The sequence below is a fragment of the Cynocephalus volans genome, chromosome 4, assembly GCF_027409185.1.
Source record: "Cynocephalus volans isolate mCynVol1 chromosome 4, mCynVol1.pri, whole genome shotgun sequence".
Lineage (NCBI taxonomy): Eukaryota > Metazoa > Chordata > Mammalia > Dermoptera > Cynocephalidae > Cynocephalus > Cynocephalus volans.
This window is the reverse complement of record NC_084463.1, coordinates 149,236,794-149,308,882: the sequence shown is the minus strand read 5'-3', so window position 1 is coordinate 149,308,882 and position 72,089 is coordinate 149,236,794. Positions and strand designations below refer to the sequence as shown.

At 36.1% G+C, this 72,089-nt stretch overlaps 2 protein-coding genes and 2 pseudogenes across 2 annotated transcripts; 2 read left to right on the top strand and 2 right to left on the bottom strand.

The window, feature by feature from the left end:
• Nucleotides 1–1,274: 1,274 nt before the first annotated feature.
• On the top strand, nt 1,275–8,810 carry LOC134376518 (olfactory receptor 5T9-like; annotated as a pseudogene).
• An 18,998-nt stretch (nt 8,811–27,808) lies between these two features.
• LOC134376517 (olfactory receptor 5T3-like) lies at nt 27,809–28,763 on the bottom strand (annotated as a pseudogene).
• A 15,958-nt stretch (nt 28,764–44,721) lies between these two features.
• LOC134376516 (olfactory receptor 5T1-like) lies at nt 44,722–54,081 on the bottom strand. The gene is made up of 2 exons (XM_063095035.1): nt 54,062–54,081; nt 44,722–45,679 (listed from the first exon to the last, which is right to left on the bottom strand). Exons 1-2 carry the CDS (start codon nt 54,079–54,081, stop codon nt 44,722–44,724), a joined length of 978 nt encoding a protein of 325 aa, XP_062951105.1.
• LOC134375039 (olfactory receptor 8J2-like) lies at nt 52,049–53,175 on the top strand. Its single transcript, XM_063093161.1, has 2 exons — nt 52,049–52,091; nt 52,577–53,175. Exons 1-2 carry the CDS (start codon nt 52,049–52,051, stop codon nt 53,173–53,175), a joined length of 642 nt encoding a protein of 213 aa, XP_062949231.1.
• Nucleotides 54,082–72,089: the final 18,008 nt, after the last annotated feature.

The following is a 72,089-nucleotide window of genomic DNA, read 5'->3' as shown; positions in this document are numbered from 1 at the left end:
AGATTAGAAGACATTATGTTAAGTGAAATAAGTCAAGCACAGAAAGATAAATACCACGTGGTCTCATTCATATGTAGGAGCTGGAAAAAAAAGTTCCACTTGTAGAAGCAGAGATTAGAACTTTGGTCACTAGCAGCGGGGAAGAGGGAGAAGAGGGACATAGAGAAAGGTTGGTTAATGGGTACAAAATTAGAGCTAGATATAAACAAATAAGTTGTAGTGATCTGCAGTAGTGCTATTCATCTCTAATTAACAGTAATTTAATGTATGTTTTCAATATCTATGTCTTTCTTATATTTCTTGTTTATATTATGAATTGCTTCCTCGATTTCATTGAATTGTTTATCCGTATTCTCTTGTATCTCATTGAGTTTTCTTAAGATCATTATTTTGAATTTCTTTTCCAGCAGATTGTAAATTTTCTTTCTTTGGGGTCTGTGGAGTACTATTGTATTCCTCTGGTGGTGTCATATCTCCTTGCTTTTTTATATTTCTTGTGTCCCTTAGTTGATGTCTTTACATGTGGTTAAACAATTGGCTCTTCCAAACTTTACGGAGTTGCTTATATAGAAAGAGTTTTTCCCCTGCAGATGGGTTTTAGTAGAAATGGTTTGGAAATTATAGTTCTGCATAGAAGTAGTAGTATAGTCCCTGAGCAGCTTTCAAATCTGTGATCCATGTCACCAATAACTGTGGGTGCCTCAGTGACAAAGGATGTAAAAATTTATAGCATTGAGAGTAGCAGTGTAGGTTGCTAAAGTTTTCAGTGGCAAAAACCCTTGGGGTCCCCCTATTTTCATTTTCCCCACAATGGGGAGATTTCACTGAGGAATTCCCTCTTGGTGTTTTGCCTGACATGACCTAACGGCAGCTACAGCACTGCTGGGTTCCAGGTGCAGGTGCTGTGAGTGGCTCTAAAGCCAGGTTCCTTGGATCAGGGTCTTGTCAGTCTATTGTGGCACCTATGTCTTAGGGTATAAGTTTACTCTCTGTGGTAGATTGTCCACAGTGGTAGCATCTGTAACTTTGATGCACCCATTGGCAGCTGAGGCCCAGTGGGCAGAGCTGTAGCTGTTGCTCTGACTCGAGGGACAGAACATAGCCATACTCCAGTCATACTGTTCATACTCTGTGGGAGAAGAGGTCCTCTGGAGGTTTGGGTCCAGGGATCGTAGTACAAATGTAGTCCAGGAACCACAAAAAATAAGGATCGGTAGTTACTCTCGTGCCAGAGGTTGAGGCACTGTGTAGTGGTGACTCCATACCTTGGGGTGATGGGATTCAGCCATATCTCAGACACTGTGAGGCCAGGTACTGCAACAGTAAGTTCTGTAGATTGGCCGGGCACAGTTGTTGTTTGGGCCCTGGGAGAAGGGAGCAGCACAGTGTTCATTCCACTCCCTAGAAAAAAGAATGTGTCAGAAATGCAGTCTCTAGGGGGCTAGCCAGCTCCAGGAAAGCAGGGCACTAAAGTTGCTCAGCCTGCAGGTTGTGGTATCTCAGCTTTGCCACTGCTCTTTATCCTTGGGATGTGGGATACTATATCAGCTAAGCCCTAGGATGTGCCCAAGTCACCAGTGTCCCAGGGGATGATGTGCTGTTTCAGCTTAGGCTTGACTGAGTGGGGCACATCTATGCTACACTGGGAGGGGAGCAGCACCACAACTTAGCCTGTCAGGGTAGAGTGTAACAGCTGCTCACAACTTGGCTTGGGAATGCTGGGCCACTGGGCAGGAGTGTTTCAATGATGTTTTATCCTCTGTGATGAAAAAGAGTCACTCACCCCCAGGCAAGACACCTTCCAGAAGTAGTTCAAATTTCAAGATGGCATAGCACACTACCCACAGTAGCCACAGAAGGCAGAGCACAGTGTCAGCTCCTCTGGGGGAGCAAACTATTGGACTCTAGGCATTTCCCTGAGCTGGGCTTAGTGCCTGTGAGGACTACAGTGGTCCTCAGTGGTTAGGACAGTAGGTGTCCAAGGTATTGCTGAGGGCTGCTGGGGTTCTTCTGTTTATTTTTCTCACATGGAGTTCTTCCTGGTTCCCAGCTTATCCAGGTGTTTTCTTTCATTGTGATGCTATTCTTAGTTTCTGTGCTCACCAGGGTTTCCATTACTCCTTTGAAGACTCGAGAACTCTTCTATATTTATTTTCAGTGAAATGTATTTGTTCATTTGTTCTTTTTTCTGTCTTTGTGGGAGAGAGGGGTGGTAGGGCCTTCTATTCTGCCATCTGGCTTCTGTCCTCTGTTTACATCATTTTTTTCCCACATGTCCTAAAAGACTTTATTAAGAAGGCTTTGAAGTCAAAAAATAAAACTCCTGATATAATTTTTTAACCCTTAATTCACCTCAGCAAATATTTAATTAGAACCTTAGCTGTGTAAGATTAAAGGTCCATTACTTTTTAAAAAATGAAATACATTTTAGTTCTAAGAATTTATTCTATAAGTTATATATTTTCCTATAAATTTCCTACATATACACTAGAGGTAAAAAGTACAAGTAAAAAAACAAAAATTAAATAAAAATAAAAATTGAAAATGACATCAGAAACTAAAGTAGGAAGGAGATTAATAATTTTTTTAAAAGTTATAAATTTCCATTTCAGACACACATTGAACTTCACCCCTCATATTTGATTGGCTAATTTTCTTCCCACAGATCCATAAGAATTTGAGATTTAATTATGTTGATTGCCATGTATTTAATTTATGCATTTTAACTGGATGGGAATTTTGGTTTCTTCTGAATCTTCTCTATTACAAATAATAGAGTCACATATTTTTATTTATCATTTTGCTCACATTTAATGATGTGTCTATTTTTCATACTTGTATGATATGTAGAAATTATCAGGCCATATGGTATAGATATTTTCAGGTCAACTAGATCTAGATTTTAATACTAGATCTAGCAATTTATCTTCCTTGAAAAAAAATTGAGGGTATTATTTAATCACCTCTGTATCTGTTTGTACTATTGCTGGCAACACAAATTTTACTACATCAAAAATAGCAATGTCATAGCACCGTGGTTAGATTAAAAACTAATTAAAAATTAATTTATGGTATTAGAACAACTAGGAATACACATGAAAAACATTAAAGTTGGATCCGTATCCCACAACATATCCAAAAATTAGCTCAAAATGGATCAAAAAATGAAGTATAGGAAATAAAACTATAAAACACTAAGAAGAAAACATAGGAGTAAATCTTCTCATCTATGAACTTGGCAATGGTTTTTTGAAACAAACACACACAAAGAAAAGCATAAGCAACAAAGGGAAAAAATATACATAAATTGTATGTTATCAAAATAAACAAAAACACTTTTCAAAGGTCGTTATCAAGAAAGTAAAAAGATAAGCTACAGAATGAAATACATCTGTATATAGATGATTTTGCAAGTAATGTATTTCATAATGGCTCAATATCCAGAATATATAAAAAAAATTCTACAACTTAACAATGTAAAGTCAGATAACCCAATTAAAAAATGAGCAAAAGATTTGAAAAGACAATTCTCTAAATAAAATGCAAACGGTTAATAAATCTATGAAAAGTTGTTCAACATTGCTAGTTATTGGGGAAATGCAAATCAAAACCCTAATGAGATAACACTTTTCACTTACTTAAATGGGGAAAAAAGACCTAAAAAATAGCACGTGTTGGCAAGGATCTGGAGAATTGATACCCTCGTGCATCACTGGTGGGAATGTAAAATGTACAATGGTTCAGCTACTGTGGGAAACTCTTTGGTGGTACCTCTATAAGTTAAACATAGAGTTATTACATGACCTCACAATTCTCTTTCTAGATATATAATCCAAAGACTTCAAGACAGGCAATCAAACCAGTATATGTACCTGCAGTACTATTCACGACAGACGAAAGGTAAAATGAGTTTAAATGTTTATCAACAGATGAATGAACAAATGGTGGTACATGCAAACAATGGGAATATTTTACCCGTAGGAAAAAATAAAATAGTGATACCTGGTAAAATGTTTATGGATCTTGAAAACACTATGTTAAGTAAAAGAAGCCAGGCAGAAATGTTCATATTTGGTATGATTCCATTTATATGAACTATCCAGAATAAATAAATCAACAGAGACAGAACAGAGATTGGTGCTAGCCAGGGACTTGGGATGAGGAATGGTGAAAAATTATTAAATGGGTAGGTTGGAGTGATGGTAATATTTTGAAACTAGATTGAGGTGGTGGTTGCACAATTTTATAAATGTAATTACTGCCACAGAATGATTCTGTTTAAAATGGCTAATTTTATGGCATGTGGATTTTATCTCAATAAATTACTTAAATAAAAATGAACACAAATATCATTTTAGTTGCTTAATTGTTATTTAGGGTTCTATTTTGGTGAAGTACCTAATTTTATATTTTGCCCAAATAATTTATATGTATTCTCAATAATAGGTTACATCTATTATATGTGAAAACATAGTTGTATTTTTAATTTGAATATGATAGTTTTTATTTTATAACATTTCAATTTTTTTTCGTAGTTAATTTGCTTTTAAAAATTAACCAACATTCAAAAAATATAATTAAGATTCTACTAACCTTAATAGTTCTGATAAACATTAAAAGTGTAACTTTTTGTTTATAAATTAAAACACACTTATTTTTGTAATGTATATTATGTGAGTATTATTAACTTTACATATTTCCAATATTCTGTCTTTGACTATTTTTTGCCATAGAAATTTGTATTTTATAAAATTAAAACTCTTTGGACACCCCTTCCTCTTCCTGTTAAATTTGCTCTTGACCCTATCAAATTATCTCCTTTACCAGAGCTAAGAATTTCCTACAATTTGTCATTCATATGCAAGTTGTCATTGATTAACTATATATTTATATATTGTCATTAGCAAAATGTACTATAATTTTGCAGACATTCTAAACCTGTTAAAATACTGAATGTCTTACTTTGCAAATGTCTTTTTTTTTTCTTACTCAAATGTACGTTTTTGGATTGACCATGTTAATTCATTTACTTATACATGTTCTCTAACTTTGTTAGAAATATAAACTTATTAAGCATTTACAAATTGTTTTCAAAAGTGGGTATAACTTTAATTTACCCACCAGCAGAATCGGAATGTTTGCTTTACTTCATCTCCTCAACATCATTTAGTAGTCAGACATTGTAAAATTTTTGTTATTTTTTTAATGTGTGTAAGAGATTTTTATATCATTTTACATTTACAATTTTTTCTGATTATTATGAAACTAACATCTATGCATTGACTATAAGTGGTTTCTTTTTGTGAATTGTCTTATGAAACCTTTGTCCATTATCAATGGATTAGTAGCCTCTTATTTTTTAACTCAAGCAGTGTATAAGTGTATCTTCTATTTTCTCCAAACTATGGCTTATAATCTACTTCATTTGTGACTATTTTTATCAAGTAGACTTTTAAAATTTTAAATTCTAAAATTTTTCAATTTCTGTAATTTTGAGTTGTATTAAGGATCTTTTTCATGATGAATTAAACACACAGTCCTAATGCGCGTGGTTTGGATAAATACAATTAATTGATGTCAGTGACCATGAATAAGTTTTGACATTTGAAGGGAGTACTAATGTCCATAGCAGAGGGGAGAGCTCTCCTGACAGGAGAAAACTAATGCAGAGATATTGTGTTACAAATACACGTATATTGTGGTAAGGGATGCTCTGTATTTGTACCATTTAGGTGCTATTTAAACATAGTAATCCCACTTTAAGAAAACATCTTTGGTTGTACTCAGTGTTCCAGAAATATTTCTCTGTTGAAATAAAAATATAAAGGCATACCTTGAGGAAAATAATGCCTTTTCCATAAAATCATGATTAAAAATAACAAATAAAAATAAATGAAGGAAGGAAGGAAAAAAGGATAAAAGGAACAAATGAAAGAAGAAAGGAAGGAGTGGAGGAAAGGAGTGAGGAAGAAAGGAAGGAAGAGAGACACTTCATTTGAGCAGTTTTTCTTCTCTGCCTTTATTCTTTCTAGCAATTCTATGAAAATATTTTTTTCCTGATACTGACAATTCTTCTACATAATCCTTACTTTACCTATCTCAGCATATTGTTTGTATATGTTTATCAATATTACTAATCCAAACATCACTCTCTCTTACTGATGGGATTGATGGCAACTCTTGAAACTGAAGTTTGACATAAATGGATGAATCTAAGTAGTTTATAGATTGTCATTTGCAGAAGAATGCATTCCCTCAAGAATGACTCAAATTTGAGTATATAAAAATAAATGAATAATTAACACATGACTGTAATAAAATCTATCCTCTAACTAGTGCTATACAGTTGGCCCTTCATATCTGCTGGTTATGGGTCTTCAAATTCAACCTACTACTAATTGAAAATATTTAAAATGAAAAACAATTAAAATAAATACATCAATAAAGTAATATAAATGAAAAGCGATACAGTATAGCAACTATTTATATAATATTTACACTGTATTCGTTATTATAAGTATCTAGAGATGAGTTAAAGTATATGGAGTATGTGCATAGTTTATATGCAAATACTATGCCATTTTATATAAGGAACTTGAACAGTTATGAATTTTGGTATGGGGTGGGGGGGTTCCTGAAATCAATTGCCCAAGAAGACCAAGGGACTATTGACTTACAACTAATAATAGAAACTTTGAATTCACATACAGGTAACTGTTTGACAGCCAGTTTTTATAACAATGGGACTACCCAGGAAAGATTCCTTCTACTCCTTTTTTCATTTTCTGCTCTTAAAACTTGATGTTTGTGTTATTATAAAGACTGTGTATTTTTGTTGTGATTTTAATTATTCGTCTTTCTGAACTATTTTAATGTTACTCTTGGATAGTTACTTAGCTGTTATTTTACTGAATCCCCAATCAACAATACCTAAGCAAATGCAAACCATTATGGAAAAATCATGCATCTTAAAATTTTTCAGAGTAATTCCGCTGATTTTCACCAGACATTTGTGGAAGTATAAAATCATATAGATTCCAAAGAATTTAGATTTCCAAAAGTTATAAATATGGAAAACTATGCAAAAATGGACAATGTAGTACCAAGTATTTAAGCAAGAAATTTGAATGAAACATAAGCTATCATATGATTACCATAGTCCGTATCACCCTTCCCCCAAATTTTGATTAGTCCTATTCAGACAATCCCAATAAGACCTAATGGCACTAGAAAATTTAAAAATATGTATATTATAAAATGTTACAATACAGAAACTACGACATAGAATCAACCTAATTCAGCATATTATATTTAAAATTATATTAAAGTTTCAGTTTCATTAAGATGTTTTCCTTCAATATGTATTTGAATGTTGTAAAATAAATATTAATATTCTCAGTCTACAGGTTAGTTGGGTACAGAAAGTCATTTTGCACAATTGCTGAAAGTGATAGAGTTTTGGCATCCCATTCCTGTGCTCTGTTCACTGATACTCATACTCACGTGTTTGGATGTGAAAAAAAATTTAGTTATATAACTTATTTTAATGTGATTTAACATGAAAACTGTTGACAGAGTTCAGTGGTAAATTAGCCAGTTGACCTGATGGTTTCAGAAATGGAATGAGCTCAGCCACTGAGTGAATCCCCATACACTCCATTTGACTCTTCAGTGACTGGAAATAACCCTCCTTCCATAGACTTGTTGTTTCCTGATCTGGTGCTTGGAAACTATGCATTGTCAAGAAATAGATATACAGGCATAGTTCACATTACCTTGAGTCACAATATGGTTGATTATTTTCATAGTGATATGAATTGTATTTTTATAAATATCTTCGTTTGTTCTATAAGATATCACCATGAAGAATGTCACTGAAGTCACCATATTTGTACTGAAGGGTTTCACAGACAATATTTAACTGCAGATCATCTTCTACATCTTGTTTCTACCTATTTAGCTCTTTACTCTCATGGTAAAGTGAGGACTGGTTGCATTGGTTATTGGGGATTCCAGGCTTCATAACCCCATGTACTATTTTTTGAGTGTGCTGTCTTCTGTGGATGCCTGTTTTCCTTCAATTATTATTCCAAATATGTTAACAGATTTTATGTCAAAGAATAAGAACATTTCATTCCCTGGATGTGCAGTACAGGTGTTTCTCGCTGTTACTTTTGTAACGACAGAATGCTTTCTCTTGGCTGCAATGGCTTATGATCACTATGTAGCCATCTACAACCCACTTCTGTATTCAGTGAGCATGTCACCCAGAGTCTATGTGCCACTCATTGTTGCTTCCTATGTTGGTGGCATTTTAAATGCTACTGTACACACAGTGGCCACATTCAGCCTATCCTTCCGTGGATACAAGAAAATTAGACATTTCTTTTCTGATATCCCTCCTCTCCTCACTATTTCTTGTTCTGACACACACAAACCAGCTTGTACTATTTCTCTTTCTTGGCTCCATTGAGATATCCACTATACTATTAGTCCTCGTCTCCTATGGTTTCATTCTGTTGGCCATTCTGAAGATGCACTCTGCTGAAGGGAGGCAAAAAGTGTTCTCCACATGTGGCTCTCACCTAACTGGAGTGACAATTTATCATGGGACAATCCTCTTCATGTATATGAGGCTAAGTTCCAGCTACATTTTGGAGCATGACATGATAGTGTCGATATTTTACAGCATTGTGATTCCCATGCTCAATCCCATCATCTACAGCTTGAGAAATAAAGATGTAAAAGAAGCAATCAAAAAAGTGTTTGGGAAAATTTGGTGTATGGGTAAAGTTCATTTTGCACACTAAACATTAAATTGAAAAAATAATTAAGAGGGATATTTATTTTCTCCGTATCAAAAGTTATTATAAAACTTTTGTGTTAGTTTATTGGTTTTTTAATTCTTATTAAACATTTCAAAATAAAGATTATAGTCAACCCTCTACCTATGCAGTTTTTACATGTGAAGACAAACTGTGTCATCCATTTGCTTTTTACCAAGTTTATACATACATGCATGCACACATATTCACATATGTACATATATGTTGATATTGATGTATTAGTTTTCTAGGGATGCCATAACAAAATTCCACATACTAGGTGGCTTAATATTTTTTTTCTCACTGTTCTAGATGATTGAAGTTCAAGATCAAGGTGTTTTCAGGATTGATTTATTCTGAGGCCTCCCTCCTTGCTTTGTAGATGTCTATATTCTCTTTTGCCTTCACATGGTCTTTCCTCTGTACATGTCTGTTTCCTAATCTTCTCTTATAAGACATCAGGCATGTTAGATTAAGATGACCCAAAAGTCATTATTTTAACTCATTACCTTTTTAAAAACCCTAATTTGAAATACATTCACATTCTGAGGTATTGGGGGTTCCAATTTTAACAAATGAATCTATATGTGTGTGTTTATATGTATGTGGTATATACACAAGTGCATGTACTCTTTAAAAGTTATAGCATTATTTTTCATGTCTATAAAACAAATTATATGTTTCCATTGTTGCAATTATAGATAAATTTATATACAAATAGCTTGATCAAATATCATCTAATCAATAACAAAACTACAGATCACATATGATCACATAAGGCTAGACCACTTTCCATGGAATCTCTGGTATCTGACTTCAGTTCAAAATAGTCTGCTCTATCCTTAAGTCTATGCTTTTGCAGTAATCTAATTATAGTCAATGATTCAGATACCACAGGAAATGTTATCAAATTTTTGAGGTCATTACTGTGCTAATTTGTGAGATTGTATTTCTTCCTCTACTACTGTATTATTTACAGCATGTGCTTAAAACTCATTCCTTAATTCCTTACAGAATATAGAAACTAGACATTAGTATTTATCAAGATTATACTTAAACTCAAGAATAACAAAAGAAAAACACAATTCAAAGAAAAAGGTACAACCGGCTGGCAGATTTGGTCATTCCTAGAATGAAGCTTCTACCCATCTTTATGGGATTCCCTACAGGTCTGGCCCATACTCAGTCTTGGTTCTTTTATTTCTTTTTTTTTTTTCTTTTTTTTTTTTTTTTTGACCCAGCCACTCTGCAATACACTTATAGATTCCACCATTTTCATTACCCAGGCCCAATAATGAAGGTGCGGAAAAATGTTTCCACTATGGTCACATTTAGCTCTCCTTCCAACAGATCTTATTTTTATTGTGAAAATATGTCTTCAAGGATAAACCTGGGTGACATGTAACATAATATGATCCAGGCACACAAAGACAAATGCTACATGATCTTACTTATGTTTAGAGTAAAAACAAAAAGGTGTTTTCATAGAAGTAGAGAATAAAGTGGTGGTTACCAGAGGCTGGGGTAGCTGGGAGGAAAGGTGTTTGGAGGCATGTTGATCAAAGAATGTATACTTACAGTTAGATAGAAGGAATAATTTCAAAAGATCTATTGTACTGTGTGGTGACTATAGGTTATGATGATATCCTGTGTTCTTCAAGTGGGTGTTAACTATTCTCACTGCAAAATTGATAACCTATGTGAAGTAATGCATGTGTCAGTAAGCTAGATTTAAGCATTCTGCAATGTACATATGTTTCAAACATTGTGTTTTATACAATAAAAATCATACATTTTTGTCAATTCAAAAAAATTAAAAATGGTAATTTTACACGGCAGGGTCCTTCGTTTTTTCTTTTCTCCCTCACTCCTTATCCCATTTTTCCATTTTCTTCTTTTTGCCTTATTTAACTTTTACCTGCCTTCCTTTCTTCTTTCTTTCCTTCTCTCTCTCATGATTATTATTTTCATCATTATTATTATTGATTATTATTATTGTTATTATTATTTACTATTTGAAAATCATTTCCTTACTTCATGGCTACCATTATTCTCTAATTTCAATTGAGTCTCTCTAAACATGGAGCACAATCTGAGGATATTTCCCTAAAGTGGGATTAATAAACTTAAATAGCATCTCAACAATATAAATATATAGCGTCTCTTATCACGATATATTTCTCCCACAGTTTTTCTGCTTTTGTTTTCTCCTGTTTGGAAGGCTCTCTCATGCTGTTCAAATGGTTCCTTTCATATTTATCTCTTCTTAGTGGGAACCTAATCTATTACATTATGATAATTGCAATTTACCTTCTTTGCATCTCTTCATGTTCCTTCTTTCCTAAATATATCCATTCCGTTATTGGCTATTTTGCATAATATGTATTTTAATTTATATTTCATTTATTAACTAATGCATTATTCCCAGTCCAGAACAATGTCTGACACATACTGTTGTTCAGTAAATATTCCCTTAATGAATGTATTTAAGTAGAAACTGCCAAAAATAGTTTATTTCAATTAAGTGACACACAAGAAACAGATAGCACTTTTATTTAAATATTAATTACTTTAAGATTTCCTTGCTTATTGTTTTTTTCTTTTAGTTTCTTTTCTTCCTTCTATTAGTTTATTTTGGTTTTTTGATAGCTATCTGAGCTGTATGTATTTTCCTATGCACAGTGTGTTAGTGTCATCCTACATATATTAGTAGGTCAAATTTTCATTATTAATATTATTTTTTATTTTTTTTGACTTAGGAATGGTTTAATAATTTAACTTGAAATGTCTAAATAGACTACTATAAGTTTTTATTTTAGTTTTATTATTTATTTCTAAACAAAATGCAATTTATATTGTTTTTTACATTCAGATCTGCTTTTTAGTTAATTGTTATATTGTTATACCACCATACTTGTTGAAAAGAAAGAGAAATCTTTCTTAGCTGTGGTCAAACTTTAATACAATCTCATCTATATAAATAAACTTTTAGATTGTTGTTTCTCTTCTTTTCTTAATGTTCTGTAGACCGTAAACCTTTATTAGTGGTGTATTAGGTTTTCTAAGTATTAGAATGCTTCTATTTCTCTCTTCCCATCTCCTATACAAGAAAATACATGACTTACAATATTTGTTGCTACATTGTCTGCACAGATAACACTCACTTCTAATTCTTCACTGTGAATTAGATTCTATCATCACAAAATATTCATTTTTGCTATATTTAAATGCTATCTTTTGCATTCTATATTTTTGCTATTAAAATTACAACCAATCCTGTTGTTTATGTATATTGCCTACAAGCATTTTTGCTCATGCTTTTATTTTTACCTTTCTGAAACACTTTGTAATATATTTGTTTTATAAAAAACTATACTGAGGAAAGAGGTGGAGCAAGATGGCAAAGTAAAATGCTTTAGCAATTCTCTCCTCCTGTGAAAACATCAATTCAACCAACTATCCATGCACAAAATTGCCTTTTAATCAAACAAACCAGGTGAGAGATCATAGGACCTGGTTATAGCACAATAACAAGAAAAAATGAATCAAAAAGGGCAGAATGGAGAGATTTACCTTAGCCTCTTCACCCCTCTCCCAACCTCAGCCAGCATAGCAGAGAGAAATACTGTCTGCTTGGGAAAAAAAAAAAGAGTAAAGTGAGCATAAGACATTGCCTTAGACCCCAACTCTGGGCGCATCACAGTAAAACCCAGTATTGAACAGACTCTCACAGTCTTGTTTGCAAGCCAGTATCTACTGGCTGAGCTTCTAGACCTGCCCTCATGCCAGGGAGGACTGCACAGTTCCAGGCTTCAGGCTTGTGTGATTATTTCAGTCTTCAGTCTTTACCACCACCAGATCTGTATCAGTGGCTCTGGGATCTGATCAGCCTTCAGCAGCAGTCAGGCTTCATAGGATCATGACTTCAGATGTGTCTTAGTATTGCACTGGAACTGGGCCTCAGGCATGCCCTAATGTTGTACCTGCTTCTGCAGGCCCTGGGCTTTTGGCAACACCATTCCAGCCAACCTGCTGTGGGCTTCTGGCATTCCCCAGTGCTACATGTGCCACAGGGCTTTCTTAGACAAAGCCATTCTGTGAGACTGAAATTAGTACCTACTTCTTTAAATGCACACATGTTAATTTATAAACAGAAGGACCAAGAACAATCAAGGAAACATAATGTATTAGTCTATTTCTGTTGCTTATGACAAAATACATGAAACCTAGTAATTTATAAGAAAATGAAATTTATTGCTTCCAGTTTTTGAGGCTAGGAAGTCCAAAGTGCAGGGAATACAGCTGGTGAAGGTCTTGGTGGTAGTGACAGTGATGGCAGTGTATCACATTGTGAAAAAGGTGGAGCAGAGACTAACCTCTTAATTCACTCTTCTTTTAAAGCCCGCCAAACCACACCCATGATCACCATTATCAATCCATTCACTACAGTGTGGTCCTACAAAAGTTTCCACCTTTCAATTCCCAGCCTCAATGGTTACAATGGATATTAAGCTTCTAATATGTAAAATTTGAGGGACAAAATTCAATCAATCCACAGCACATGACATCATCACATGGACAAAATAAAGATACCAGTGATTGACACTAAAGAAGAGGAGATGTATGAACTGCCTGAAAAATTTAAGATAATTTTTTTAAGGAAACTCAGTGAACTTCAAAAAAAAAAAAAAAAAATACAAGCAAAAAGTTCAATAAAATAAGAAAAAACCTAAGTGACCAGCACTAGAAATTTAATATAGAGACTAAAATTAAAATAAAGAAATCCCAAATGGAAAAATTACAATAAACACAATGAAAAATACAACAAAGAGCGTCAACAGTGGAACTGAGCAAACAGAAGAAAGAATCTGTGAACTCCAAGTCAGGTTATTTGAAAATGCAGTCAGAGGTGAAAAAAGAAAAAAAAAAAAGTACAAAAAGAAATAAAGAAAGCTCACAAGATTTATGAAACAGCATCAAAAGAACAAATATTCAAGTCACAGAATTCAAAAAGGAGAAGACAAAGGTAAAGGGTACTAAGCTTATTTGAAATAGTAGCACACAAAAAAGGATTACATTGCATAATGTTGAATATTCTAATTATCCTGATTTCAGCATCACATATTGCTCACAGGTATTGATATTCAACACTGTACCCACAGATATGTACAATCAATTATGTTCCAATTTTTTAAAAAAGATATTTTACTCTCAAAAAGTAAAAAAAAAAAAAGTCACCTGATCAAAAAAAAAAAAAAATAGTAGCACAAAACTGTTCAGACCTAGTGAAATATGTAAAAATCCAGGTACAGGAAGGTCAAAGGTCTCCAATCATATTCAATCCAAATAAGACCACTCTAAGACATATTACACTCAAAAGTTCAAAAATCACAGATCAAGAGAAGATTCTAAAAGCAGCAAGAGAAAAGAAGCAGATAACATATAAAAGAATCTTAGAAAGGCTGCAGCGGATTTCTCAGCAGAAACTTCATAGGCCAAGAGAAAATGGGATAATATATTCACATTACTGTGGAAACAAAACAAAACAAAGCAAAACTGCCAATCAAGAATACTGTACCCAGTAAAGGAGAGATATGAAGAAGAGAAAAATACTTATAGACAAAGAAAAGCTTAGGGAGTTCATCATCACCAGACCACTCTTAATAAGAAATGTTAAAGGACGTTCTTCAAACAGATAGAAATGTATGCTAATGAGTAATACAAAAACATCCAAAAGTGTAAAACTCACTAGTAAAAGTATGTACCCACATCAAATTTAGAATACTATAATAATGTAATGGTGTCGTGTAATCACTTACGCACACATTTGCTTTAAAGCTAGAGGGCTTCATCACCATTGTTAACATTACTGTTGCTGCTGGTGTTTGCTTTTTAAGGGCACTCTTCTATTCTCTTCACATTCCCAAAACAATCTCCACAAAACCTTCACTTCAAGTATTAAGCATTCTCTCTTCCATATTCAAAATGTCTCTGCCCTGTACTAATTGTTTTATTCCCTGCCAAATTCTTTTCTATCGTGTTAGGTCTCAGTCATAGAAGAAAGTTTTAGGGTCTTTGGTTCTATTATACTTCTTATTCACCACTCTATGACATGACTCTTTTCCTAGAAACTTTTATTGTTTTTATTATCATTAAAAACTACAATATATTACATTATTATGAGATAGGAGGTGCTCCGTCCTTCTGGTCCAGGTTTCAGGCCTCACCACTGGGTCTCAAACCACTCCACTAGGACTCAAAGCTCTGACCCTGAGTCCTGAGCTATAGTAGCCTGCAGCACCCATTTTTGGCAGCAGCATGTGGAGATTAAGACCACAGGGTGGCAGATTTATGTAATCTCAATTGGCAGTCATGCTCACTGAAAAGGAGTTTATCCCTTTTTTTTATTTTTATTTTTTTTATTTATTTTTTTATTTTTTATTTTTTTTTTATTTTTATTTTTTTAATTTTATTTTGTCGATATACATTGTGGCTGATTATTGTTCCCCATCACCAAAACCTCCCTCCCTCCTCCCTCCCCCCTCCCCCCCAACAATGTCCTTTCTGTTTGCTTGTCGTATCAACTTCAAATAACTGTAGTTGTTATATCTTCTTCCCCCCCCCCGGTTTGTGTGTGTGTGTGTGTGTGTGTGTGTGTGTGTGTGTGTGTGTGTGTGTGTGTGTGTGTGTGAATTTATATATTAATTTTTAGCTCCCACCAATAAGTGAGAACATGTAGTATTTCTCTTTCTGTGCCTGACTTGTTTCACTTAATATAATTCTCTCAAGGTCCATCCATGTTGTTGCAAATGGCAGTATTTCATTCATTTTTATAGCTGAGTAGTATTCCATTGTGTAGATGTACCACATTTTCCGTATCCACTCATCCGATGATGGGCATTTGGGCTGGTTCCAACTCTTGGCTATTGTAAAGAGTGCTGCGATAAACATTGGGAAACAGGTATACCTTCGACTTGATGATTTCCATTCCTCTGGGTATATTCCCAACAGTGGGATAGCTGGGTCGTATGGTAGATCTATCTGCAATTGTTTGAGGAACCTCCATACCATTTTCCATAGAGGCTGCACCATTTTGCAGTCCCACCAACAATGTATGAGAGTTCCTTTTTCTCCGCAGCCTCGCCAGCATTTATCGTTCATAGTCTTTTGGATTTTAGCCATCCTATCTGGGGTTAGATGGTATCTCAATGTGGTTTTGATTTGCATTTCCCGGATGCTGAGTGATGTTGAGCACTTTTTCATATGTCTGTTAGCCATTTGTATATCTTCCTTAGAGAAATGCCTACTTAGGTCTTTTGCCCATTTTTTAATTGGGTTGCTTGTTTTCTTCTTGTACAGTTGTTTGAGTTCCTTATATATTCTGGATATTAATCCTTTGTCAGATATATATTTTGCAAATATTTTCTCCCACTCTGTTGGTTGTCTTTTAACTCTCTTAATTGTTTCTTTTGCTGTGCAGAAGCTTTTTAGTTTGATATAATCCCATTTGTTTATTTTTCCTTTGGTTGCCCGTGCTTTTGGGGTCGTATTCATGAAGTCTGTGCCCAGTCCTATTTACTGAAGTGTTTCTCCTATGTTTTCTTTAAGAAGTTTTATTGTTTCAGTGTGTATATTTAAATCCTTAATCCATTTTGAGTTGATTTTAGTATACGGCGAGAGGTATGGATCTAGTTTCATTCTCCTGCATATGGATATCCAGTTATCCCAGCACCATTTGCTGAAGAGGCAGTCCCTTCGCCACTGAATAGGCTTGGGGCCTTTGTCAAAGATCAGCTGATAGTAAGTGTGTGGGTTGAATTCTGGATTCTCTATTCTATTCCATTGGTCAGTGTGTCTGTTTTTATGCCAGTACCATACTGTTTTGGTTATTATAGCTTTGTAGTATAGCTTAAAGTCAGGTAGTGTTATGCCTCCAGCTTTATTTTTTTTGCTCAGCATTGCTTTGGCTATGCGTGGTCTTTTATTTTTCCATATAAATGTCTGGATAGTTTTTTCCATTTCTGAGAAAAATGTCTTTGGAATTTTGATGGGGATTGCATTGAATTTGTATATCACTTTGGGTAGTATGGACATTTTCACTATGTTGATTCTTCCAATCCAAGAGCATGGGATATCTTTCCATCTTCTTGTATCCTCTCTAATTTCTATCAGCAGTGGTTTGTAGTTCTCATTATAGAGATTTTTCACTTCCTTGGTTAACTCAATTCCTAAGTATTTTATTTTTTTGGTGGCTATTGTAAATGGGCAGGCTTTCTTGATTTCTCTTTCTGCATGTTCACTATTGGAGAAAAGAAATGCTACTGATTTTTGTGTGTTGATTTTGTATCCTGCTACTGTGCTGAAATCATTTATCAATTCCAACAGTTTTTTGTAGAGGTTTTAGGCTGTTCGATATATAGGATCATGTCATCTGCAAACAGGGACAGTTTGTCTTCATCTTTTCCAATCTGGATGCCCTTTATTTCCTTCTCTTCTCTGATTGCTCTGGCTAGTACTTCCAACACTATGTAGAATAGGAGTGGTGAGAGTGGGCATCCTTGTCTAGTTCCTGTTCTTAAAGGAAAAGCTTTCAGTTTTTCCCCATTCAGGATGATATTGGCTGTGGGTTTGGCATATATGGCTTTAATTATGTTGAGATAGTTTCCCTCTATACCTAACTGATAGAGGGTCTTTGTCATGAATGAGTGCTGAACTTTATCAAATGCTTTTTCAGCATCTATAGAGATGATCATATGGTCCTTGTGTTTGAGTTTATTAATATGGTGTATCACATTTATTGATTTGCGTATGTTGAACCAACCTTGCATCCCTGGGATGAATCCCACTTGATCGTGATGAATAATTTTACGTATGTGTTGCTGTATTCTGTTTGCTAGTAATTTAGTGAGGATTTGTGCATCTATATTCATCAATGATATTGGCCTGTAGTTTTCTTTTTTGGTTATATCTTTACCTGGTTTTGGTATCAGGATGATATTTGCTTCATAGAATGAGTTTGGGAGATTTGCGTCCGTTTCAATCTTTTGGAATAGTTTGTAAAGAATCGGTGTCAATTCCTCTTTGAATGTTTGGTAAAATTCTGCTGTGAATCCATCTGGTCCTGGGCTTTTCTTTGTTGGGAGCCTTCTGATAACAGCTTCAATCTCCTTTATTGTTATTGGTCTGTTCAAATTTTCTACGTCTTCACGGTTCAGTTTTGGGAGCTTGTGTGTGTCCAGAAAATTATCCATTTCCTCCAGATTTTCAAATTTGTTGGCGTATAGTTGTTTATAGTAGTCTCGAATGATTCCTTGTATTTCAGATGAATCAATTGTAATATCGCCTTTTTCATTTCTAATTTTTGTTATTTGAGTCTTCTCTCTTCTTTTTTTTGTTAGCCATGCTAATGGTTTGTCAATTTTATTTATCTTTTCAAAAAACCAACTTTTTGATTCGTTGATCTTTTGAATTGTTTTTTGGTTTTCAATTTCATTCAGTTCTGCTCTGATCTTAATGATTTCTTTCCGTCTGCTAACTTTAGGTTTGGATTGTTCTTGTTTTTCTAGTTCTTTAAGGTGAAGTGTTAGGTTGTTCACTTGCCATCTTTCTATTCTTCTGAAGTGAGCATTTAATGCAATAAATTTTCCCCTCAATACTGCTTTTGCAGTATCCCACAGGTTTTGGTATGATGTATCATTGTTTTCATTAGTTTCAATAAATTTTTTGATTTCCTGCTTGATTTCTTCTTGGACCCATATGTCATTAAGTAGAATGCTGTTTAATTTCCATGTGTTTGTATAGTTTCCAGAGTTTCGTTTGTTATTAATTTCTAGTTTTAATCCATTGTGGTCTGAGAAGATACATGGGATAATTCCAATTTTTTTGAATTTATTGAGACTTGATTTGTGACCTAATATGTGATCTATCCTGGAGAATGATCCATGTGCTGATGAGAAGAATGAATATTCTGAGGTTGTTGGGTGGAATGTTCTGTAGATATCTGCCAATTCCAATTGGTCTAGAGTCTTGTTTAGATCTTGTGTTTCTCTACTGATTCTTTGCCTAGATGATCTGTCTAATATTGACAGTGGGGTGTTCAGGTCCCCTGCTATTATGGTATTAGTGTCTATTTCCTTCTTTAGGTCTAATAGAGTTTCTTTTATAAATCTGGCTGCTCCAACATTGTGTGCATACATATTTATGATTGTTATGTCTTCTTGATGGATCAGTCCTTTTATCATTAAGTAGTGTCCCTCATTGTCTCTTTTTATGGTTTTTAGTTTAAAGTCTATTTTGTCAGATATAAGAATAGCTACTCCAGCTCCTTTTTCTTTTCTGTTTGCTTGGTAAATCTTTTTCCATCCTTTCACTCTTAGTCTATGTGAATCTTTATGGGTGAGGTGGGTCTCTTGTAGGCAGCATATAGTTGGGTCCTGCTTTTTGATCCATTCGGCCAGTCTGTGTCTTTTAATTGGGGAATTTAAGCCTTTTACATTAAGAGTTGTTATTGAAAGGTGTTGATTTATTCCTAGCATTTTATTGGTTGTTTGGTTGTCTTAGGTGTCTTTTGTTCCTTGCTTTCTGATTTACTGTTTGTTTTCTGTGTTTGTTGGTTCCTTAGGTTGTAGATAGTATTTTTGTTAGCTTGTTTTCTCTTCATGAATGCCATTTTTATTATACTAGCGGGTTTAGATTTTTCTTGGGTTTTTATGGCAGTGGTAGTTATTTTTCAGGAACCAAACCCAGTACTCCCTTGAGGATTTCTTGTAAGGGTGGTCTTGTGGTAGTGAACTCCCGCAGTTTTTGTTTGTCTGAGAAATATACTATTTTCCCCTCGTTTCGGAAGGATAGCCTTGCAGGGTAGAGTATTCTTGGCTGGCAATCTTTGTCTTTTAGTATTTTGAAAATATCATCCCATTCCTTTCTAGCTTTTAGGGTTTGTGATGAAAAGTCTGAAGTTCACCTGATTGGGGCTCCCTTATAGGTGATTTGGCGCTTCTCTCTTGCAGCTTTTAAGATTCTCTCTTTATCTCTGAGTTTTGCCAATTTGACTATGACATGTCTTGGAGAAGGTCTTTTTGGGTTGAATACATTTGGAGATCGTTGAGCTTCCTGGATCTGAAGATCTGTGATTTTTCCTATACCTGGGAAGTTTTCTGCCACTATTTTGTTGAATATGTTTTCAATGGAATCTCCATTTTCCTCCCCTTCTGGAATACCCATGACTCGGATATTTGATCGCTTATGGTTGTCTGATATCTCTCTCAGATTTTCTTCAATGTCCTTGATTCTTTTTTCTTTCTTTTTGTCTGCTTGTGTTATTTCAAACAGCCCATCTTCAAGTTCAGAGGTTCTCTCTTCAACTTCGACAAGCCTGCTGGTTAAACTCTCCGTTGTGTTTTTTATTTCGTTGAATAACTTCTTCAGTTCAGCAAGTTCTGCTACATCTTTTTTCAGGACATTGATTTCCTTGTACATTTCCTCTTGCAGATCCTGTATACTTTTCCTCATTTCATCATGATGTCTAGCTGAGTTTTCTTGTATCTCATTCAGTTTCCTTAGAATTATCACTCGAAATTCCTTGTCAGTCATTTCAAGGGCTTCTTGTTCTATAGGATCTAGAGTTTGAGATTTATTAACTTTTGGTGGTGTACTTTCTTGATTTTTTTGTATTTCTAGTATCTTTTTTTTGGTGTTTATTCATTGTGGCCGGGGGTTTCACAGTTCACCGGTTTGAGACTAATGACTAACTAGGATGTTGCTGTGGTTGCCAATTTCGTATGGCTCTCTCCGTGACTGCTCAGTTGGCCTCTAGTGCCTTGTGTGTGTGGTTGTCTCGGGTCTTGGGCTTCTCCGGGGAGCCACCTTTCTGGTCAGCTTGGACTCTGCTGGGCTGGTGGATCATGTACCACAGGGTGTGTGATCTCTGTTGAGCTTTCACTTCCTGTGCAGGACTTCTCCCTGTTCCGTGTGCTCTGGCCTAGGCTGTTAGATCGTGCAGTGGCGACCCCACCGGGTGTGTGGTTTCTGTCAAGTCTCCCCCTCCCTAGCCGCACGTCTCCCCACTCTGTGCGCACTGTGCTGGGCTGGGGCGTGTCTTCTGCACCCCTCGTCTATCAGCTGGGCCTTCAAGACCCTGCTCGGCACCGCCTCGCCCAGGAAGTCTACCAGGTTTCTGCTGGGCACAGACGACTGGTCTCTCTGGGTGCCTTTGTAGCACTATGTAGATCTTTCTCGGGTCTTGTTCACCTTTGTATCCCCCCAGTATAAACCAAGTCTAGCGCCCACCTGCAGCCTGGTCTCCGGCAGGTTCAAGTGGACCTGGGAACTCTCCTACCACACTATTCCCAACCAGACATTCGTTAGGCTTTTTTCCAAACTGGTGGCCGCAGAGATGGTATCTGCCTCCCAGTAACAGGGAGTTTACCTGGGGCCGGAGTCCAGGGTATGGTGGAGTGACAGTCGGCCCGCCTGTACTTCCTTGCCGTCCCGACACTGGCCCGGGACACCCCCTCCACCAGCCCCGCCAGAGAACCGCGGAGGGAGTGGGAGCGGAGGCCCGCACCAGGCCAAGCAAGTGGGAGGGCTCAGTGATGGCCGAGCAGGGCGGAGCTTCCTGCACCTGGGAAAATGGAGGCAGCACCGGGCGGTGAGTGGCCTGGTGGTGCAGACGGGAGCCGCATGGGCATCCACCCCCGAACAGAGCTGTGCCAGGGATCACTCACAGTGCTGTGCCAGGTCGGGTGCTCGCTCTCTGTCTCTGGTTTGCTGCCTTTCCCAGTTCTCGGCTGCTGCCGCCTCGGGCTGTTCAGTCGCGGCGCGGCTCGGGCCCTCCCAGGAATCTTCTTTAATGCTGGCCTGAAACCTCGAATCCTGAATAGGGCAGCTGGCCGCTTTCAGCGCGGCCCCGGCCTCCGGGATCCTGGCTGCATCCACAGCAGCCCTGGCGCCGTGTTCCCTGTTTCGAGACTCGCTTTTGCAGCTAAGAAACAGTTCTTTTCCTGCTCCACACTTCAAAGCTGTTGTCTGTAAATGAGGCAGCCTTTCCTGCCGGGGGCAAAGTGGCGGTCACCCCCCACGACCGGTCAGCGGCAGCAGTCCTCCCTTAAGAGATGGCGAGAGGAAGGTCCAAAAGATTCCCGGCTGCCTGAGGCCCAGTGGCCACCTTTTCCACCTCAGCTACTCCGCGCCAGCCGCCGCAGCCGCCGCCATCTTGAAAAGCCGAAGTTCATAGGAGTTTATCCCTTGAATGACCTTCCAATAGAGATACTTGCAAGCACCAAATATATCTGAATATATTTGGCCCATGTGGAATTTGATGAATGATCATGATCTAAATGAGACCAATTGAGCACGTACAAGACTAGGTTACATAACTGGGTATCACACCCTAAGTTGAATATTCATTAGATAGCATGAATGTGGTATTATAAAAGTGGAATCCCAGTAGAAGGGGGGTTGTTGCCCACTTCTCTTGGGGCCAACTTGCATTTTACTGGTGAAGTGTGTATGCTATATTTTTATGTTAATCTTCTTCTAATGGGCAGCTGCTCACTCTCTGGAACTAGCCTACACTTTGTACTAAACTATAAGTATGTATTTCTTACTTTTGTATTAAACTTGGTGTTGGTCCTGCTCAGTCTCTGGAGCTAAGCCACACTTCCTCTGTAAAATCTGTATCTCTTATTTGTTACATTAAACCCGTTCTCACTTTCTATCCAGACTTTGCTCTTGAATTCTTTCCTGTGGCAGAGTCAAGAACTTGGTAAGAAGACAGGGTGGGTTGAGGATGGCTACTGGGTTTCCCCAAACCTTCTCTGCCAGTACCAATTATATTCTTTAAAAAAAACAATAATTACGCACCAATTAATCATTGAAAAGTATATGTTGCTGGCATCCTCTGGAGCTACTGATAGAAGACTGAGATTTTTCTTTTTTTTAATTCAGAGAATGGGAAGTCCAAAGCCCAGGAAACACATCTGATGAGGGCCTTGTTCTTGGTGATGACTCCGCAGTGACACAGGATATCACTTGGTGAAATGGCTGACTGAGAGAGAGACTAACCTCCTCACACATTCTCCTTTTATTTTATTTTATTTTTTTAAAGACTCAAAAAATATTTGTGATAAAAATGAATAAACATACGAATCAACAAATTAGCTGGCAGTTTTGTTTTCCTTGCTTCACAGAAGCTTTTAGTTTGATTTCCCACTTGTCCATTTTGCTTTTATTGCCTATGCTTTTAGTGTCATATTCAAGAAATTATTGCTAAGTCCAATGTCATAAAGATTTTATCCTTTGTTTTGTTCTAGGAGTTTTTCAGTATCACTTATACATTTAAGTATTTAATTGATTTTGTGAATCGATTTTGAGATGATTTTTCTGTACAGTGTGAGATGAGGGTTTTATCGCATTAAATGCTTACTAGAGAAGAATGGAAAGATGGCAAGTGAACAACCTAACACTTCACCTTAAAGAACTAGAAAAACAAGAACAATCCAAACCTAAAGTTAGCAGACGGAAAGAACTCATTAAGATCAGAGCAGAACTTAATGAAATTGAAACCCAAAAAACAATACAAAAGATCAATGAATCATAAAGTTGGTTTTTTGAAAAGATAAATAAAATTGACAAACCATTAGCATGGCTAACTAAAAAAAGGAGAGAAGATCCAAATAACAAATCAGAAATGAAAAAGGTGATATTACAACTGATACATCTGAAATACAAGGAATCATTCAAGACTACTATAAACAACTACACACCAACAAATTTGAAAATCTGGAGGAAATGAATCAATTTCTGGACACACACAATCTCCCAAAACTGAGCCAAGAAGATGTAGAAAATCTGAACAGACCAATAACAATAAAGGAGATTGAAGCTGTTATCAGAAGGCTCCCAACAAAGAAAAGCCCAGGACCAGATGGATTCACAGCAGAATTTTACCAAACATTCAAAGAGGAATTGACACCAATTCTTTACAAACTATTCCAAAATATTGAAACAGACGCAATTCTCCCAAACTCATTCTATGAAACGAACATCATCTTGATACCAAAACCAGGTAAAGATACAACTAAAAAAAAAAAAAACTACAGGCCCATATCCTTGATAAATATAGATGCAAAAATCCTCACTAAAATACTAGCAAACAGAATACAGCAACACATACATAAAATTATTCATCAAGATCAAGGGGATTCATCCCAGGGATGCAAGTTGGTTCAGCATACGCAAATCAATAAATGTGATACACAATATTAATAAAATCAAACACATTCTCCTTTTAAAGCCTTCAGAGCCACATCCATGACCACAATTAAATCATCAAAGTTTCAATCCATTTACTAGGGCATGTTCCTCACTATCTAATTATCTCTTCAAGGCCCCACCTTTCAATCACTGTAAAATACAGTGTGATTTTGACAATACTAGCAAAATCTTCTCAAACATTCAGGTATAGTCATGTCTAAAAGAAAAAGTAACTCAGTAAAGAAGTAAAAATTTATCAGTTGATGGGATGGACAAGAGCAGAAAATCTATATTAGTCAGGATACAGGCTATGCTATTGGAGCAGAGACATTTGAAAACAGAGTGGCAAAACAAAGAAAAAAAGGATGCTTAAAAATAACTGTGAAAACCTTAGTTGACTAGAGTTTGCGGATGGCTCTTATCCTACAAGGTAATCCTGGGACTCAGATGTCTCTATGTTATTGCTCTGTTATCTCACTTGTGGCCCTCTTGTGCATTGCTAAAGAAGAATCATCCAGCACTGTCAGTATCCCAGTCTGAGGGAAAGCTGAAATTTTCACATTGAAAAAAACAATTCCCAAGTTTTGTTTATGTGGATGGCTTTTAAGGAATAACTCATTTTATTTAATAATTGCAAGCCTATTCAGCTTACCCATTTATTCTGATGTAATCATCTTTAAGAAATCATACATTTCATTTAATTATCAAATGTATTAGCAATCAGTGGTTAATATCTTTTATTTCCCATTTACCAACTGTGGGGACCATAGTTATATATCTTCCTTTATTCCTGATATTAGTAATGTGTGTCTTATCTCTTTTCAGTGATGACCATAGGGATTATAAAATGCATGTTTACTAGATCATACTCTAACTAAAATAATATACAACATAACTTTTAAGGTAAAATTCTTAGAGTAGTATAGATCTAATTCTTCTTTCTCATTTTTGTGTGATTATTGTCATGAACTTTACATCCATTTATTGTTTAAACCTACAATGCCTTAGCATAGTTTTGCCTGTCATTTAGTGTTTGAATTAATTAATATTCAAAATCCAATATTTGCTTTTATTGTAACAGTTGTTGTTATTTCTTTATGTAGCCCCAAATTTCCTTCTGTTATTATACTTCTTCAGCCTGAAAAAGTATTAAAGCTAAAGCCTGCTGGTTTAAATTATTTCAGTCTCTGTGCATGTGTGTGTGCATGTGCATGTGTGGAAGTGTGTTGCATGTATTTGTGCACATAGGTACCTTCCTGAAAAAGTTTTCAAGTATTTCAGTATGGATTAAATTCTGAATTGACAATTTTTATCTTTCTCTACTTGGAATATATCTTTCTTGTTATTTCTTATGGTGTCTACTATAATTCTTATGATTATTGTTTCTTTAGTACAAAATAGGTATTTTCTTCTGAATTTCTTTACTTTTCTGCTTACATTTCAAAGTTCATTAGTAATACTGGAGGTTCTAGGTGTGTTTTATTTGTTGGTTGGTTTGCTTTCTGTATTTATCTCGGAGAGATAATATTATGTATTAACAGATTTGTCTGTGAGGTGCCCAGATATTTGCCAAAAATTAATCTAAGTTTTTCTGTGAGGCTGTCCTAGATGAGATTAACATTTAAATCTGTGAAATTTGAGTAAAGCAGATTATTGTCTTCCATTTTATGGATGAGCCTCATTCAATCAGGTGGGAAACAAAATGTCACAAAAGGACCAGCATTCCACAAGGAAAAAAATATCTCTACAATACTGCCTCAGACATTGTCAGCATTATTGGCTTTTTTGGTTCAAGAGACTGTCTTTAGACTCAAACTGGAATAATAACAATTCTGGGTCTCCAGCCTGCCACCTCAACCTGCAAAGTTTGAACTTTCTAGCCTCAGTAATCACATGAGCCAATTCCTTACAGTCTCTCTCTGTCTCTCTCTCCTCTCTTCACACACACACACACACACACACACACACACATTTACACACACACACATGCACACATGCACACATATATATACATACATACAGACACACACAGAAGGGGTCTTCAAAAACCTCATGGAAAATATGTATTATGAAAAAAAAAAACCTATGCATAGGTTGCAAAAGTATTTTTGCACCAAAATAAATTCATACTAACTCATCACAACATGTCAGAACAGAACCTATTTTGAGGTTCTAAGAAGGGCAAGACATCAATCTGAAAAATGTCCCTATAAGAGCAGCATGAACTCTGCTAAAAATGAAGCAAGATGAAACATCAAATTTACGATGAAGCTTTGGTGGAAGAATGGTGAAAGCACTGACGCTTTACAAAAAGTTTAGGGAAATAATGCCCCAAAGGAATTAGTAGTTTACTCAACATATCATAAACCGAAAATTAAATTTTAAGGTTCTGCATGTTCATACAGTTTGTATTTTGAAAGATAATATCTTGTCTACAACATAGTCAGTGTTTTGTTTCTCAAAGTCAGTTTTTTGTTTTCTTTCTTTTTGTTAAGATGGATTTTGAGTATAGATTTTGCCTGCAAATGTTTGCCTGTTCCAAAAGAGATGGATGCATTATCTTTGCATAATTGATCAGAAAAGATTAGAAACTGATGTTTAAAAATTATAGGTTTGGATCTCAAATTCACACTTCAAATTTAACTCTTAATGGAAACATTGTTTTGGTTATTATGTTCTGATGGAATCCTTCCGGTGAATTCATGAAAAAATATGCTTGCACAAAAGAGAGTGTATCTCATTGAAAGAGAAGTTAATTTCTACTCCTAATCACTCTTCAAATAAACAAATTAATTAATATTTAGTGGAACAAAACCAAATAAAACAGAATGAGTAAAGCAGAAGAAGATGCGAGCAGAGATGAAGTTAGATTGCTTCCATTCTGGGGACTTGCTCCTTATGTAAAAATTGTGTGGAATGATGAAAATGCTAGGTCATTTCTTATAGATAGATAATAAGGAATGGCTAGGAACAAAGTTCTAACATCAGAGGGATTCACCAAGATGGGTTAGTTTTTCAGTTCTTCGAGCAGTCATATATGTTGACTACATACATTGTAGTCTCTTTGCAAGGCTACAGTTTCATTTCATTTTCCTGAGCCTTAGAAACACTCTCAATGAATATTGATAACCAGCATGAGTATATTTTTGGTAGCTTAAGAATGAATCTAATAATTTCTGTGTTTGCAAAGTGGCAAGGAAGAATTTAATGACTGAAGGAAAATTTATACTGTAGAGGTGAGCACAGCAAAAGCATGTTCAGAATTGGAGTGGATCTCAATATGTGAGGGCACATTAAGAAATAATAAAGTAATAATTAATATTTTTTCTTAGGGATTCTAGATTGTGTAGATAACTCCATAATGAATGCCAAAGATTTACTGTAAGCAATGTGAGAATTTATAATTCATAGGATACTGAAGGCATAACCTCTGTTTATAGTAAATGAAAAACAATTAACGAAACTACTAACAACAGCAATAAATTTACTTCAAAGAACATTTATTTAAATGGATCTCTCTGAACAACATACTAAGCACATAGATAAGACAATTTATTTAAATATGAAAAATGCTGCATTAGATGGCTGATTAATATTTCGAAATATTCTAGTATATTCTTTCACTATTAACTAAATCCAAGACAGTTTTCAGCGATATGAACTGATGCCAACATTTTTTTATGTTTACTCAATTTTAAACATATACTTTAATTATTAACCAATTTGTCTCAATTTTTTTTTATTGCTTCTTTTATGTCTTTGTTCCTCAAACTGTAGATGACAGGATTCAGCATGGGGATCACAATGGTGTAAAATATTGACACTATCATGTCATGGTCTGAAGCATAGCTGGAACTTGTTCTCATGTAACTGGAGAGGATTGTTCCATGATGAATTGTCACTCCGGTTAGGTGGGAGCCACATGTAGGGAACACTTTTTGCCTCCCTTTAGGAGAACGCGTTTTCAGAATAGCCAAAAGAATAAAACAATAGGAGATCAGGACAATCAGAATAGTGACTATTTCAATAAAGCTTACAAAGTACAAGAGTAGAAGCTGGTTTGTGTGAGTGTCACAACAAGAAATAGCAAGAAGAGGAGGAATATCACAAAAGACATACTTAATTTCATAAGATCCACAGAAGGACAGGCTGAGTGTGGCCACCGTATGTATGGTAGCATGTAAAATGCCACCGATATAGGACACAACCATGAGTGGCACATAGGCTCTGGGCGACATGCTCCCTGAATACAGAAGTGGGTTGTAGATGGGTACAAAGTGATCTTAAGCCATTGCAGCCAAGAGGAAGCATTCCGTGGTCCCTAAAGTCACAAAGAGAAGCATCTGTGCTGCATATCCAAGAAATGAAATGGATTTATTCCCTGCTAGGAAATTGACCAACGTTTCTGGGGTGACTACAGAATAGCAAGCATACAAAACTGACAAAACACTCAGAAAATAGTACATGGAGTTGTGGAGCCCAGAATCTCCAATGACAAATACAACCAGTCCTACATTTCCTAACAGAGTAAAAAGATAGATTGGAAGAAATAGTAAAAAAAAGGAAGACTTCCAGCTCGAAATCATCTGCGAATCCCGTCAATATTAACATGGTGATTTCAGTCACGTTCCTGAACTGAATCCTGTATACATTCAAATCTGATGACATCCCTTCCATTTCAGTTTTTATTTATGGATACTAGAGAAAATATATTGTGAAAATAGATTTGTAAAAATTGAGTTCATCCAATGAGATAACTTTTCTTTCTTAGGGCATGATCATTTCCATGGTAGTAGTGGGATAGTCAGTGACAATGAAGTTGAACCCAAGTGAATACTGTTTAAGTAAAAGGAAGAAACAATTTCATTTATTTTGGGGCTAAATTTATCATGTCTAAAAATATTGCCAAAGTAAGTCATTTATTTTCCAATTAATTTTCTACCACTTGTTCTCATATTATGTCATCTTAAAATTCACAAAGATGAATAAGTGTTCGGATATTTAAATCCAAAAATATTGTAGTGGAAAGCACATACCTGACTACTTGTCCAAGATTTGCTACAACATATATAAAATGCCTTTTCTTTAATTTTCAAAATTTTTAAATTAGGAGGAACCACACATACATCACAGTTGAATTTTAATGAGAAAACATTGTCAAATTATTTAACTTAAAATGGTTCCAGATGACTAGAAAATATGATAAATTAGACTTACATTTCAACTTGTTGCTTGGGGCAGCCTTTTGAAGCAAAACCATTTTATGTCCTCTCTTCTGGCATTATCCCATTGCATTAAATAAAACATAGAAAATATTCTGGAGATAGATGTACTTTGCTCACAAAAACAATGCATTGTGTTTTGTTTTGTGTGTTTCTGCCAAAAAAATACGTATCACTTAGTTCCCAATTTTTGGTCTCTGTGACTTATGTACCATTATTGTTTTTCAAATTTTAACTTAAAACAATGTGATATGCATCTCAATTCATATGCTTATTATCCCTGGGAAGTACATGAATGTATTTTGAGACATATTTCTGTTAAAGATAATTCATAGCCATTTTTTAAATATACAGCGGTTGCTTGTGGAGTTTCTAAAATAATTTTAAAATACGATGGCACTTAACTAAAGTTCCTGGAAAGATTTGTATTATCTTTTAATTCTATTTTTCCATAAACTTATTGAAGGACCCTCATAAATGCCACCAGTAATAGCTAAGACAATTCTTTATGGAAACTATTAGTAAAAGAATAAAATTTCTTTATTTCTCAAATTAATGTTTGATTTCTGGACTTTCCCCCAGTGTTGTCAGTTTTGTTTCTCATTTAGTGAGGTTGAAGAAGAAAAAGTATAAGCAAAAAATAAAATAAAATAATAATAATAATAAAATTAAATTAAAAAGTTAAATACGCAGCTGTATCTAGACTAAAAACCTCGGTTACTAAAACAGAAATAAACACTGGATCCACTAAATTTAGGGTGGAGATTTCAGCATGATGACTTTTATTTTCCTTCAGCCTTTCACAAATGAAATGCTTTTAAAGTGAGATACCATCTAACCCCAGTTAGGATGGCTAAAATCCAAAAGACTATGAACGATAAATGCTGGCGAGGCTGTGGAGAAAAAGGAACTCTCATACATTGTTGGTGGGACTGCAAAATGGTGCAGCCTCTATGGAAAATGGTATGGAGGTTCCTTAAACAATTGCAAATAGATCTACCATACGACCCAGCCATCCCACTGTTGGGAATATACCCAGAGGAATGGAAATCATCAAGTCGAAGGTATACCTGTTCCCCAATGTTCATCGCAGCACTCTTTACAATAGCCAAGAGTTGGAACCAGCCCAAATGCCCATCATCAGATGAGTGGATACGGAAAATGTGGTACATCTACACAATGGAATACTACTCAGCTATAAAAACGAATGAAATACTGCCATTTGCAACAACATGGATGGACCTCGAGAGAATTATATTAAGTGAAACAAGTCAGGCACAGAAAGAGAAATACCACATGTTCTCACTTATTGGTGGGAGCTAAAAATTAATATATAAATTCACACACACACATACACACATACACACACAAACCGGGGGGGGGGGGGGAAGAAGATATAACAACCACAATTATTTGAAGTTGATACAACAAGCAAACAGAAAGGACATTGTTGGGGGGGAGGGGGGGAGGGAGAAGGGAGGGAGGTATTGGTGATGGGGAGCATTAATCAGCTACAATGTATATCGACAAAATAAAATTTAAAAAAAAAAAAAAAAAAAGTGAAAACTCTGCTATATAGAGGTCCAGGCTGAAATGGATGATTTACAAATGATTTATATGCATGACATGAAACATGTTAAAGGTTTGCCACATATGAAGATGATCACACATCAGTAAGAGAATGAACAAGTAGGTTTAAAACTACTTTTAGAAAGAGAAGAAAGCTGTGCATCTCTATTACCCCAGACATGTATTCAAAGATCCACGTGGGAGATTTTTTCTAATACATGGAATAAATATCTACATAAATGTGGTCCTATAGAACAAAACAAAAATGCTCATTTTCTTCTTAGGAAAAATACAATCAAATTAAGTTTAAATTTATATGTAAATTCAGACACCTTCCCTATTATTCATAAGAACACACATAGATACACACACATATCTTATATTAATGTGTAATTTTGCTTGAATTGTTATAATAATAAAATAGCTTATAAAGTAATCAATAAATAGTTTAAATATGTGTTAATATATTTTGGGGTGTCAGAAGAAATACATTTCTGCTTAAGAAGTTCCTCCTCCCTCTCTTTTTCATTCTCCCTCTCTCCTCTGTTTTAGAAGAATCAATGGAATATATACAAAAATATTGTATTAAAGAGAGTCAGGGAAATATGGGAATGGGGCAGATAGGAGGAAGCACAGTGAAAAGAAAAAAATATGCAAACAAACTGAAAAATATTCTAATATAGTCTGCTGAAGGAATTTCTTACAATGCACATATTACCTCCATTACATGAGACATATCAGCTACATCACAGTTCGAAACTTTACTTTCCTAATGTTTCTGAGACTAGGCAATTGTGGGAGGTTGAGGATTATATTCAGACGCTTCAAATCTTCTATTAAAATTTCATATTTACCACATAGTGACAGCATGATCATGAAACATTACTTCTACTTTCAAACCAAAAATAACTAAGATTGACCAAAATTTTTCCACTTAACTTGTTCAACTGCATGAACATGGGGTGATGGTAGTGTGTTTTTTTCTGATATGCATTGAAGTCTATTTTAGTAAACTACAGTTTTGTTTATATGTGAAATATATATACATATAAAATATGACTTACCATTCTTACATATAGAACAAAATAAATAGGGATTTTTAAAAGTATTGTTTGAATAGATGTTTTAATTGAGCAATTAATGGGCTCCAAAACAGAAGCTATTTTGTTTCTTAAGTTTTCCATATTATATTTCTTCCATGACACTAAGCTTACACACTAAAATACCCTTCTGTTAAGATTAGATTCAGTGGCTCCCAATATTCTGTCCTGAAAGAAATTTTTAATTTATCCATTTATTTTTGATGGCTGGCTGGTGTAAAGATTGAAGCCTGGAACCTTGGTGTTATCAGCACCACACTTTAACCAACTGAGCTAACCAGCCAGCCCAAATACATTTAAAAATATATTTCTGTCACTGTATTTTCTTGTGGACATATCAGTAAAAAACAGTATGTTTTTAAATTATCCAGATGCTCTTGCCAATATCATTTCCAGTAAACATTGATATCTCTGATCTTGACTGTAGAACAAGAAGGTGGTTTATGAATTAAGGTATATTTTATTCCAAATCAAGTCCCATTACAACATTTACCTTCTTCTCTCTGAGAACTGCAGACATGATACACAATGAGGATGACATATATCTACTTCTTTCCAGCTGAACTTCAAATGGGCCTTTCTGTTAACTAATGTTTAAAGATATTAGAAATGGTTGTCTTTATGTCTGCCTAATTTGACTTAAGAGATATCAGCTAAAAATACACAAGTATATACTCTAAAACTTTAACCAAAGTGTGATCATTCTGGAAAACTAAAAATAAAAGTCATCTCATAAAAGTCATCTCAATAAAAGACTCTCATAGTCAAAGACATAAAGGATTAGACTTTCATGAGAACAGTGTTAGAAACACTAAGCTCAAGAAGAAAGTTATGATTGCAGCTACCATATGTCATTTAGCTGCTATGAGAGGTTAGAAATTTTATGTATATTATCTTATGTAACCTAGATAGCAAAATGAAAACTAAATAATTCAGTATTCTTTTATGGAAAAGAAAACTGAGGCCCAGCTAGACTTATAAATTCACCAAAAGTCTCAGAATTAGTTATTAGAAGAGCCAGGATTCAAGCCTAGTTTTCTGTGACTCCACACTCTACACAATTTCTACTGGACCATATTGCAACCTCATTATGACATATCATAACTCTGGAAATGTTATTGCCTAGAAACAATATACGATAGAATCCCTGTGTAGTTGAATTATTTAAAGATATTAAGCTTAAATAGACTATGAAATATTTTTTTAAAAAAAACAGAAAGTTGCTTATAAAGCAATTACCTAGCTAGTAAAATAAACTTACAATTTGTTAGTATTTCTGCATTAGAAAACAAAACAAAAATAAAAGTGAAATACATCCAGTGTCTGGCTGAAAGTTAACTTTGTCTCCACCTAATAATTCTTCTAAGTTTTAAACATGGTCTCTTAATCCTACTGCCCCTATTATGTTACTTTTCATCAAGAAAGTTAAATTTCTAATCTACAGCTCTACTGCCCAAATGATGTAGAAAATTCTTGCTATTTTCCCTGCTATTTTTCCTGGAAAGCATGTAATTCAATTTGCAATGCAACTTTTAGATTAATAGAATCCTCTTTCTTGGATTTAAATGTTAAGGCATATATTCTAGTTTCAAATTCAATATAGCTTCTAAAATACTTTGTAGATGACTAGAAGCCTTTTCTCTAACCATGAAATGAACTGCTCACTCAATTAATGTAAGTAATAAATATAATGCATTTGCAGTCGTATACCAGCTTCTGAAGGTATTAAAGTCCACAGGGATGCCCCAGTGAGGAAACACACTAATTCTACTTCGGGACAGAAAAGTATCAAGATATTTTTTTCATAATAAACAAGTGAATGTTTGTGAAATAATGAGATACAAGTTGAAATTAATTACATAAGTAAACTTTGACCTTTGGTTTAAAAAAAAAGTATCCTTTAGTAGAAAATAAATCTAATCATTCATAATATAGTTCTAGGTCTGATGCTAGAGAGGTATGTGCCGTTGGGAAGATATCTTATATTCTCTGAAATCCAGTTTCCTCTTCCTGGAAATATAACTGTGAATTACCTGGTAATCTTACAAACATGTACAAAATGAAATAATATGAAACCATAACCTGTGACAAAATTTACAACCTTTAATAAAGTTTACTCATTAAACTTTGAAGTGCAGCACTTATAAGTGGTATGGAAAATAGATATAAGTGCACAGAGAGTTTAATAGGAGAGATAAGATATGAATATATGAATTGGAAGTATTGACAGGAGAGGTGGGGGGGTATACACATAAAAATGTCCTATAGACATTAGAATATTAGGGCTCTGGCAGAGATGGAGATCAAACACGTTGAGCTGGATGAGGTTTGCTCTTGTCCTGGACGTCCTATATATTAATGTGCAAATTAGTCCCTGACTATATACATAAGAAGCTCTTAGAAAATTGGGGAAAATACACAAATGCTTAAGCTCTGCACTCCAAGATTGAGTTAGCAAATAGAAAATGTTGGTGGGCAATAAAATCTGAATATAAAAAAAGAAAGGAAGAAAGCTGATATTGGCAGACAACCCAATTGTGAGTCATCTAGTTATTGATTAATTGCAACCCCGAATTTATCTATAGACTCAATGCAATTCCAACTTATTTATTGGATTGTATATTGGAATTATAATATATTCCAATAAATATATTATTTTCAGGATGGTTAAGGCTGGCCGGTTAGCTCAGTTGTTTAGAGCTCAGTGTTGCAACCCCAAGGTCAAGGTCAAGTGTTCAAATACCTATACGGTCAGCTGTCATAAAAAAAGGAGGGGCATGAGAATGGAGAGAGAGAATATGATTTATATAAAAAAGCAAAGAAACTAAAAGAGTTTAGACAACCTGGAAAAAAAAAGAATAAATTCTAAATAATTTAATTACAAAACTTTGTAAAGGTAAAATACTCAAGGGTATTGATAAAAAGATAGACACCTCAATCAATGGAATGGATAAATATTTAGAAGTAGATTCACACATATATGGTCAGTTCAGTTTTGATAAAGATACCAAAGCAAATCCTTGGAGAAATAATAGTCTTTTTAAAAAAGGTGCCCCAAAATTTGAAGTTTTATGCAGAAAAAAAGAGATATTGACTCATTCTTTATGCCATATGTAAAATGAGTCTCAAAATTAATCTTAAACATTAATGTAAAACCCAATGCTGTAAATATAACATTTGTATAGAAAACATAAAAAATCATCTGTGTGAACATGTGCTACTTTGTTAGCTGTACATTTTCATTTAAAGCACAAAATGTATAACCCATAAGATAAAAATGTTATACTATACTTCATCACAATTGAAATCTTCTGCTTTGTGAAACACAGCTGTTCAGAAATGAATGAACAATTCACAGCCATATAGAAAACATGTGCTAAATAGCTACTCAATAAGGAACATGTATACAGAATAAATAAGAAATTCTCAAAATTCAATAATATGAAAACAAAAGAAAAAGAAAACAATAAAAATGGGCATAAATTTGGACAGACACTTCATGTCTTTAAGGTTGTCTGATGGCTCTCACAAATTGTCTTTACTTTTTAAAATTCTGTATTCTCTCTTTGTTCACCTGGGTTGTATCAAGAAGACTCTTTTCAAGATCTGAAATTCTTTCTTCTGCTTGCTCTATTCTGCTGCTTAAGCTCTCTGTTGTATTTTTTATTTTGTTGAATAAATCCTTTCAGTTCCAGTAGGTCTACTACATTCTTTCTTAAGAGTATCTATCTCTTTGTGATTTTCCTCCTTTATATCCTAGATAGATAGTTTTTTTCTCATTTTTGTTGTATCATCTATCAAAGCCTTTTTGTATCTCTTTTAGTTTTCTTAAGATTCTTTCTCAGGATTACTTTTATGTCGCTTCAAAGATTCCTATTGTTTGGGGTCTGGTACTTGAGAATTACTGTATTCTTTTGATGTCATATTTTCTTCTTTTTTCATATTTCTAGGATCCTTGCATCTGGGCCATGGTGGGGATTGTGGGGGGAGCAATGCTAGGCAGATCTTCAGTCAAATGGCCTGTCTAGCTTCTTATGGATGGTTGGTGGGGCTATTAGACATTCCTGCAGTGAAGTGACCCATCCAGGGTCTTCTGAGAAGTTTATGGGACCACTAGGCAGGCCTGCACTGAAGTGACCCATTCAGCCACTTCTGTGTGGTGGGTGGAACTGCTAAGAAAGCCTGAGGGGAAGTGGACTGTCCAGCACCTTCTGGGAAGTGGCCAGAGCTGTGTGGCAGTCCATCAGTGAACAGGCCAGTGAAGCTGCTTCTGGAAGTGTTAGCAAGGCTGCTAGATGGGTTTGTTCTGAACAGAATACTGGGTCACTTTTACGGGAAGGATGTATTAGTCTGTTTCTGTTGTTTATAACAAAATGCATGGAACTGGGTAATGTTTAAGAAAACAAAATTTATTTCTTGCTATTTTGGAGGCTAGGAAGCCCACACTGCATTGAATCCATCTGGTGTGGGTCTTGATGGTGGAAAAAGTGACCCAGTGGCCTCACATTGCAGAAAACAGTGGAGCAGAGAAAGTAAGAGACCAACCTCCTTGTTCATTCTCCTTTTAAAGCCCTCAGAACCACAACCCTGACCACAATCATTAATCCATTCTCTACTGCATGGTCCTACAATCTAATCACCTCTTTAGGGCTCCACCTTTATATTACCATAATAGGATTTCCCACCCTCCCAATAGTCACATTGGGGTCCAATGATTTGGGGGGGACATTCAATCCACTACAAGGGGAAAATGTACTTTATTTCCAGCACCTAAGAGCATATTTGTTAGAGACCCTAGAGCTGTTTATCTGGCTTGGGGACCCATGTGCACACAATGCAGTCAGTTGGTGTAGCTGGGGTTATGGGGAGGCATATGGTGTGGTCCACCTGAAGAGGATCTTCCTGTTTAATCTCCTGCCAGGGACATGGGGGTGCATCAATTCAGCATGACTGGGGTTGGCTTCCCAGAGTGAAGAATTGAGTTATAGCCACTGTGAGCCTAGGGTACAAGTTGCTGGGATCAGGGTATTGTAACCTCTCCTGTGAGTCTGCTGGGTAGAGGGCAGAGCCTTAAGGATGGGAAAGCACCATGCCTACTGGCCCCACAGCAGGGCATGCTCTTGTAATACCTCTGGTCTCAAGATATCTTCCTGTATCAGCTTGGTTCATGAGGTTGGGGGTGGAGAGTTCACCATTTGTGCTCGTGTTCTAGATGATGCAGTGTGTGTTTCCTAGGGCGCTCTGCACACTTGGTTCTGTGCTTGTCCTGACAAATGATCTGTGAGCCTTTGTGATGAGGATGGGGGTTTGTATGGGTCCTCTGTCCAGCTTTTGACCACCCGGGAAAATTCATCCTGTGCCACTCCTGGTATCAGAGATGTTGTGGGTAAGACCTGACATCTCTCTCTCCTCTCTGTGCTACCATCCTGTGTTTTCATGCTCCATGGCAATCTCACAAGTCTGCTGCACTCTTACACTCTCCCACCAATGCTCCTGTCAATATTTAGCTGTCTTTTAGTTGTTCCAGTCCTTTTTTGTGGGAAGAACATGCCCTGGGAACTTCTAGTCTGCCATTTTGGTCCATTACTATTATCTAATTTTGTATTACATAGTTTTATGGTGTATTTAATATAGTACTCATTTACTTGCTAGATTTCCTTAATTTGTGCTATGATGTTAGTAACTTTAAAGACATTATTTGGTTATTTTCAGCCTTCCACATTTTGAATATCATTATATGGAGTTCAGCCATGAATCTCTTGCTCCCTCCATATTTAAATGTTATGGACATCTTGATTATCATAAGGAGGTGCCTATAAAGTGGGTAACAGGTAAAGGTAGATTTTCCAGTTTCATGCTCAAAGAATTACTGTTATGATTTTATGATGCACTTAAGAATGTTATTGTATAGCTCTTGGAGCTAAACTAGAGTCATGAGCACTTTCTACCTATTGTTTCTTGAGCACCACAGGTAGACAGGTCTTGCCTTTCAAAGATGTCCTCTTCACTCTAGTCTTTTTATGTTGCTCTAGTTTAATGCTTTGAGATCTGCATCTTCCAGAGTCCCTCTCCCTTAGTGATCTTTTCTTTCTAAGGTTTCTGCTTTACTCAATCGACATTCTCTGCATTTTCTTTTTTAAGGTGAAGTCCTGCCATAATGAAAGGGATCATGTGCCACATATTTCCAGGATCCCCAATGACCTAGAGCACCATTTCAGTTTTTCACAATCACTTTGTGACACCTGCATTGGGCTTGGAAGACAGTGTGGGGTGCCATTTACCTGCAACATGAAGCATGTAAAACTTTTCCATTTTTCCAGATTGATTTTTCTGTGTTTCTCACTGAGCAAACTATCTTACCCTTTCAGCAATGTTTTATGAAAATTCATGAGTTCCATGTGCTACAAGCTTTGATAAAACTTCCCTTAACCTGTCAGGTTGGTACATGGAGCAAAACTGCTGACTCAACAAGATTCTGCTGTTGTTGGGTGCATTGACGTTTAAAATTCCTTTTTCAGGATTTAATGAAGGTCCTTTTTAAATTTTTTTTAAATATTCTTTCATTTAATATTCATTTTTAATTGACATGTAATAATGGTACACACTTAAGGGGTACATAGTAATATTTTGTTACATGTATACACTGTTTTATAATCAAATCATCCATTACTGAAAATATTTACTTCTTTGTGATGAGAACATTATAACTCCTCCCTTCAAGCCATTTAGAAACATACATACAATAAATTATTATTTATAGACTGAGCACTTATATAGAATACTACAATTTATTGTTCTTATCTAACTGGAATTCTGTATCCCTTAACCAACCTTTTCCTATTACCCTTCCCCTGTACCCTTCCCAGCCTGTATTGATCACAATTCTACTCTCTACTTCAATAAGCTCACATTTTTTTTTAGCTCCCACATATGAATGACAAAATGTTGTATTTATATTTCTGTGTCTGAATTTTTATACTTAATGTAATGTATTCTAGGCTCATCCATGTTGCTGCAGATGACAGGATTTTAATTTTTTATGGCTAAGTAGTATTCCATTGTGTATATATATCACCTTTTCTTTATCCAGTCATCTGTTGATGGACACATAAGTCAATTCCATTTCTTACCTATTGTGAGGAGTGCTGCAAATAAACATGGGTTACAGGTATCTCCTTAGTATACTGGTTTCCTTTTCTTTGGCTAAATACCCACTTGTTGGGATTACTGTATCACCTGGAAGTTCTATTGTCAGTTTTTTGAGGAACTTCCATATTGTTTTTCATAATGGCTGTACTAATTTTCATTTTCCTCCAACAGTGTATGAGTTAGCTTTTTCTCCACATCCTCTCCAGCATTTGTTATTTTTCATGTTTATGAAAATAGCCATTCTAAGTGGGGTGAGATGATATCTCATTATGGTTTTGATTTATATGTCCCTGATTATTAGTGATGCTGAGAACTTTTCATGTGCCTGTTGGCTATTGGTATATCTTCTTATGAAAAATGTCTAATAAGATAATTGTTTCATTTTTTAAATCAGATTATTTGTTTTTTGTTGTTTTCTAGTATATTCTAGACATTAATCTCTTGTTGGATGAATAGTTTACAAATATTCTCACGGATTCTGCAGGTTGTGTCTTCACTCTTTTGCTTGTTTCCAACTGATTTTTGATAAGGTAATCAGGAACATAAAGTGGGAAAAGGGCAGCCTCTTCAATTAATGGGTCTAGAGAAATTGGTTATCCATATGCAGAAGAATGAAACTAGATCCTATTCTCACCATATACAAAAATCAACTCAAAACAGATTAAAGACTTAAATGCAAGACCTGAAACTATAACACTACTGGAAAAAAAAGATAGGGAAATTGATTGAAAATATTGGTGGGGGCAAAAATTTTATAGAGAAGACTTCTAAAGGACAGCTAACAAAAGCAAAATTGACAAATGGGACCAGATCAAACTATACCACACACAAAAAAAGAGGTTCTTTTGTCACACACACAAAAAATGTCTTTCACTTATATTGTCACTTCACTGTTACTCATTTCATGTGTGTTTGTGTTTTTGTTTTGCTTTTTATAAATTTATTTATTAGAAAGTGTTTGGGGGAAGATTCTGGATTTGTTAATGAGAGGTTTTTTTATGTTTTTTTTCTGCTATACTTGTCTGTTTCCTTCGATTTTATTTTTAGTATTCTTTTTTGTTTGTTCTCTTTATTAAGAGTGAGGTATTTTTTATTTTTTAAAATTTTTGGAAAATAATTATAACAATTTATTGTGATGCAATTTATATATGATAAAATTCACCCTTATAAAATGTGAAATTCATTGGTTTTTAGTATATTCATAGAGTTGTGCAACCATTACCTCTACCTAACTTCAGAACATTTTCATTACCACAAAAAGAAACTTCACATTCATTTTACTTTCTCTCTATAGATATCGCCTTATGGAATTTTTTTTTTTTTTTTTTTTTTTTTTTTTTTTTTACAATTAACCAAATGCCTGAAGAAGATAGTGTTTGCTGTATACAACTTTGGCAATTGAAACTTTTTAAAGTTGAAAATATTACCATGCCTGCATATATGGCATATTATCCTTAGATGACCCTTAGATTATTATTTTTTTCTTTTTATTCCCCTAGTGCCCTTGAACTATCTCAATATTCATCAGAAACTTTGTTTATAGGCAAAGAACAATACAAGTCTGGGACACACTGCAAAATGTTTACTCAAATGCCTGGCCATCTCTGTTGTCTGCTCATCTTTAAAAGTGGTTCACTGAAAGGGATTCTGAAATTCTCAGGGTCATGCTTCATCACTTCATTCAGTTTTTGACTCTGGTGTCACCTCATCATGGAGGTTCACCCTACAGTCTCTACAATAAGTCAAAACCCCATAAAAACATCATACTTTATTTATTTATTTACTTACTTACTTACTTACTTACGTATGTATGTATGTATGTATGTATGTATGTATGTATGTATGTATGTATGTATGTATTTGTATTGGCTTTGCTTTCCTTCATGGTGTAATGGTCCCTCAAATTGTGTTTTAGATTCTATCGAACATACATGTAGTAATATCTTGAAAGTATTTTTAAATAGATAAATTTATTATTATGCAATCATTTAATTACCCAAGACTATAATTTGCTTGTCTATTACATGAGGAATTTACAATAAGTCTGTTGTTTCAATTTGGCTGTCCTTGGGAGTATCTGGGAAATTAAGAAAAAAAAATCTCTGTTGGACCCCCTTTGTCTACCAATGTTAAATTTTTCTTTTATGATCCTAAGCATGTGTGTAGGTGTATGTATGTTTGTGTGTGTATCCACGTCTGTATTTATTATGTGTTGTATACATCACTTCATCTGAGTAAGCTATAGATTAGTATTCAAGGCTCACATAAGTTCATGATTCATAAAGTCCTACAAAGCTTTAAACATTTTATGTCTCTTCCTCCACCTGTCTATGGCATTTTATGTAGTTTTATTACTACTTTGTATAATAATCCTCCAAAAAACTCAAAATTTGTACTTTGTGCAGTTCAAACACAGCAGTTTTTAATTTGAAAAAATAGAAATGTAATATATTTGAATGACTGTAAATACATCTGCTAGATTATTTTTCAAGAGGCATATGTAATATTATATTATTATAGTTTACCATATTTCATGATTTGTTGCAAAATTAAAAGTCTTACTAGACGCCAGAGAAATTAATTTCTAACTCAGTGTCAGAGTTATGATATGAGTTCATGTCTCATATGATAAGATTTCTTAGCTAGTGTTAAAACTTATATGTGGTTTTGCTAAGACATCATTTTTAACTAGATGCCAAAGAACTGTATTCAATCAATAAATATTTACATGTAGTGCATTATTCCAGAACCATTTAATGTTTCACTATTGGGTAAATTATTGAGTAAGTGTTGCTATTTTGAACCAGAAGATAGTTGGGCTTTTCTCTTGAGCATCTCCTATAAGTTGCATCAACAGTTGAACAGCTAAGATTTGCAAACATCAACAAAAGTTTCCATCAGCAGACAGATGGCTAGAGAAAATGTGGGGTATATACAAAATGGAACACTATTCACCTATTAAAAAGAAGGCAATCCTGCCTTTTGTGACAACATGGATAGACCTGGAGGACAGCAATGAATGAAATAAACTGCATGATCTCACTTATATGTGGAATCTTAAAAAAAAAAAAAAAGGTCAAATGTAGAGCAAATATGGAGATAGAGAGAAAAACAGCGGTTAGCAGGGCTGGTGTGGGGGGTGGGAGAGGAATGGGGAGATTTAGTTCAAAGAATACAAAGCAGCAAATATGGACAATGAATAAGTAAGATCTAATGCACATGAATATGAGGGCTAAAGGTAAAATAATATTGAATCATATTAGAGACATTTCTTAAATAAGTATACTTCAGCTGCTCTTGTCACAAGAAAGTATATGAGATGATGAATATGTAAAAAAAAAGTTGAGTAAGCAGATATAAACAATATAAATAAAAATTTTTTATAAAGTAACTAAACTTGCATTTGCTGTTCCACAAGTAAGAGAACATTTCAGATCATTTGCAGAATATTTTTGGAGCAATAACATAATATTTTCAGGTCTGATGGGTTATGAAATCACTAGCACTAAGCCCTTAGTTGGCACCTATTGCATGGGTAAACAGAATGCAATTATTAAAATCTGATTTAGGCAGAATCCTGCCTAAGAATTGAAAACCAACACTTCTATAGAACAACAACAACAACAAAGGACAATAGATTTGTTTGTAGAGGTAAATAGGAGTGTTCCAAATGATGTATGCTCTTATTTGTCTGTTACAACAAAGACCAGTTCAAATAAGACCTATCAGAAAAACTTATCTAGAGAGGCCAAGGAAATATTTAAACTATTGAACTGTCTGTGGCCTATATTTTGATATGATGAGGAAAACAATCAATGATTATTTTAAGTTTATTTTGTTAACTATGTAATCTAGAATAATTAATTTAAATTCATTTTTCTATCTACGTATTCTGTATTTTTAAATTTATGTTACCACAGATTTTGTGTTTCTCTAGTTTTTGTGGTTTTAAAATTGTATAACTGGCTTCTTTCACTTGGTTTAATGTCCTCTAAATTCATCCATGTTTTGCCAAATGACATAATTTCATTCTTTATTAAGTCTGAATGGTATTCCATCCTGTATGTGTACCACATTTTATTTATCCATTCATCCATTGATGGACACATAGGTTGACTCCATATCTTGGCTATTGTGAATAATGTTGCAATGAACATAGGAGTGTTCAACATATTGATTTCAATTCCTCTGGATTTATTCTTAGAAATGGAATAGCTGGATCATATAGTAGTTATATTTTAACTTTTTTTTGAGTTTCCTCCATACAATTTTCTATAATGACTGTGCTAATTTAGGTGTAGTTTATTTTCTAAGTCATACTTTTATTTGCTTCCCAGGTTTCATAGAATGAGTTTGGGAGAATGGTTTCAGTTCCATTTTTTTTAGAATAGTTTGGAAAGATCTGGTATTAATTCCTCTTTAAAGGTTTGGTAGAACACAGCAGTGAAGCCATCTAGTCCTGGGCCTTTCTTTATTTGGAAGATTTCTGATTATTGCTTCAATCTCATTGCTTGTTATTGGACTATTCAGTTTTTCTCTGTCTTCTTGGTTTAGTCTTGGTAGGTTGTGTGTGTATAGAAATTTATCCACTTCATCCAGATTTTCAAATTTTTGGTGCATGGTTGTTCATAGGAATCTCAAATGATTCTCTGTATTTCTGTGGTATCAGTTGTAATATCCCGTTGTTTGTCTCTAATTTTTGTTCTTTGGGTCTTCTCCGTTTTTTAGTAACTTGGCTAGTGGTTTGTCTATTTTGTTTATATTCTCAAAAAAACAACTTTTTATTTCCTTGGTCATTTGTATAGTACTTTTGGTCTCTATTTCGCTTAGTTCTACTCTGATTTTAATTATTTCTTTCTGCCTACTAACTTTTGGATTGGATTGTTCTTGTTTTTCTAGTTCCCTGAGGTGTAAAGTTAGGTTGTTTATATGAAATCTTTATATTCTCTCAATATAAGCATTTATTGCAATAAACTTTCCTCTTATTACTGAACTGAAGTACACTTTCAGTAAATATTATCATCTAAAATCAGTCTATTTTTAGTAGGTTCAAAAGAGATGTAATTAATTTCTGTGATTTGGCAGTAGCAAAGTAAGACTTTAATAATTAGATAAAACTATATGATCTTGAGCCAAATATAGCAAAGACATGCCCAGAAGCATTGATGGATCTCAGTGTGTGAGGGCATACAGAGTAAAAAGAAAGTAACATTTGGGGGGTCCTTTTTATGGATTCCAGAATGAGGAAGTAAATTCATAGTGATTACTGAAGACTTAGTATAAACAAAGTGAGGGTACAACAATCAACATAAGCCTAAATATATAGCTCTAGTTATAGTAAGTGAAACTCAAATTACACAATGATGAACAACAACAATCTACTCACATCAAAGAATATGGATCCAATTGAGCATAGTAATTGACAAACAAGTGATGCAATTTACCTCAATTTTAAAGATCCTGCATTAAAGGGCTGATCGATGCTTTAATTGGCATTATTCTAAAATATGCAAACACTATTAACTATAAAGAAGACATTTTCTTCACTTGTCTCTAAACATGCAGATATAAACTTATATCCAAAATCCTTTACATCTTTAATCAATGCTGAATATGCACTTTATTTATAAACCAATTTCTCTCAAACCATCTTTTCATTGCTTCTTTTACATCTTTGTTCCTCAGACTGTAGATGATGGGATTCAGCATGGGAATCACAATGGTGTAAAATACTGACACTATCATGTCATGCTCCAGAGTGTAGTTTGAACTGGGTCTCACATACATGAAGAGGATTGTTCCATGATAAATTGTCACTCCAGTTATGTGAGAGCCACATGTAGAGAACACTTTCAGTTTCCCTTCAGCAGAGTGCATCTTCAGAATGGCCACCAGAATGAAACCATAGGAGATTAGGACAATCAGGATAGTGACTATCTCAATGGAGCCAACAAAGTAGAAGAGTAGAAGCTGGTTTGTGTGAGTGTCAGAACAAGAAATAGCGAGGAGAGAAGGGATATCACAAAAGATGTGTCTAATTTCATTGGATCCACAGAAGGACAGGCTGAATGTGGCAACTGTGTGTGTAGTTGCATGTAAAATGCCACTGATATAGGAAGCAAGCATGAGTGGCACATAGACTCTGGGTGACATGCTCACTGAGTACAGAAGTGGGTTGTAGATGGCTACATAGCGATCATACGCCATTGCAGCCAAGAGAAAGCATTCCGTGGTTCCTAAAGTAACAAAGAGAAACATCTGTGCTGCACATCCAAGAAATGAAATGGATTTATTCTCTGCCAAGAAATTGATTAACATTTTGGGGGTGACAACAGTAGAATAGGATGCATCGACAACTGACAAAACACTCAGAAAATAGTACATGGGGCTGTAGAGCCTGGAATCGCCAATGACCAATACAACCAGTCCTAAATTTCCTATCAGAGTAAAAAGATAGATTGAAAGAAAGAATAAAAATAGGAAGCCTTGCAGCTTAAAATCATCGGTGAATCCTGTCAATATAAACATTGTGACGTCAGTCACGTTCTTCAACTGAATCCTGTATATATTGAAATCTGATAATAACTTTCGCATTTTACTTTTTATGGATAGGTTCTAAAATATATTTCCTGTGGAAAAAGAGTCCATCCAATCATATTCTCGAGTTTGCTTTGCAGAAGGGCAGCATAATTTCCTGGGTAGTAATGGGATAGGCAGTGATGAAGAAGTTGGGCACAAGTGGACACATTTCACTGTATAAGTAAAAGGAACAAATGATTTCATTCATTTTTGGCTAAATTTGTCATTTTAAAACAATATTCTGACAACATGGTTTATGTTCCCATTCGTTTTCCATTATATTTTCTACAACCTCTTCTCACAATACATTATCTAAAATTCACAAGGATAAATAAATATAGAAATATAGACATTTTTAAATAAAAAAGGTTATAGTGGAAAGTACACACCTGAATGGTATTCCTGCATTGGCTGTATTATGCATGGGATGCATTTCTTTAATGTTCAAAATCATGGAAATGAGAGAAACCACACTTACATCACAAGATCTGGTTGAATATAAATGAGAAAAAAACTTTGTCAAAATTATTTAGTTTACACACACACACACACACACACACACACACACACACACACACACACACACACACACACACACACACCACATCACATAACGTTTTCCTTATCCAGTCAACTGTTGATGGACTTTTAGTTTTCTTCCATATCTTCGTTATTGTAAATAGAGCTGTGATGAACATGAGAGTGCAGTTATCCCTTTGATGAGATGATTTCCCTTCCTTTGGGTATGTGCCAGAATTGAGATTCCTGGAGTCTACGGTAATTCTATCAGTAGTCATGTGGTAGATATACACAATGGACTACTACTCAGACATAAAAAATAATGAAATTCTGCCATTCACATTAACATGTATGAGCTTGGAGAAAATTATGTTAAGTGAATTAAGGCAGGCACGGAAAGAGAAATACTGCGTATCTTCACTCATAAACGGGAGCTAAGAAAGAAATTAAGAAAAAAATGCCATAATAATATGTTGAACTTTCAAAAGGCGAGAACAGACCTAAGGTGACTAGAGGTGGGAAAGGGGGAAGATAACAGGGTTTAGAGAGAAGTTGGGTGAGGGACACAAAGAATAATTACAACTTGTAGTGGTGAACATGTTAATAATATTGATTTGATCATCACGCATTGTACACAAATGCTGATAGTCAACTCTATACCCCATAAATATATATAATCCATTATGTTTTAATTAAAAAATAAATTTAAAAAATGTTATCAATTGACTAGAAAATGAGATAAGTGAGACTTACATTTTAAGTTTTCTTATGGAGTTTATGACCCCCCAATGAATGCCTGAAACTATGGATAGTACTGAACCCTGTACTATCCATGGGTGTCATTTCTTCCACAAACAAGTTTAATACCTTTCACATCTTAATTAAGTGCTTATCATACACTGTGGCCACAGCTTTTGCAGTTTGAGGGGCAACAGAAAAATTACCACTGATTTTTTTTTCCTTTTTCACAATTTCACAAATAAAGAGAAGATTCCTTTTTATGGTAGGTCTTAGGAACCTCAGCATATGTTTTTTTCTCTCCTTATTAAATTAAGAACTTACACCTTTTCACTTAAAAGAAATGTTAGGACTTCTCTTTGACACATCAGAATTACCAGCATCACCGCTCTTTCACTTTGTGGCCATTATTAAGTAAAATAATGGTTACTTGAACACGGACCCTGTGATACCACAACAGTCAATCTGAAAAACTAGGTGATTACTATGGGACAAAAGGAGTGTAGTGTATATTGCACAGATATACTGGACAGAAAGATGATTCAAGTCCCAGGCAAGACGGGGTGGCCGGGCACAAGATTTCATCACACTACTTGAATGGCATGCAATTTAAAACTTATGAATTGTTCACATGTGGAATTTTCTATTTGATATTTTGGACCACAGTTGACCACCTGTAACTGAAACCACAGAAAGTAAACCTGGGAATAAGGAAGACTATAGTATAGAAGCTATTGCTAAAAGAATAAAATCAGCATATTTGCACCAAAGTAGTTTTTTTTATTTCTGGACTTTCCCCCCAATATCCTCAGAACATTTTTCAGTCAGTGGAATATGAACAGGAAAAGTGCATGGGCAAAAAGAAAAAAAAAAGTTAAAAATTACACTGAAAGCCATGGTTACTGAAACACAATTAAATACTGGATCTTCTATAGTTAGTGGGGAGGTTTCATGATAGTGAACTTTGTTTTTCCTTCAGTATAACATAGACCAATTATGTTTTAAATGAATGGAAACTCTGATGTACATAGGTTCATGGTGAATTCAGTCACTTACAAATGATTTATACTCATGATGGGAAACATACTACAGTTTAGTCATATGGAAACACTGTGTGCTGAAAAGAGAATAAACAAATAACTTTAGAATAAGAAGTCAAATTTCTACATTAAGACAGAAATACCTTCACAGATTCATTTGAAAGATTTTTCTAATATATGGAATAGCTTCATAAATATGGGGCCACAAAAGATAACAAAAAAATTTGATGCATTGATTATTAGAAAAATTTAGAGTAAAAAAATAGTCAAGTTACATTCTGATTTCTTTTAAATACAACCTACACATTATTTATGAGAGCACACACACATGCAAATATCTTATAATAAGGAATAATTTATTTTGAATAATTATATTAATAAAAAAGCTCATAAAGCAATCAGTAGTGAAAATATATATTAATGTATTGATTGGATATCACAAAAAATATATATTCCTAGTCTCTCTCTCTCTTTATCCTTTAATGTTTTTACTTTCTCTCTCTCTCTGTGTCTCTCTCTTACAAGAATCTGTGGAATATATACAAAAATATTTACTGTAGAGTCGGGGCAAACAGAAATTAGACAAATAGGGGAAAAGCACAGCTAAAAGAAAAAAAAATGTGCAAACAAATTTTGAAGAATATACTAACAGGTAATCTACTAAAGGAATCCACTACAGAATACATTTTGATTGACTTATAAATTTCAGATATGTTGCAATTCTAACCTTTACTTTCCTGATATGTGTGAGACAAGACAATTGTGAAAGAAAAAATAATGATATTTGGAATCTAAAACCCTACACTAAAGATTTAGAACCTAGTGACAGAGGGAGCTTGGAAGTTAACTATCCTTCCAAACTGCAAGTTAACAAAAATTGGCCAAATTTTTCATAAATATCTTGTTCCACTATATGAAGTTTTAATTATATGTGAAGCATGAATACATAGGAAATATGGTTTCCAAATTTTATTTATACAACTAAGTAGAGATTTCTAAAATCTAATTTTTACTATAAGCATTGAATTCTTTAATGTAAGAATTTAATGGATGTCAAACAAGAAATGTTTCTATCTTAAAAGTTGTGTGTATGTATATATATATATATATATATATATACTTGTTATATGATGCTAAATATATATTGAAATAATTTTCTATTGAGATAAAAGCCAGTGCTTTTCAATAGTCTGTCATATAAGAAATTCTTTTTTTTTTTTTTTTTTGGTCATTTTTTCGTGACCGGCACTCAGCCAGTGAGTGCACTGGTCAGTTCTATATAGGATCCGAACCCGCGGCGGGAGCGTCGCCGCGCTCCCAGCGCAGCACTCTACCAAGTGCGCCACGGGCTCGGCCCCATATAAGAAATTCTTAAGTGAATCTTTTTCACTGTATTCTGCCTCTGGACATCGCAGTAAAGTACAGTACAGTCATTCATTGCTTATCAATAGCAATGAATGTGTTCTAAGAAATGCATTGTTAGGTGATTTTTTCATTGTAAGAACATTATCAAGTTTACTTACACCACCCTAGATTGTGTAGCTTACTACACACCTAGGCTATATGGCACAGCAATTACAATCTTATGTGACCACCATCGTTGACCAAAACATCACTGTGAGTTTCATGACTGCAACAGTGTGTGAACTTAAATTCCCCTGATACTCCTGTCAATGTCATTTTCTGGTAACACTTTAAATCTCTGCTCTTGCCTGTCAAACAAGAAGTTAGTTTATGAATGAAGGTATATTTTATTCCAAATCATGTTTCATTAGAGCATTTATCTATTTCACTGTGGAAGCTGGAGGCATGATAGACAAATAGCATGAGGCTTAGGTTCTTCATCCAAGAGGCATTGTTGTTAATTAATATTTAAGGAAAAATGTTTGTGTTTATGACTAGCTGATTTCTTTTAAATGATATTAGCTAGAAAGGCAAATGCAAAGATCATTTCTTTTAAAGCAACATAATCTGTCTAGAAAACAAAATAAATTCAGTTTCTCAAGTCTTACGGTCAGAAGCATAAAGTATCAGACAACCACAAGAACAGTACTTCAGACACCAAGGTAGAAAAGTATCATAGCAGCTACCACATATTATTAAGTTAAAAATTTTGCATTCATTATCATATGTAATCTACAAAGGAACCTGAAAACTAAATAATTCAGCACCCTTGTGTAGATTAAAAAGACTGATACCCAGTGCTCGCTTCGGCAGCACATATACTAAAAAGACTGATGCCCAGCTAGACCTATAATTTGATTGAGGACACACAGTTACAGGCTAAGAGCCAGGATTCGTGTCCAGGTTTCTCTAAGCTCACCCTCTGCACTATTTCCACATGAACACTGCAGACTCATTGTCTGCAATGGAAATAACATGGAAAAGTTATTCTCTAGAAATAATATAACATCTTTGAATACTTCAATTCTTTTAATAAATAAATTAGATTTAAATAGAAAATGAAATTTTAAAAGAAATGTGCTTCTAAATCAATTAGCTGAATAGCAAAATAAATTCAAAATAGTTTCTTCTATTCCTTCTAAAAAAAAAAAAAAAAATCCCAAAGTGAAATACATCCAAAGTTCATTGAAATTTAATTTCTCTCCATCTAATATTTTCCTAAGTTTTAAATAAAGCCCTTCAGTCTACTTCCCATTGCCTGACTGTTAACTTTAATCAAAACAATAAAATAAATAAAGGAAATTACTATTTTACACCTCCATTGATCAAAATATCAAGGGCATCCTTCTCATTTACCCTGCTATGTTCCCTAGAAGCCATGTGATTTAATTTGTAATAGAGTAAGTAAAATTCACTGTCTTAGATTTACATATTAAGGTATACAGTGTAATTTCAAATTTAAGTTTACAGATTCTAAAATATTTTATAAGTGACATAAAGCTTTTCCTCTTACCTATGAAAATAAACTACTCTTCTATTAAGAAATACTAGTAGTATTGTGTACTTGGGTTCTTATACCAACTTCTCGAGCTCCTTTTAAAGTCCACTGGGATGCTTGGAGAAGAAAAACAATAATTCTTCTGGGACATAAAAGTAATGATGATTTTTTATAGTAAACAAGTGATTGGGTTATGAAACAATATGATGATAATGATTACATGAATGATCTTGGGCCTGTGGTTAAAAAGAAAAGAAATAAGAAAACTACCCTGCAGTAGAAAATAAATCTAATGATAGAGAATATAGTCCTGACTCTGATGCTGAATAGTTTTGTTCCATTGGAATGATAACTGACACTCTCTGAATTTGAGCTTCATTTTACTAGAAATGTAACTTGTGAATTCTCTGGAAATCTTATAAACATGTTGATAAAAAAATAATTTAGAAGCATAATCTATGATGAAATTTACAATCTTTAATAAAGTTTACGTATTTAACTTTAAAGTACCGTACTTCTAAATGGTATGAGAAATAGATTTAAGTGCATTGAATGTTTAATGGAGGAAAAAGATATGAATACATGAACTGGAAATACTGGCAGGAGAGATGGAGCAGTATACATCAAACAATAATAATCTATGTAATAGAATATTAGAATATTAGAGCTCTGGCAGAGATGAAGATCAAACTTTTTAAGCTGGGTAGGGTCTTGTCTTGGGGATCCTTCATACTAATGCATAAACTGGTACCTGGCTATATACATAAGAAACTCGTGGAAAAACTGTGGGAAATACATGAATGCCCAGTCTCCACACCCTTAAGCTGAGTTAGCACATAGACAATGTTGGTTATAAAATTTGAATATAAAAAACCAAAAAGCTGATATTGGCAGACAGTCCAATTGTGGGTTATCCATTTATTAATTAATTGAAATCCTAAATTTATCTATAGATAAAATTCGATTTTATCTTTTTAGATACTGGCATGTTGCCTCTACATTTTTTATGAAAGAGCAAAGAAAGTAAGAGAGTCTAAACACGTTTTTTAAAAATAAAGGGAATTAATTACGAATACTCAATCTAATTTTAAGACTTACCTTAAAGGTACAATAACCAAAGGTATTAAACAAAAGAAAGATAGCTCGATCAATGGAACAAATTAAGTACTTAGAAATAGATTCACACATACACGGTCAGTTTATTTTTGAGAAATATACCAAAGAAAATCCACAAAGGAAAGATAGTCTTTTTAAAAAGCATGCTCCCAAATTTGAAGTTTATGCCAGAAAAAGAGACATTGAGTTATTCTTTATGCTGTATATAAAATGAGTCTCAAAATGGATCTGACATTAATATAAAACCTAATGCTATACATAAAACATTTCTACAGAGAACACAGAGAAACATCTGTGTGACCATGTGTTAATGCATTAGTTGCCCATTTTTATTTAAAGCACCAAATGCATGCATTATAAGAGAAAATGCTATATTGTACTTCATCACAGTTGAAATCTTCTGCTTTGTGAAACACAACTGTTGAGAAAGTAAACAATTCAGACTTGTAGAATAACATTTGGTAATCAGATATTCAATAAAGCACATGTATCCAGAATATATAAGAAATTCCCAGAATTATAAGAAATAATGCGGAATCAAAAGAAAAACTATGACACATAGCCTATGACCGCTATGTGGCTATTTGCAACCCCCTGCTGTACATGGTGCTGGTGTCTCCGCAGATCTGCCATCTGCTGGTTTTCCTCACATACCTCCAAAGTCTGATCACAGCAGTGACTGTCACTTCCTGTGTGTTCTCCTTGTCATTCTGCACTTCCAACATAATCAACCATTTCTACTGTGATGACATTCCTTTGTTAGCCTTGTCCTGTTCTGATACTTACCTTCTAGAAACAGCAGTATTTACCTTCTCGGGGACCAACTTATGTTTCTCCATGATTGTTGTTCTCATATCCTACTTCAACATTGTCCTTGCCATTCTGAGGATACGTTCCTCAGAGGGACGACAAAAAGCCTTCTGCAGCTGCGCTTCTCACATGATGGCTGTCTCTGTGTTCTATGGGACTCTTCTTTTCATGTATTTCCAACCAAGTTCCAACCACGCCTCAGATACTGACAAAATAGCCTCGGTCTTCTGCACCCTAGTAATACCAGTGCTGAACCCCATGATTTACAGCCCAAGTAACAAGGATGTGAAACATGCATTGAAGAGATTCTTGGATAACCCATCACTATCCTTTAAATTAATGCAAATTTAAAAGTAAAACTATCTTAATTTAAGAATTGACTTTTCTTCCTAAAATCGCTGCTATTAAAGAAGTGGCAATTCATGGATAGAAACTCTATTAATTTCACTGGAAAAAAATTTTAATTGTTTTTATCATAACCTCATATACCCAAACAGGTAAACACAAATAAATAATAAATAATAATTTGTAAAGAGGCATATTTTAAAATAAAATGTAAGTTACTAAATGTTTTTTTTGTTTTTTTTTTAACTGCTATTCAAGGAACATCACGCCTGAAAGCAGGTGATGGAGGTAAGTATGTACAGACCATTTCTTGGAAAGTTGTCAAGACACAGATCGTCCTCCTTGGAACAGACATATTTCGATAACTGTAAATCTTACATATTTATTTTTGCAGCATTTTATCCACCAAATACACAACTTTCATGAAACTAGTTTTATCTTGTACTTAAACATATGTTTGTATCATATAAATAGTAAATTTTCAGGGGAAGGTAAATATTAAAAAGTGCTCAATATGTATGGAAATATATTTGGGAAAACAGGCTTAACAAATAAAAAAAGGAATTTTCCTTTTTCATCCTTCTCACTTGGTGCCTATACACGAACCAAATTTTGAGATATAATCAAATTTTGAGATATAATCAAATTTTCAAATCAAAGTATTTTAACTTGTACATATTTGCGGCGTAAAGTGTGCTGTTTCAATACATGCATATACTCCACAAGAATTCACTCAGGGTAGATGGCATAGCTTTGCACCCATTAGTCTACAGCTTTTAGGTGAGAGATAGGGGTCTAATTTCAAACGTTTGTGACGCACCTCCCGTAATCCTGCCGACTGGGCCAACTTTCGAGCTAGGGCTGGGTCTGGAGCTCACAGACCCCACAAGACCATTGTCCAGACTGGGTCATAAGCCCTTCACATGCCAGGCTGGGTCACCAGACCCCTCAGATGCCAGGCTGGGTCACCAGACCCCTCACACACAGGTCTATGAGCTAGGTAACTGGAAAACAGATCCTTGGAAGCAATAGGTTTGAAAGCATGGCTGTATGGGGCAGATGCCCAAGGCAGTCGCCAGCCAAGTCAGGGTGCTGCACATGTGCATTAACTCCACCCACACACAAACAATTTGCTTACAAAGAATGAGCTGCACCTCCCCCAACCAGACCCAAGGCAAGGGAACCTGATTCAATAATCCTATTTTCCCAGCATTCTGCATATGGATATCCAGTTTTCCCAGCACCATTGATTGAAGAGGCTGTCCTCTCCCCACTGTATGTTCTTGGCACCTTTGTTGAAAATAAGTTGGCTATAACTGTGGGTTTTTTTGTTTTTGTTTTTTTTTTTTTTTGGTTACTCTGTTATATTCTGTTGGTCAGTTTATCTGTTTTTATGCCAATACCATGTTGTTTTGGTTACTACAGCTTACAGAGTATTTTGAAGTCATGATGTGTGATGACTCCAAATTTGTTCTTTCTGTTCATAATGACTTAGGTTATGCACCTTTTTTTTGTGATTCCACACAAATTGTAAAATTGTTTTTTTTTTTTTCTGTTTCTGTAAAGAATGCCAATGGTATGTGTAAATTGCTTTTTGTAATACAGACATTTTAATGATTAATTCTTCCAATCCATGAAAATGAGATATCTTTCCATTCATTTGTGTCTTCTTCAATTTTCACCAATGTTTTATAGTTTTCATTATAAAAGTCTTTCACCTCCTTGGTTACATATACTCCTAGATATTTTATTTTATTGGTAGTGACTATGAATGGGATTACATTCCTGATTTCCTCTTTGGCTATTTTGTGTTTGGCATATAGGAATTGTCTTTGCCACCAAACCATAACATCAAGCACCAATATTTTAACATTTTTATTTAGTCTCATTTTGAGTTAAATATTCATTGGCCCTCTGCAAAAAAAGACAATGTCCTAAAAGTGTCACCAATTCTCAACAGCTCTCCTTGCCATATTAAGATAAACTACTTAACAGTTATTATGTGCAACATCTATACATATAAAATGCTACAAACAAACAACAGAATGTGAAAAAGTGAGAATAAAGTGAGTAAATTCAGTGTGTGGAAAGAAACTACATTTACGATGTTTTTCAAGGAGGTCAGAAATAACCAAAGTTTAGAGTCTGTGGTATTTAGATCAATTGGTCAACATCTAATTTCAGTCTTAATAAAGAAGGCTAGTTAAAAACAACAAAAAGTCACACTATGTGGTGAACATATACAGTCTCAAGGGACAACATTGGCAATAGTTTGATAGCTTTAGCTTTTAAGACTTTTGTTTTATTTATTTGCATGTGTGTTCTTTAAATTTCACTTTATTATGGGTGTATTTGTCTTCACTGGCTGATATAATTGCCATTGGAGAAGTATCCTTCCCAGTAGTAGTCATTCTTTTTGGGTCTGACTAGGTGAACCAAATTGGAATAACAGGGCTAAACTCACATTTGGGTTTATTGTTGAATGAACCAAGTCAAATAAAGAGAACAGTATTATTTACCTTCTAATTTGGTTTACACATACAAATTTTCTAAAAATAATTATTTTATCTCTTGTATTAGTTTCCTATTGCTGCTGTAGAAATCACTACAAACATAGTAGCTTGAAAACACCCAATTTTATCATTCCAGAGTTCTGGAGGTCAGAAGTTCAAAATGGTTCTTACTGGGCTAATATCAAGGTATAGTCAGTCTATGTTCCTTCTGGAATCTCCAGAGGGCAATCTGTTTTCTTGCTTTCTCTAGCTTCTATAGGTTGCCCGTAATTCTTGGCTGGTATTCCACTTTCTGCCAGCAATCCTATTACTCTGACTTCAGCTCCCACTGGCACTTCTCCACTGATTCTATTCTTTGTCTCTTCCTTTTCCCTTGTGATTATGTTAGACACACCCAGGTAATCCATGACAGCCTTGATATCTCAAGACCCTTAATGACATCAATAATTTTTTTTTTCAGTAACACCCTATACTTTCTCAAAATGATGTGTCCAGGCCCAGTTTCTCCCCCTTCTCACTCTTGCTGTCTTGCTCTCTCTCAGCTCTACCTCCTCAGGGAGGGCTCCGTTCACTGAAGTCTCTCCCTGCAAGATAGCTGCCTGTGGCTTCTAAAGCTATGTGCTTCCGTGTTCAAATTCAGCAGAGAAGAGAACATCACTTCCTGGTAGATCTCGTTGTCCCTGACTAGCCTGACTTTTGTCATATGCCCATCCTTGAGTCAAAGTCTGGCAGGGAGATGGGCCAGACTGATTGTAGAAACTCCCTGAATTTGGCAGTCATGGGGTTTGAGTGGGACTGGCTCCCAGCTTCAAGTCCAGGGATGGGCCCTGGTGGCTTAGGGTACTGGGGAGTAGATGCTCTGGAGGCACTTTCTTCCATGGTGTCTTTCCCTTACTCCCAGCTATTCCATCTGACTTAGCAAGTTCTTTCTCGTCTGAATTTGCAAAGTTCTTTATCAGCATTTCTTCTATTGCAGTTGCCGCTGTCTTCCTTGCATTGAAGCTCTCTGTCTTATCTCTGTGGGCTGGGCATCAGTCATGGTGCACATCACACCCACAAGCTCCTATGAGAAATAGCCCTGCCCACAATCCCTGACTAAGCAACCAGCCCTCTATGTGATCATGTCCCTCTTGCCTCCCTGCTGGCCTTGCTGATTAGACCTGGGGTGGGCACCTAGACCAAAGGTAGGCAACTTCTGAGAGGTCTGAAAGGAACAGTTCTACCAAAACAGGACCTCAGCAATTAGCGCTGAAGGCCATGAGTGAGCCACAATGACGTGCAGGCAGAGCTCTGAGTAAGCAGAAGCCACGCAGCAGGGAAACGACAACAGAGGAGAAGGAATACTGTTATTATTATCAGGAATAAAGAAGCTGAGACTCAGAGAAGCCAACTAACTTGACTGACAGGCAGTCTAATCCTAAAGCCTTTCTCCCAACCAGTACCCCATGCTCTCAAATTGCTACCAAAAGCAACCACATTACATTCAATGCAGGAAAATCCTTATTATACAAGCTAATGTTGGGAAATGTTAATAGGGAATGAACAAAAGGGTCATTGGAGATGTCCACTTTCCCTGGGATGGTCATCTGGGTTCTCTCTTCCTGCCCATTAGTCTTTTGGTCACTCCTTTTAACACTGTCCAGGAACCTTTCCAATACCCTGATCGGGAGTGGTTTGATCTACTGTCAGCCAAGAGTGGTCTCATTGGTCCTAATCATGATGAATAGAAGGCAAAGCCCTGGAGGGAGGCCACTGCACTAGGCCCCTTTGGGGGAGGCCACCCAGCCCACAATAACCCCCATCTCTCAGAACGTTCCTCCACTCCCACCCAAGAAGAGCTTGCAGAAGCACAGTGATAGCTAATTTCATTGGCTCCTTTTATTCTCACAACCTTGAGATGGCAATCCTGAGACTAAGCAAATTGTGCTAGGCCATATAATTCTTATATGCTGCAGTCATGATTTTAACTCAGGTCCAGCTGGCTCCAAAACTGTTTCTTTCCACTGTTTATTGCTGCTTCCAAAATGGACAGGCAAATGTTGCCATTCCATTTGACTTAGGATACAACTATAACCAAGGTTTTTGTTTCATTTTCTTTTCATTGGCATCAGTAGTATTCATAACGTTATTATCTTTAACATTTATATAAGTCATGACACACCTATAAAACACCGAACAAACCCTTGACTTGCTTAACAAGCTGGCATCATGAGTCTGGGGAGTTTGTACACATGGTCATATCCAACCATGAGCTGCGGTGTTGAAACAAGTGGCTAACTTGTTTCAAGTGGCTTAGGATTCTCTTGCAATGAGGATATTACTGATGAGAACATTTTTAAGGCCTGAGGGAAAACCCTCCCTCAATTATGGAGCACTACCAATATATCTGAATGGAGTTGGAAACGTGCATGTAATGTCCCGATGGGAGCTCATCTCTTTGTGTTTGAAGTTGTTTAGGCAAGTTGGTCTGGAAACACTCCTCGAATTTTGCTAAAATCCCAAAATTAAATGGTCCATGTCCTTTTTCCAAATTGTTTCACTATGGGCCACTATTGCTCTAATCCATTCAGATAATACCATACTGATTTAAAATAAGGAAATACCTAATGTATTTCATTTATAAAGTCAGCAAATTCATTCAAAGTGCCAATATGTGGCAGGTAGTATTGATTCAGTGGTGAATAGGCACAATCTCTTCCCCTAAGGAGCTTTAGTCTTTATCTTTAGTTCATAAGGTGTTCAGTTCATAAGGTGTTTCTGCAATTCCATAATAGTAATAATAAGAGCTTCTTTCTTTTGGTGCATTACAGTTGAGCTTCACCTTAATTCTGGGGTAGGTGGAGCAGGTCTTATAATCCCCATATGACAAACGAGAAGCCCGAGGATGAGAGAAGTTATAGGTTTTCCCCAAAGTCCTGCAACTTGTCAATAATAGATCTGAGAATTGAGCCCACTTAATTTGGAGGTCCATTTTATGGAATTGAGAGCACTGAGATCATATTTTAGACTTGATATTTCTTGAAGATGCACAGTTTTCTGCTTGTGGTACATCATACTAAGGGTTAGCAACCTACCACCTGTGGGCTAAATCTGCTGCCACCTGTTTTTGTAAATAAAATTTTATTGGAACACAGCCACACATTTATTTACACACTATGGTTATTTTCATACTACAACAGCAAAGTTGAGAAGTTTGTGATAGAGATGTATGGTCCACAAAGCCTAAAATGTTATTTTCTGAACTTTTATAGAAAAGATTTGCTGACCTTGGTTCACGGTATAAACTTAACTTGCCTTCCCCTCATTTGCTATCTTTGGCCAGGGTTATGGTCGGTCTGATCGGGGTTCAATCTGGAGTTATTGAAGATTACAGTTCTACAAATTTGACCTTGCCTAGGGCTTTTCTCTATCTGCTTGACATCAAAAATTGTCATGTGTTCCCACCTATTCCAGTATGAGAGGATCCCCAGAAGAGCATATGACTTCATATCCAAAGGAGGAAAGAACGTGCATAAACAAGACCTTGATTTGTCAGAAAACTGCCCTCACTGACCCTATCATATAGCCATGGCACATTCCATTCACTGTATGTAACAGCTAACTCAAGTGGAGGCTGCTTAAGAACGCACTTGGTCCAAAAGCCAAAATGACTCTCTAAGAACAATCCTGTGCTTTTCCAACTGTGTTTGAATTTGAAACAAGTTCTCTTTACTTTGCAGTGCCAGCAGAAGACCGAGCAATCCCCATGACTTGCATATTAAAATGGTCAGGGCTTCCTGTCACACTGTCCATGCATTCTTGCCCAATGTGCCCTTTTAGATGCCCTCCCAGCAATTCTATTCCATCAGTGAAAGCTTCTACCCCTGGCACCCTAAACTCATTAATTCAATGAACAGGTCCTAAAGTACACCTTAAATTCTTTCTTTGATGATAGGCAAGCCTGGTATGGTTTGGGGAAGGAAATAAAGTAGTTTAACCCAGGCCTCACATTGAAAATTACCTCAAATTCAGACTTTTGGCATCATCTGCTAAAGAAATTATACCCAGAGTCACCATGCTACACTAGTGAAGTTAACCTCAATAATGGACCATGTCACTTAGAGTCCACTTTAGACTCAATCAATATTGCTTTAGAACTTCGAGGCTGGCTGGTTAGCTCAGTTAGTAAGAGCACAGTGTTATAACGCCAAGGTCAAGGGTTTGGATCCCTGTACCAGCCAGCTGCCAAAAAAAAGAACTCCTGGGCCGAGCCTGTGGCGCACTCGGGAGGGTGCTGCGCTGGGAGCGCGGCGACGCTCCCAGCGGCCGCAGGTTCGGATCCTATATAGGAATGGCCGGTACACTCACTGGCTGAGTGCATAACATTTGTCTTAGTCCATTTGGGCTACTACAACAACAGAATTTATTGCTCACAGTTCTGGAGACTGAGGAGTCCAAGACCAAGGCACCAGCAGATTCGCATCTAGTGAGGGCTCTCTGCTTTGAAGATGGCCTCCTCTTGTGGTATCCTTACAAGGTGGAAGGGGAGAGCAGCTCCCTTTAACCTTTCTATAAGAGGCAGAGCCCTCATGACTTAATCATTTCTCAAAAGGCCCCACGTCTTAATACCATCACATTGCATAACGAGCTCCAACATATGAGTTTTGGGGGACACCCATATTCATACCATAGCAACATTATAAAATTACATTTTGACTTTTGTGGTAAAAATATTAATTTGTTAAATGTAAATATTTTAAATATACCACAACTTGTATAATGCTACTTTAGAAGTTCTTCATGTTTTCATGTATCGAGCTACAAAAAACAGAAGAGGCCTGAGCTTCTTTTGACTTCCAGAAGCCCTGTTGCCTCAAGCAGATTAATCTAATCAGTAAGTGGGGACTGATTTCTCCTAACAACATTCCCAAGTTTGGCCATAACTGGATATGTTTTACTTTCTACTACCATGCCCTGCATTATTTGTATACCTCAGGATCCCCAGAGGTCAATGAGGAAGATTTTTGCCATTATGGGGGTTGTATTAGTCTGTTTCTGTTGCTTATAACAAAATACACAGAACTGGGTAATTCATAAGAAAACAAGATTTGTTGCTTACAGTTTCAGAGGGTAGGAAGTTCAAAGCCCATCTGGTGGTGGCAGCAGTGACCCAGGGGTCTCATATTGCAAGACGGTGGGAGCAGAGAGAGCAGAGAGAGAGACAGAGACTCTCTTCTTCTTTTACTGCCCTCAGAACCACGCTCCTGACCACCATTTTTAATCCATTCACTACTTCACAGCCCTACAATCTAATCACCTCTTCAAGGCCTCCCCTTTCAATTACCATAATAGGATTTCCCACCCTCTTAACAATCACAGTGGGGGCCAAGTTTCTAATACATAAAACTTGGGGAACACAATTCAAGCTTCAGGGAGTTTTGAGGGAACATAATTCAATCTACTACAGCAGTCATCCCTCTTCTGCATCTCCCTTCTGGAAAAAGGGAGAAAGATTAGTCCCAGAGAAGGGCTTTTTTTTTTTTTTCTTTTAAAGATGACCAGTAAGGGGATCTTAACCCTTGACTTGGTGTTGTCAGCACCACACTCTCCCAAGTGAGCAAACCAGCCGTCCCTATATAGGGATCTGAACCCTTGGCCTTGGTGTTGTCAGCACCACAATCTCCAAAGTGAGCCACTGGCCCTAGGGCTTATTTTAAAATTTCAGATATGGAACAACTGAGAACTGTCTGCTGCATCAATGGTACCAAAATACAGACTCCACCACACACAGCTGTAAACATCAGAGGGTAAGCAACCAGCTGGATTGTCTGCCAGTCACCTATTTAACTTGGCCCAGTGCATCCTGCAAAGCTGATAATAATATATAAATGATGTTAACACATATGTATATGTGTATATATATACACACACATATATACATAAATATATAATATGTACACACATATATAATGAATTGAATTAACACCGATTTCTGAAATTGCACTTTCAGTTTTCAGATGATCGAGATGAAAGCTACTGCATCTTCCCATGATCTAGTGAAACCCAAAGACTGAGAGGTCACTTGAGGTTGGGGTGTTTGTTCATTTAATACACTTTCATTGAAAGAGCTGAAAGGCGGCCTTGACTATGAGGGGTTCACAGAGCAGCATGGGAGACCAACTCCAATATAAGTCAGACCACGAAAGTGCCGTTCTAGAAATATAAACCAGGTGCTGCTGTATCTTCAAGGGGGAGGCAATGAATTGAGACTGGAGGAGCATTTCACTTAGAAGAAGGAATATTTGGGCTGGGCCTTGAAGAATGAGAAGATTTTGCAAGAGAGAGATGAGGAAGAAGGCTTTCTATTCAATTTAACAAACACTGTTTGATCACCTACTGTGATATTATGACATATAGATAAATATGTGCTTTCATTCACGGTTCCTGGCTCATGACTGTCCTAACCCTTGTTATTTCCTAAGTGATCACTCTCTGACCTTCTCCAGTTCTTCTTTCCCTTGCTGCTTTTTTCTCCTCAAGGTGGGCCTCTAATCCTCCCCCACCCTTCTGTCTTAGAGCTGGCCATAAAGAAATTCCCTGACCTACCTTGTCTGATTGTAGATCATGAGACCCGCATTTCAGGAGGGGTCCTGCCACATAACCAGGAGGGAGAAATGCTGCCCAGAAAAACCAAGAAGAGTCTGAACAGAAAGGCCTCGCTGGGTTTCCCAGCTCAGTCCATTAGTGTTAGATCATATCCTTATTGTCCAATCACATTTCTACCTGGTTGTCCATGACTCTATCATGCCTACGCAAGGAAGCTTCCATAAAAATCCAAGAGCACGGGGTTCTGAGAGCTTCTGGGCAGTTGAACTCATCCGTGTGTCCCAACTCCATGGGAACAAAAGTTTCTAGGCTCAGGACCGCTCCAGATCTCACCCTATGTATCTCTTCATCTGGCTCTTTATTTGTATGCTTTTAAATATCCTTTATAATAAACAGGTAAGCAGGTGTTTTTCTAAGTTTGGTGGGCTGCTCTCGCCAACTAATCAAGACTAAAGAGACGATCATGGGAACCCCAACTTGAAGCCATTCAGTCAGAAGCTCCAGAGGCCCAGACTTACAACTGGCACCTGAAGTTGGCTCAGTCTCATGGGACAGAGCCCTCCACCTGTGGGATGTGATACTATCTCCAGGTAGATAGCACTGGAATTGAATCAGAAGACATGCAGCTGGTGTCTGCTGGAGAATTGCTTGCTTGCTGGTGGGGAGAAATCCCCACAAATCTTATGTCAGAAGTGTATTGTGAGAGTATACTGGGAGAAACTGTGTTTTCTGCACCTACCCTCTATCAAAAACACTAAACTCTGTGCCTTTCTTGAATAGAAACTCAGCTTTTGTAAAACGATTATGATGTCAGGTGCAGGCAGAGCCAACATGAGCCCACATAGCACTTTTGTTCAATTAGCAAAGGCATCCTTTCCTCTAGACATTCAGAGACCAATATCAGGGCTTATGGCTGGGTGAGTCAGGCTCGATTTCAACACCATTTACAGCCCCACTTACTATTCACACTGAGCTCTTTTGTACAGTGAAAAACCTACTCAACTGTATGTGGCAGCCCTGGGTGCCAGAAACACAAGGATGAATAAAACGTGGTCCCTGCCCTTGAGGAGCTTATCTGGTCAAGGAAAGAAATATGGATACACATATGATATCATATAAGTGACATAATAAAGGTGTGTTCAAATGTTATAAGAAAGCAACAAAAGAGATATGTAATCCACAATAAGGAGGCACAGAAATATGTGGCCAGATTAGGGGAGGCTGAATACCCCTGAGCAGAAAAGAGCAAGTGGCTTCATTCCACTACCTCAGTGGTTCCCAAGCCTACAGCATCATCAGAGTTATTTGGGGAGCACGTAAAAAATTACAGACCCCTCTCTCCATGCCTACCACAGAGTAGGTCTGGAGCGCAACCTAGGAATCTGCATCACAATAAGCTCTCCCAGGTGATTCTGGTGATTTGCTGGGTTAGGATCCACAGGTGTGAACCGAGCCCCGACCCAGCCTCTACTTACCCAGTACCCACTCTCTCTTGGGAAAATAACAGTGTTCAGAACTTTCTCCCTACAATAAAAAGGAAATGAAAGTTCTGTGGTCACTAGAGCTGACTGCTCAGGTGAAATTTCAGTTCTGCTTTAGAAAGGCACCTGAGACCTGAGGGGACACTTCCGAAGGGCAGAATACACAGGGCTGTAAGAGAACTTTCCCCTGCTGATGCAGCTGCTGCCAGGATGTGGCGAGAGGAAGGGACAGCCTGGCCAGGAGAGTGGCTTGTGAGTGGGAGTCCTGATGACAAACCCTCAGAGGAAACTGGTCTGGTGTCTGCGAACCTGACTATGATGCCCATGTCCACGAAAGGACACTTCCTGACTTCCCTGGTTATGACCTTGGGCTGGGTGTTTGGGGAATTCAGTGCTGGGTTATTCAGTTGGAAGATGAAGCATGGTTCTAGGGCACCAGTAAGGCAAGTGCAAGAGCACACATGCTCACACACACACTCACACACACACACACACACACACACACACACACACACACACACACTCACACACATGGCAGAAAGAAAAAAAGTGTGAAAAAATTAGACTTTTTTTTTTAAAGCTCTGGTGCCATAAGAGGAAAATAATATTTTCCCTTAGGGCTTATTCATTGTATATATTGTTACTTGTGGGATTGAAGGTGCACCATAATTTTTTCTCCCTCTCTTTTTTTTCCCTTTATGATTAATAAATTTTATTTTTTTAGAGCAGTTTTAGGTTCTCAGCAAAATCGAGCAAAAAATAAAGTTCCCATAAACAAGGGCATTTCAAAAGTTCATAGAAAAATTCATATTACCTTCCAGTTTTGTTTTTCCACAAACCTTTTGAAGTACCCTCATATCTCCAGTAACATTGGTGAGAGGGGACATCTTGTCTTGTTCCTGATCTTAGCAAAAAAGCTTCAAGTTTTTTACCATTAAGTATGATGTTATGTGAATGGGTTTGGTAGATGTTCTTTGTCAAATTTTAAAATTTCCCTCTGTTCCTAGTTTGCTGACAATTTTTATCATGAATGCATGATGGATTTTGTCGAATGGTTTTTTTCTGCATCTATCGATATGATCATGTGATTTCTATTCTTTCTCCTACTCATGTGATGGATTATAGTAATTGACATTCAAATGTTGAACTAATCTTGCATACCTGGGATAAATCCCACTTGGTCATAGTGTATAAACTGTTTATATATTGTTGGACTTAATTTGCTAATATTTTGTTGAAGATTTTTGCGACTATGTTTGGTAGAAATTCACCAGTGGACACATCCGGGCTTGATGCTTTCTGTTTTGGAAGGTTTTTAATTATTGATTCAATTTCTTTAATAGATATAGGCCTATTCAGATTGTCTATTTTTTCTTGTGTGTTTTGTATGAGTCTTGTGTTATGGGCACACACATTAAGGATTGTTATGTTTTCTTAGAGAATTGACCCATTTGTCATTATGCAATGCCCATCTTTATCCCTGACAACTTTCTTGCTGTGAAGTCTGCTCTGTCTGAAATTAATATGGCTATTTTCTTTTTTTCTTTCCTTCCTTTTTTCTTTCTTTCTTTCTGGCAGCTGGCCAGTACAGGGTTCTGAACCCTTGACCTTGGGGTTACAACGCTGTGCTCTAACCAACTGAGCTAACTGGCCAGCCTCTCACTTTCTTTTGATTGATGTCAGCATGGTATATCTTTCTCCATCCCTTTGCTTTTGTTTTTGTTTTTGTTTTTGGTAACGGCCGGTAATCCATCCCTTTACATTTAATCTATATATTTAATCTTCATATTTATATAAATAAATATTTATTATTTATTTATATATTTTAATCTTTATATCTATATTGAATTTCTCTTAGACAACATACAGTGGGGTATTGTTTTTTGATTCACTTTGACAATATTTTTCTCTTTATTGGTATATTAAGACCATTGATGTTTAAAGTGTTATTGGCATAGTTAGATTAATATCTACTATATTTTTTACTGTTTTCTATCTGTTGCCTTTGTTCTCTGTTTCTATTTTTGTCTTCTACACTTTTTCTGCTTTTTTTTGGTTTTAATTAGACATTTTATATTACTCAATTTTATCTCCTTTTCTAGCATATCAGTTATAGCTTTTTTTTTTCTTTTTTACTTTTTTTAGTAGCTGCCACATTTACAATTAATCTAAGTCCACTTTCAAATAACCCTATACCATTTCATGGGTAGTGCAAGTACCTTATAATAACTAAATATTCTTAATTCCTCCTTCCTGTCCCTATATCATTGCTGTCATTTATTTCACTTATACATAATCATACCAACACATATGTATACTTAAGTACACATTATCAATGACATTAGGGCTGGCTGGTTAGCTCAGTTGGTTAGAGCGCAGTGTTATAACACCAAGGTCAAAGGTCTAGATCCCTGTGCTGGTCAGCCACAAAAAAATAATAATAAGATATCAATGACATTGTTGTTATTATTTTGAACAAACTGTGATCTGTTAGATCAATTACGGATAAGAAAAAAATATTTTTGCAACATATCAAACTATGTATTTGGAGAAAACAGGAGATATGTATTTTTTTTTTCTTTCAGGTTAGATTTAAATAAATTTAATAAATTTCTTCTACAAGATTTTCTGAAGTTTGAATAAAATATGCCTATGTGTAGTTTTGTGTGTTTTTTGTGTCATTGTTTCTGTTGTTTTGTTTTGTTTGCATTTATTCTGTTTGGTGTTTGACATCAATTTGGGGAAATTCTGTCATTTCTTCAAATATTGTTTCTGTTCCTTTTCCTCTTCTCCTTCTGATATTCCCATTATGCATATTTACACCTTTTGTAGTTGTCCCACAGTTCTTGGATATTCTGTTTGTTTGTTTTTTTTCAGTCTTTTTTCTTTTTGCTTTTCAGTTTTAACTTTCTATTGTCATGTTCTCATTCTCAGGGATTTTTTCCTCAGCTGCCTCTGGTCTACTAATGAGTTCATAAAACATTCTTCATTTCTCTTACAGTGTTTTTGATCTCCACTGTGGATTGATTGAATTGTATCCTCAAAGTTCATATATTAGAAGCTTAATCCCCACTGTAACTGTTGAGGGTGGGAAAATCTATTATGGTAATTGAAAGGTGGGGCCTTGGAGAGGCGATTAGATTTCAGGACCGTGCCCTAGTGAATGGATTAGTAATGGTGGTCAGGGACATGGTTCTGAGAGCTTTAAAAGAAGAGCACATGAGAACTTAATCTCTCTCTGCTCCGCCATTTTCTGCCATGTGAGACCCCTGGGTCACTGTCACCACCACCAAGACCTTCGCCAGATGTGCTGCCTGGACCTTGGACTTCCTAGCCTCTGAAACTGTAAGCAATAAATATCGTTTTCTTTATAAATTACTTAGTTTATACTAAGTTTCCATTTATATTGTCAGAGTTAGGGCTCAGACCCTTCAAACCCATTGTACAGACTGGGTCCCCAGACCCCTCAAGCACAGGTCCGTGCTAGGTAATGGGGAAAGATTCCGGGAGTTATTGGCATAGGACACAAGCTCCGTCCTCAGCTTCCTCAGTGGCAGCAGCTTACACGTCCCGTAGCTTCCAGGTCCCGGTGGCCTTGCGGAGGGTCCCGGGGGCACTGACAGCAGCAGTGGCCACCCCATGGCCCCCTGGGGGCATCCCGTGGTGGGAGTCGCTGTGGGTCAGAGCCACTCACCCCTTATACTTAAGTCCGTGACCCAGGACACCTGGGTGCACGTGCGCAATTACACTAGATGATATCCAAGGAACACCTGAGTGCACGTGCCTATTTACATCAAATGCTCAGCAAGATTCTGAACATCTGAGGGGCCCTGACCATTTTCCTATATTTTCCCAACAAAAAGGATGGCCGGCTGGCTCACTTGGGAGAGCGTGGTGCTGACAACACCAAGTCAAGGGTTAAGATCCCCTTACCGCTCATCTTTAAAAAAAAGAAAGAAAACAGATAATGTAATATATGAAAATGAAAAGTTTTGGTTTTAGTCTCAAAAACATCTTTGTTTCCTTATTCTATGGTTATTACTGTGATGTTCACAGTAAATGGCATTCTTTGGCCATTTAAAAAAAATCTGCATGTGGCATATAAATTCCTTTAATTATTTAGTTTTCCAAGGACTGAATTGGAGCTGCTTATTCAGTCATAATGATATACAACTTTAAGTTTAAGAAATGTGGTTACAAAACAAAGAGACTGTATAAAGCATTTAACTTCCTTCCTCTAAGAAAAGGAAAATGGGGCCGAGCCCGTGGCGCACTTGGTAGAGTGCGGCGCTGGGAGCGCTGCGACGCTCCCGCCGCGGGTTCGGATCCTATATAGGACTGGCCGGTGCACTCACTGGCTGAGTGCCGGTCACGAAAAGGACAAAAAAAAAAAAAAAAAAAAGAAAAGGAAAATGGACCAGAGATCAGTGACTTCAGTAATTACATCTGATTGGGAAGACCTGAGCCTGGTCTGTGACTTGCTTAATATGCTTAAGGCAAATTAAATTAATCAAATCACATACAAAAAGAAATGTTTGATCCCAGAAATTGGATTTGGAATAAATCCAAATTCTTTTTTATTTTATTTTTAGTTGACAAATAATAATTGCATATATTTGTGGAGTACAATGCAATATTTTGATATATGTTTACATCACAGAATATTAAATCAGGCTAATTAACAAATCCATCACCTCATATACTTATTATTATCTTTTTTTTTTTGGTGGTGGTGGTAATAAAATTTACAATCAACTCTTTTATACATCCAAATTCTTAAAGAATAGAATTGCTGCTTTCTTTCCTGGAAGCAGGGAGCTGCACAGAATGACCAGCTGATGTTAGAATTCTATGATTCTTTTTTCCTGTTAGAATGGTGTAAGATCACAAGTTTTTAGATTTAAAAGGGACTTTGAAGACCCTTTGAGACTCCAAGCTCTCACTCCACACATCCTGATTTGATTCATATCTCTCTGTCATAACCTTCGAGAGCACAGGTGGAATCCAACCCAAAATAGGCTTTCTTGGAAGGGTTTGGTGTTCTGAATATTTGCTCTAAGGATCATACGGTCAAAATGCTTTCATTTCTCTCACAAGGAAGATGATATCTAAATATAGCTCCCCACAGATGTGTCCAGTGCTTTATGATTTACAAAACATATTCTCATCACAGTATCTAACTCAATAAAGGATGATTCAAACACCGACATCCAGGGTTAGATCCCTGTATTGGCCAGTCGTGCAAAAAAAAAAAAAAAAAAAATACAATGGCTCTCCAAGGTCACACAGTTTGTAAATGGGGGAACCTTGCCCAGAATTCCTGGTGTAATGTTCTTTCTCCCTTGCCGTGATACTTTCTTACTGCAAATTATTTCAAAATGCTACTTGTATGATTTGGGACAGGAGGGTTTGGCCTTCTCTAAAGATGATATGGAGGTAAGTTAAAGATTTTGATATTTTACAGTGAAATTAACAAATCCTTCCATGGGGTGGTCACATTGCACATAGCCCTTAATCAAGGAAATGTTGAAGAGGTGTTTCAAAGCTGAGGACACTGGTAACACCAAAGCCAATGGTGTTTTGCTTCATTTCAAAGCAGTTCACAGGCTTATTGGGAAGGATGTGTTCTAAGTAATGTTTCTCAAATTTTCACATGCATAGAGGCATCTCAGGATGGTAAATGCAGATTCTGATTCACCAGGTCTTGGGTGGGGCCTGAGATTATGCATTTCTAACAGGCTTCCAGGACTTAACAGTGCCCCTGGCCCCTGGACCACACTGTGCATAGTAAATTGCAAGGAAAGAACATCAGTCTAGGAAGCATTAGACTTGAATCCAAGTCTCAGCTGTGCATTTATGAGCCACGTGAACTTGGGCAAGTCTCACTCTGAGTCTGTTTTCTTATCTATAAAATGTGGTTATAATCACATCTCTACATGTACCAAGAGCCATGAGACTGTTGTTGGCCATCCCTTCTCTGGGACTCTATCCTAAGCATGTGTGTATGTGTATGTATAGGAACGTTTTTAACCAGAGACATTTGTCACAATACTTTTTGTAATAGTGAAAAACAAGAAGCAACTTAAATAGCCCAAATTAGGGAAACATTTTAATAAACTAGGATATATCCATTGAATTGAATATTAAACGACCCTTTAAAATTATGTCTGGGGAGAAGATATGCATACATGAAAAAATGTTACTGTGATAAAATTTTGAAGCTAAAACTCAAAATTATATATATAAAATAATCTCCACACTAAATATATAAAAATTCCTGCCCTGGCTGACTTACAGGGACACAGAATAAAATGAGACAGCAATTGGTAACTTACTACAGAACTATGAGGTATTATTATAATTATTTTCTAATGATATTGAGAAAATCCAGGTCAGGTTTTGTCTCCTGCTTTGGCAATCTGCCCAAATTCTGCAACATAACTTTTCCTAGAAGAGCCATCTTCTTCTTAGCAGAAAGAGTCCATTCTGACTGTGCTTGGAAATGGGAATCCAAGAAGCAAAGAATGTGTGTTCTACTTCTATTGTTACTCTTGAGAAAGAGGAAGACAATTTTTAAACATTTTCTGGGACAAATTATTTCAAAGAAGAGTTTTGAAGGGCAGAGGTGGTTTTAAGATTGGTCTTGGGTTTGAATTCAAGATTTGTCATTTATTGGTTGTAGAACCTTGAACAAGTCAAACACCAATGTCTCTGAGCTTCAATTTCCAAATCTGTAAAACGTCTCTAGTAGTATTTATCCCATGAGGTTCTTTGAGGATTAAATGAAATAATGAATGAAAAGTACTTAGTATAGTGACTGGTACACAGTAGACTCTCAATAAATTATAGCTAATTGTGGAGGACAGGCCCTAAGGTGGCCCCTGTGTTTATACCCTGCGTGGTGTGGGTGGGACCTTTGACTTGCTTGTAATCAATAGAATGTGGCAAAAGCTATTACAGTTATGATTATACATATATAATCCTAGCTTTAGTCCTGCTAGCACAAACTAAAGAGACTCTCTAATGCTGGCTTGAAAGAAGTAAGCTGTCATGTTGGGAGAAGCCCTATGAAGAGGGCCACATGGCAAAGTATCGTGGGCAGCCTCTAGCCCCCACTGACAGCCAGCAAAACAGAGATCTCAGTCATACAACAATAAGGAAACGAACTCTACCAACAACCTGGATGAGCTTGGAAACTAATTCTTTCCTAGTTGTGCCTCCAGGTGATAATGCAACCTAGTAGCCACCTTGATGGAAGCTTGTTGAGACCCTGAACAGAGGACCCCACGAAGCCATGTCCAGACTCCTGACACAAGGCGACTGTGCAATAATAAGCCTCTAGATTTGTGGTCACTAGTTACACAGCGATAAAAAACCAGTACCTAATATAAAGTAGATAACTAACACTTGTCCTTTAACCATTGCTTTAACCAATGAACAAGCCCACCTTCATTCCACCAATCTTTATTGAGCACTCGCCATTCTGTTGGGACAGAATCAAAGAATGGGAGACAGAACATACCACTGATGAGATCATGGTCAGTAGAGGAGGCAGAGAGGAAAACAAAAACTGTAGTAAAGGGCGGTGAGTGCTCGGATTGGGACAGTAGGTCCTCACAGCAGTAACATTTCAGCTTGATCATGAAGGGTCTGGCTGAATTAGGAATTAGCTAAGCAGAGAGGACAAGGAAAGGCATTCCAGGCTGATGGACTGGCACATGCTAAGTCTGGGGGTTAGGGGGTACAGATTGTACCTCAGGAAAAACACATGGTTGATGAAGGAAATGTTCTCCTGATACAAGTATTCCAGGTAACAAATGAAGAAGGAATTATAGATTTAGAATAGCACCGTCTGTAACCCCAAACCCCTGATGAAATGCTAGATCTGTGCAGTGATCATTAATGGCTGCTCAAAGACACCAAATACTTTTTTTATTGTGGTGAAATTCACATAACATAAAATTCATCTTTAAACTATTTTATTGTGTACAATTCAGTGGTATTTAGTGCATTCACAGTGTTACACAACCATTTCCACTATCTAGTTCTAGAACATTTTCAGCACTCCAAAAGGAAACCCCATCCCATTAAGCAGTCATTCCCCATTCTGCCCTCCCTCCAGCCCCTGGCAATCATTAATCTTTCTGTCTCTATGGATTTATCTCTTCTGGATATTTCATATAAATGCAATCATATGATATGTGGCCTCTTTCACTTAGCATGTTTTCAAGGTTCATCCATGTTGTAGCATGTACCAGTACTTTATTGCATTTTATGGATGAATTATATTCCATTGTACAGATATGCTACATTCAGCTTATCCGTTTATCATTTAATGCAC

Coding starts and splice junctions, on each gene's coding strand:
- LOC134376516 (XM_063095035.1), bottom strand. CDS start 54,081: ATGACCCAGTCTGGACAATG. Junction 45,680..54,061: donor ATGACCCAGTCTGGACAATG/GTCTTGTGGGGT, acceptor CAATATATACAG/GATTCAGTTGAAGAACGTGA.
- LOC134375039 (XM_063093161.1), top strand. CDS start 52,049: ATGGAACAAATTAAGTACTTAGAAATAGATTCACACATACACG. Junction 52,092..52,576: donor AATAGATTCACACATACACG/GTCAGTTTATTT, acceptor TATGACACATAG/CCTATGACCGCTATGTGGCT.